The 72,089-nt window shown below is 34.0% G+C and overlaps 6 protein-coding genes and 4 long non-coding RNA genes across 12 annotated transcripts in view; all 10 read right to left on the bottom strand.

Annotated features, from left to right (window-relative positions):
- The window catches only part of LOC146935114 (F-box/kelch-repeat protein At3g23880-like), a 3,038-nt gene extending 2,128 nt beyond the window's left edge, over positions 1 to 910 (bottom strand). Inside the window, exon 1 of the mRNA XM_085757851.1 lies at positions 871 to 910. Coding sequence (XP_085613977.1) covers positions 871 to 910 — 40 coding nt within the window. The remainder of the gene's footprint in view (positions 1 to 870) is intronic.
- Positions 911 to 2,941: 2,031 nt separating this feature from the next.
- LOC146935113 (F-box/kelch-repeat protein At3g23880-like) lies at positions 2,942 to 4,237 on the bottom strand. The gene has a single exon (XM_085757596.1). The coding sequence runs from the start codon at positions 4,235 to 4,237 to the stop codon at positions 3,062 to 3,064; it is 1,176 nt and encodes a 391-aa protein (XP_085613722.1). The 3' UTR covers positions 2,942 to 3,061.
- A 3,500-nt stretch (positions 4,238 to 7,737) lies between these two features.
- LOC146935112 (F-box/kelch-repeat protein At3g23880-like) lies at positions 7,738 to 8,913 on the bottom strand. The gene has a single exon (XM_085757595.1). The coding sequence runs from the start codon at positions 8,911 to 8,913 to the stop codon at positions 7,738 to 7,740; it is 1,176 nt and encodes a 391-aa protein (XP_085613721.1).
- A 7,865-nt stretch (positions 8,914 to 16,778) lies between these two features.
- LOC146935111 (uncharacterized) lies at positions 16,779 to 19,039 on the bottom strand. Its single transcript, XR_015033074.1, has 3 exons — positions 18,913 to 19,039; positions 18,582 to 18,805; positions 16,779 to 16,900 (listed from the first exon to the last, which is right to left on the bottom strand). It is a non-coding gene; the product is annotated as an uncharacterized LOC146935111 (long non-coding RNA).
- A 3,852-nt stretch (positions 19,040 to 22,891) lies between these two features.
- Positions 22,892 to 25,116, bottom strand: LOC146935110 (uncharacterized). The gene is made up of 3 exons (XR_015033073.1): positions 25,008 to 25,116; positions 24,677 to 24,900; positions 22,892 to 23,013 (listed from the first exon to the last, which is right to left on the bottom strand). It is a non-coding gene; the product is annotated as an uncharacterized LOC146935110 (long non-coding RNA).
- A 3,595-nt stretch (positions 25,117 to 28,711) lies between these two features.
- LOC146935109 (F-box/kelch-repeat protein At3g23880-like) lies at positions 28,712 to 29,884 on the bottom strand. Its single transcript, XM_085757594.1, has one exon. It carries the CDS (start codon positions 29,882 to 29,884, stop codon positions 28,712 to 28,714), a length of 1,173 nt encoding a protein of 390 aa, XP_085613720.1.
- A 6,513-nt stretch (positions 29,885 to 36,397) lies between these two features.
- Positions 36,398 to 37,733, bottom strand: LOC146935108 (F-box/kelch-repeat protein At3g23880-like). Its single transcript, XM_085757593.1, has one exon. It carries the CDS (start codon positions 37,731 to 37,733, stop codon positions 36,579 to 36,581), a length of 1,155 nt encoding a protein of 384 aa, XP_085613719.1. The 3' UTR covers positions 36,398 to 36,578.
- Positions 37,734 to 45,030: 7,297 nt separating this feature from the next.
- LOC146935107 (uncharacterized) lies at positions 45,031 to 53,543 on the bottom strand. The gene is made up of 4 exons (XR_015030124.1): positions 53,019 to 53,543; positions 49,835 to 51,899; positions 46,598 to 48,662; positions 45,031 to 45,425 (listed from the first exon to the last, which is right to left on the bottom strand). It is a non-coding gene; the product is annotated as an uncharacterized LOC146935107 (long non-coding RNA).
- A 44-nt stretch (positions 53,544 to 53,587) lies between these two features.
- LOC146935106 (uncharacterized) lies at positions 53,588 to 62,978 on the bottom strand. Of its 3 annotated transcripts, XR_015030125.1 has the most exons (5): positions 62,670 to 62,978; positions 62,397 to 62,499; positions 61,617 to 61,812; positions 55,110 to 55,305; positions 53,588 to 53,787 (listed from the first exon to the last, which is right to left on the bottom strand). It is a non-coding gene; the product is annotated as an uncharacterized LOC146935106 (long non-coding RNA). The 3 variants fall into 3 exon arrangements; XR_015030127.1 differs by lacking the exons at positions 61,617 to 61,812; positions 62,397 to 62,499; positions 62,670 to 62,978 and adding exons at positions 55,890 to 55,992; positions 56,162 to 56,469; XR_015030126.1 differs by lacking the exons at positions 53,588 to 53,787; positions 55,110 to 55,305 and adding an exon at positions 60,095 to 60,294 and having other exon boundaries at positions 62,670 to 62,977.
- A 7,355-nt stretch (positions 62,979 to 70,333) lies between these two features.
- On the bottom strand, positions 70,334 to 71,645 carry LOC146935105 (F-box/kelch-repeat protein At3g23880-like). The gene has a single exon (XM_085757592.1). The coding sequence runs from the start codon at positions 71,643 to 71,645 to the stop codon at positions 70,398 to 70,400; it is 1,248 nt and encodes a 415-aa protein (XP_085613718.1). The 3' UTR covers positions 70,334 to 70,397.
- Between the last annotated feature and the right edge of the window lie 444 nt (positions 71,646 to 72,089).

Here is a 72,089-nt window from a genome sequence, read left to right as displayed (position 1 = left end):
ACAAAGTTGTTGCCTTTGTGGTTACAACGCCGATTCCCTATCGCGACATATCCATCTCAGATGGTCGTTCACCGAGCGCTCCAGGTGCAAAGATGAACGTCCTTATCAATGCTCAGGCTCCGATGAAGTGCAAATTGTTGAACTAGTTGACACATTGTTGTCTTTTGGCAATGCTCGGGGCCAAATGAAGTGAAAATTGTTCACATTGACACTAGGGAGAGGGTGAAATGGCGTGATTCAATGGCTTGAGACCCAAATTCGTAGATTTCTTTTCCAAACTCTATATAAGTTTCAAGATCTAGTTCTCCGCTTTCAAAAGGCAACCTAGTCAATGGACAACCTCAAAGCAATACGCTGGAAGAAAGAGAAAACTATAGAGCCTATATTAAGAGATTCAACAAAGAGGCCATTCAAGTAAAGAACACTGATGACAAGATGATACTCAGACTAACACTCTTGAAGGGACCATTTCAATGAGATTATTGACCACAAAGCACCCCACAAATTCAGCAATCAACTAGAAAGGGCCAATAAGTATATCCAATGTGAAGAGATGTTGGAAGTTAACAAAGTCATTTTTTGGTAGTTTTTTGTTAATTTGTTTGGTTTAAAAAAATTTATGGAAAAATAAGCTTAATTCAAATGTCAAAATAAAGATAAGTCCTTGTGTTGCACCTCTTATTAAAAGTAACCAAAAACAACATGATAAAGTAAAGATAGTACATTAAAAAGACCGTACGTTGAGACATTTTCCATCAGCATTTTGATGTCAATACAGATTATTAAGAAAGCCAAAAACATGCTTAAGGTTGCACAAAAACATTTCAAAAACCAATAAAATTTGCCTGTTTTCGCTCATATTTTAACAACTTGCTGACAAGAAATTTGCAAGGTTGTCATTCTCGTACATTTCGGTAAAAAGAATCTTGATGTAAACTAAAAATAATACTACAAAGATTGAAAAATAAAATAATAGTAAAACCAAAGAAATGACCAACAAGGAACTTAAATCTCAAACCATAAACTGATAGAGTGACCAAAACAAAGATGCCATTGTGAATTTGGACGGGGCGGCTTGGAACCCAATTTTGCCACAATCATACCAATCACACTCCTTAAGCACGCAGAAAGTCCTTTGTGTTTTTCTTTATCGTCAAAAACAAAGAGCTGCCCATCCTTCTATTTATTGACATCACTTTTAGCAGTCCGAGACAACGTTGAGGAGGCTATTAGAGACAACGGAAAAGAATGTGAAACAAACAGGTACCCGCGATGAGAGCATGACTGGACATAGAATAGAAAACACTATATGAAGTTGACAAAGCAAAACCCTACGATCTTATGAGTATGTCACCCAAGCGAAGGGTGATAGACAATGCAAGGATTTGAATAACATCTAAGAGTTTTGATGCGTAGTCAATTAGTTTTTGTGGATAATTGAGATATGAGGGAGTACAATCAAGTTATCATATTGATAGATGCATTATAATAGGGCAACCACAAAGGACAGACCCTAATTAGATCTATACATTTGGAATTTGGAGAGAAATTAATTTGTTTGTAGCTTAAAGAATCAACTATTCTGCATTTGAAATTTTAACAAGATACGATCAAAAAACAAAGAATCTATTGTACAAGAATCCTTGGAGAATGAAGGGTAGCTACTATTTTCAATATTCTGGCATATACTCCCAATCAGTACATTTATAAACAATTAATCTTATTATTAAAAAAACAATTACACTTCTTCTTTCATCCTTAACATTATGATTTCAAATGAAGCTTCCTAATTATAAATAATGACAACAGAAGTGATGTTCAGCCTTGGTTTGAAAGTTGCAGACATATGTTTTAAGATACAGAGATTATATTTGATTTTGCTTTAGATGTTGCTGGTAGCATAAATTTGTTAGAACTGCCAAGACTCAAAATTGAAGTTAAAATGGTTCATCAGCAACCAAATCAAACAAAAAAGGATGGTTATATAACATTTCTTTCATATACTTACATAAGAATTGATATTAAAGCTGCTATAGAATCATGGGGATTTTTGTTTTACTTTCACCACCTTCGCTAATTTGGTCAGTGTCTTAGCGTAGTTCTTGTGACTGGAGTGCATAGCTACAAAAAGAGAAGAACATTTCATTCTATTTTAAATCATTAAGTGGGGTTTATGGAAGAGCTGTTTAAAATCCATGAGAGGAGGAAGAACCAACCCGTTAGTCTCTTAACACTTGCTTCCTAACTCTCATGGGCAGCAAAGTAACTAGTTTTGAATGATGCTTCGACATTAAAACATGCCTTGGCTATTTCAAGTTTCTAGCCTATACAGATTTTAGCTTCAACTATAAAGTTGAATAGCACAACTACTTGAAATTTCTTACCTATTTGGAGTTACTTTACAACATCTCTCGCTGATCTTTATAGGACTTAACTTTCTTGATACTGACTAGCATGTATTAAGGATAATCTTTAATAACAACAAAAGTTCTATTTACTATGGGAAATATCTTGAATACATAGGTCAATCAATATTTAACAAGGATAGCAGCTAATATAAGACTCCAACATTTGAAATATTTCCAACACACCATGTTAAGGTTCAAAACATATTTATATCAGCAAGGATAGCAAAATTTATGCAGAAAAAGTTTCAAAACTTTACCATGCACAAAAAACGTACCAGGCTTACATGAAGTTTGAGTGATTCGTGTAGCTCAAAGCAAACATTTCATCAAAAATATTATTGACTTGACATAATAACATCTATGTCCTATTGCTGATCTTAGAAAATCTAACCTCAATCTAAAGGAATGCATGATTCTGAACTATATACAGTCAATTTCATGAAGAGAGAATAAAAACCTCTTAACAAAGAAATAAATGAAACTTATGGCAATTTCTTTAGCTGCAAATTCAAATGACCTTTGGATAACAATGATTCATGAAGTAACCAATAATCAGAACAAGTTCAAAATAAATATCATAAACGTAAATTAACATATAGGTTCCAGTTAGATTTCATGCTCAAGGGACATAGCACCTCATCTACAAACTAGCATTAAGAACAAGGCGATATTAAACTCTCAACACAGACTTCTGGGGTGTTTTCAAAGTCAATACTCTTCGAAGTACCATCCCTACAATTGTTAAAAATATAGTCGCCTGACCAATCCTCTTTAGGCTTGAGGAGCACTTGTTCATCCTTGAAAATATATATTGCCTTCATAAAGGCTGGCCTGTACGAAATAGTGAACAATTTAGTCCAGGACTCGTTATTTCCATATTCCTTCATTACCCAAACATCATCACCACAAAACACAGTCAAGCAATCCTTAAGAACACTCAAGTGCAAAGAACATCCATCTACCTTACCATCATTGGGCAACAAAACCTTTTGGTAAGAATCGTTCCTCATATCAAGAGAAAGAATAAAACATTGACTTTTCTTAGTATCTTTAGAAACCAACCAATTAATGGTGCCACTCACACATTGGCCAGATTTCTGAATAGGGACAGCAACAAAAGGGAACATTGGAATTCTTTTCCATGAATTTGCACCCAAAGTATGAACCTTCACTTCATCTTTCTTAACAAAATTACCACTGATACACTCACATACACGTAAAACAGACACAACCTTGTAATTATCGTTAACAAGATCATATCCGAAGCCATACATCATAATTTCCCTTAGAGGTAGTCGCTCTCTTGAATTTTCATCGGGGGGCAATTCCTTGAATTTTCTAATGGAAGGGTTCAACAGTCGAAACTGAATCAAATCTGATTCTGCATAATAAACAGCAAGACAGAGGATGCCATTGCATGAGCCAACTAAATAAACAGAATTGAAAAGAGAATGCTTGAGTAGTCCGATGTTGGTGGTGGTGACGTTGGTGAAGAGGGAGTCCAGTGGGTAAGACTTGAGGACGTCTTTGTAAGAGTAGCTGCTTATACAGTGAAGGGTGTGTGTGGTTGAAAGATTAAGGTGTTTCTTTTGAAATTTAGTATTGGAGATTAGAGAATTCCATGACTTGCAAGCGCATCGAAGTTGAAGTAGGAGCTTCACCGGTAACCTACATAGGATTTCTTCAATGAGTTCAAAAGGAAGAGTGGGCAGCGGCACCGCGTCAAGTGACGGTGATGTTAGGGTTCCGGTTAATTGTCGCCTCTTCGCGTAGATTTGAGAATAAATAGTGTTGTTTTGCTTGTCGCCACCCTCGTTACCTATAGCCATTGGACTTCTGTAACTAGCGTAGACAACGATTGATGAGAAAATAGCTAAAGAGGGGAGTTATATGTGTATATATATAGTTGGTACATTGTATTTTAACCTATGGAGCGTGGTTGTTACTATATGTGAATTTATGTATGCTGTATGTAAAAGAAAACTACCCTTTTGGGCTGGATTTTTTTTCCTCCAAAAATACCTTCAATTTTCAATACAAATAACACATGTAACAAATAGATAAGAATAAATTTTTTTTTGACAAAAAAAAAAAATCTATTCTTATCATTTAAAAAAGATAAGAATAGATTTAAATACTAAAACAAATGTAACAAACACGATATGAATATATATTTTCTTTGTTTTTATTTACCTTTATCATTTAAAAAAGTAACAAACTACATGAGTATATTTATACTTACTTTTTCATCATTCCAATTATACCCTTAAACAACTTTTTATATAATAATTTTTTTAGTTTTAATCAAAATCAAAATTTCATAAAAAAAACATCATTCATACACCCTCCGGTCACTAATATAAGCAAAAATTGACATTTTGCATTCATTCAATTAATGATGTATATAGTCTTTATTATAGACCACATACATCATTTAATGAATGAATCTAAAATGTTAACTTTTGCTTATATTAGTGACCGGAGGGTGTAATTTTCAAATTTTAACACAATAAAAAGAGCAGAAAGACGGACACGTTAGTAGACAATTATACATAGACATATATGTAGATGAAACATAACAGCTGAACAGAGTTAAGACAAAATTACCATATGAACTAATATGCTGATGATAAATTGGGAGCAAAATAAAGGACGAAATTAAGAACTTTTATCTCAATATCATCATGATCAACTTAGTAATCTCAAAAGAACTATTATCCTGATTTACAATTTTTTTTGTTGGTGTTATAAAGTAACAAAGCAAAAAGAAACAGAAAAAAAAAACTAAACACTAAATAGCTAGTTTGTCTTTAATTAGAAGGACCATCTGGAGGACGATCCTAATGAAATGAATATTCGGAATGGACACCCTTCTTAGCCATAAAGTCAGTACATATATTTTTCTCCCATAGAATGTAAACTAAATTGATAGTTCCATAGTGCAAGGCATCTCAGATTTTTAGTAACAAAAATATACACATGCAAACTTTACATTTGTCATGTTGAGAATAAGGTCTTCCAAACAATCACTCTCGCAAATGAAGTTTGTATAACCGAAATCATAACAAGTTACAATCCCAAGTTGAATAGCATGAAGTTCCGTCAAGAGTGCTTCAGCAACATAATTACATATGTAAAAGTTGATTCTACAGATTCAAACTGGCACTTCCTTCGTCTCAATGTAAGTGTATGTTTATAATTAGATTCTACAACGTGTAAGAAATAGTCAACAATTTAGTCTAAGACTCGTTCCCCAAATTAAGAGAAAGAATAAAACATTGACTTGTATTAATATCTTTAGAAGCTAACCCGTTAATATATTGACTCGTTTCCCACAATTTTGTGTTATGAAATCGTTGAATAATAAAGTTTATAATCAATGTTTTTGATCACATCTCTCTTAATGTAAGTCACGAGACATCCATTCATTCATTCCCCATTAGATTACACAATTTGAACCGTGATCGACTAATTACACTTTTAAAGTATGGAAATAGAAAGAAAAATGGATTGAGATGAACCAATAATCTCGTTGTTTTTTTGAAAGGATGAACCAATAGTCTACTTGTTAGCACTAATATTTTCAAGAGGTCTGAGAAAGGTAGTTGTTAGTACAATTGTTGTCAAAATCCCGACTTAAATCCAAAAATCCGTGATTTTGCGACTTTCTTCATCTTCAACCGATTCAAACTATAGTAGAATCCAAAATTAGGCAAAATCCATCGATTTTAATTGCGATTTTACGATTTCTTATAAATTAAAACATTTATGACTATATAGCATTCATAACATATATTTAATTTTTTTTATAAAATCCATCGATTTTGATTGCGATCTTACAATTTCTTATATTGATTCTACAAAATTAGTTGAGTAAAATCTTTCGATTTTGGTTGCGATTTTACGATTGTCGATTTTGTTCTTCTCTTTCGACCCGAAGAAAAATCCCGATTTTGACAACCTTGGTAGCACTAATATTTATCCAACATCATTTAAAAAAGTACGATTATAGCCTCAGTTTACCCAAAACTCTCATGTCATCACCTTTGTCGAGAGAGTGTCTAACAAAACACACAGTTCACATCTCTAACCAAGACAAAACATTAGAGTTAAGCAGTGGACCACATATAGTTCCACTTATCACAGATTGTACTAAACTTCACCACTAGTATGAGAATATGACATATTTATGCACATTAAACTAAGAATTTTGGTACTTTCTTTCATTTTTAAAACAATGTGATCCTTTACATCTAAGAATCTTTACCCTTACAAAATAGATTCGCATCAATCCTTACTCATATATTTAGTCTCAAACTCATCAACTTCCGTTTTATTTTTTTACATTGTCTTGTTAAGCCTTACTCCGAAAGAAAATTGTCTAATTGTTTATTAATTCAACAATTGCATTGTAAACATATACACATTACCATCAAGGACGGACCCTTTGAACATATTTTTTTTTCTTCATATTATGCCTAAGGCCCGTAAAACTCTAGGAACGGCCCTGTTTAGCTTACGGAGGGAATATTCTCATTTCACCAGGAGATAATTAAGAACTTGTATTTTTTAACTCCGAATTTTGAATCACGCTTCGACATTAAAACTGAATAGCACAACTACTTGAAATTTCTTACCTATTTGGAGTTTCTTTGCTTAACTTTCTTGATATGGACTTGCTAGGGCTAACAACAGTAAATATATTAAGGATAATCTTTAATAACAACAAAAGTTCTATTTACTATGGGTGATATCTCAAATACATAGGTCAATTAATATTTAACAATGACACGAAAATCTTGCAACCAATATTACCATTTATGCAGAAAAAATCTCAACTTTACCATGCACAAAAAACATACCTATCTTACATGAACTTTGAGTGATTCTTTTGCTCTCATAACCTTCACAACGAACCGGGGCATGATAACATTTGCATAATATATTGTTAAAGATTTGAAGCAAACATTTTGAAATTCTTTCAGCTGAAAGCACACATTTCAACAAACATATTAATGACTTGACATAACATCTATGTCCTATTCTGATCTTAGAAAATCTAACATAAAAAAATCTAAAGAAATGCATGATTCTGAACTATATACAATGAAATTCATGATAAGAGCACAAAAACCTCTAACAAAGAAATAAATGAAACTTACTGCAATTTCTTAAGCTGCAAATTCAAATGACCATTGGATCACAATGATTCATGAAGTAACCAATAATCAGAACCAGTTCAAAATAAATATCACAAACAAAAATTATCATACAGGTTCTAGTTAGATTTCATGCTCAAGAGACATGGCACCTCATCTACAAAATATCACTAAGAACAAGGTGATATTAAACTCTCAACGCAAACTTCTGGGTTGTTTTCAAAGTCAATACGCTTTGAAGTACCGTCCCTACAATTGTAAAAAACATAGTCGCCTATCCAACCGTCTTTACACTTGAGGAGCACTTGTTCATCCTTAAAAATATATATTGCCTTCATAAAGATTGGCTTGTAAAAATTAGTGAACAATTTAGTCCAAGACTCGTTATTTCCATATTCCTTCATTACCCAAACATCATCACCACAAAGCATGGTCAAACAATCCCTAAGAACACTCAAGTGCAAAGTACAAGCATCGACCTTACCAATATCATTGGGCAACAAAACCTTTTGGTAAGAATCGTTCTTCATATCTAGAGAAAGGATAAAACATTGACTTTTCTTAGTATCTTTAGAAACCAACCAATTAATCGTGCTGCTCACACATTGGCCAGATTTCTGAATAGCGACAGCAACAAAAGGGAACATTGGAATTCTTTTCCATGAATTGGCACCCAAAGTTTGAACCTTCACTTCATCTTTCTTAACAAAATTACCACTGATACACTCACATACACGTAAAACAGACACAACCTTGTAATTATCATTAACAAGATCATATCCGAAGCCATACATCATAATTTCCCTTAGAGGTAGTCGCTCTCTTGAATTTTCATCAGGGGGCAATTCCTTGAATTTTCTAATGGAAGGGTTCCACAGTCGAAACTGAATCGAAGCTGATTCTACATAATAAACAACAAGACAGAGGATGCCATTGCATGAGCCAACTAAGGAAACAGAATAGCAAAGAGAATGCTTGAGTTGTCCAATGTCGGTGGTGGTGACATTGGTGAAGACGGAATCCAGTGGGTAAGACTTGAGGACGTATTTGTAAGAGTAGCTTACACAGTGAAGGGTGTGTGTGGTTGAAAGACTAAGGTGCTTCTTATGAAATCTGGTGCTGGAGATTAGAGAATTCCATGACTTGCAAGCGCATCGAAGTTGAAGGAGGAGGTTCACCGGTAACCTAGCTAGGATTTCTTCAATGAGTTCAAAAGGAAGAGTGGGCAGCGGCAGCGCATGAAGTAACGGTGATGTTAGGGTTCCGGTTAGTTGTCGCCTCTTCACGAAGAGTTGAGAATAAACAGCGTTGTTTTGTTTGTCGCCACCCTCGTTACCTAGGGCCATTGGACTTCTGTAACTAGCGTAGACAACGTTTTATGAGAAAGTAGCAAAAGAGGGAAGTTATATGTGTATATATGGGTACTTTGTATTTTAACCAAAAGAGCGTTGTTGTTTTTTAATTTATTGCTTCAACCTTCCCCTAATTTTTCTCTCTTAAAAACAAATTAAAACAAATTCATCCGATCCCTAATTTTTCTCTCTTGAAAACAAATTAAAACAAACTCATCTTATAAAACGCACTAACTTAATCTTTTTTTAAAAGAAGAAACAAACTTAATCATAATCCCAATCAAAATAAATTTTTCTATAATTCAATTCAACTTCTAAATATCTAAAAAGTTAAAAGCAATTTACAATCTATTATCTTTCTCTAATTATAAATTTTAATAAATATATTTTATTTATCAATAAAATAACAAAATACGGTTGAGACAATTATCGTTGATACTAACAAAACACTGAGAAAATATTTTTACTAAGAAAATAAAAAATAAAAAACATTCAATTATATCTGATTGATAATCACATAATAACAAAACTTCAAGAAAGTTACAAAATATCTATTACAACGCATATACATGCTTTTCAAAAAAGTACACATTTTCAAGATTTTTTATTTTTTTTTCTAAAAATAATTTGCCTTTGTTTATCTTTTTTTAGTCAAAAGAAAAATTATGGAGTATTAATAAAAAATAGATAAAGACACTGGGGGCTTTAGACCTGACTCATCTACAACTCAAAACGGGGATACAACATAATAAATCAAACCAAGTAGATCGACCCTACTCTATCCTATTATTTTTATTAATCACAGGCGCAACCTAGCGAACCCATATACGGGTGCGAAACAGAGTTACACAAAAAATATGAAAAGCGAACATCTGCAAAGAACAATTAATGGATTGACTGTTATCAAAATCCAAGTGTGAGCAGCTCCCTAAACAAATCAGCAAGCATAAAAGCTCTTTCGTGCTTGAAGAACTAGAGTGTAGGCAAAGAGGACACCCTAAAACCCGCAGATCTCAACATAGTTGGAAACAACAGAGAATCAAAGAAGTCATGCCACCATGCCATATTATAAAATAATATTTTTTCTATTGTTGTAGATTATCAATTATTATATCTTTTAGAAATATTACTATTAAAAACACCGAGAAAAATGGTAAATGAGTCACTAAATAAAAAATAAGTGGCATGCCTCGTGTGTAATTTCTGAATTAAAAAAAATAAAAAATTTCACATGAAAATTTGTTGAGTTTAATACGAAATACTTCTCTATTGACGATACAAATCAAAATTTGATTTATTCTCATGAAATATAATTAGTTGGAAAATAATACAAACATCATTAGTTATTAAAATAATTATTTGTTCTTATTAAACACAAATAAAAAAAATAAAGGGAGGAAGGGAACACAACTTTAATAACTAGCAGTATACAATTATACATAAACATACATGTAGATGAAACATAACAGCTGAACAAAGTTAAGACAAATTAACTCCTATGCTGATGATAAATTGGGAGCAAAATAAATGAAGAAATTAAGAACTTTCATTTCAATATTATTAATCTCAAAAGAACTATTATCCTGATTTATGGTTTTTTTAAGTGTTATAAAGTAACAAAGCAAAAGGAAACAGAAAAAACTAAACACTAAATAGCTAGTTTGTCTCTTAGAAGGACCATCTGAAGGACGATCCCGGTGAAATGAATAATCAGAATGGTCATCCTTTTTAGCCATAAAATCAGCACATATATTTTTCTCTCACGGAATGTGAACTAAATTGATAGTCCCATAGTGCAAGGCATCTGAGGTTTATACTAACATAATTATACACATGCAAACTTACATTTGCCATGTTGAGAATAACGTCTACCGCTTCCAAGCAATCACACTCGCAAATCAAGTTTGTATAGCCGAGATTAAGGTTGGGAATAGGCTAGGCTGAGCTAGGCTTTGCAAGGCCTGAGTCTGGCCTGCCAAATTTTTTGAAGGCCTAAGCCTTGCTTGCGGCCTGTCATAGGCTTACTTTTTAGGCCTGAGTCTGGCCTTCTGAGAACCTGATACGGCCTGCTAGCCTGTTTAAAAGCCTATTTCATATGAACATATTTGAATAAGCAATGTAATCTAAGTTTAAATAGACCAGCGAACTAATATATCAATTAGATTAAACTCTATTTTGATAATTAACATGAGTTTTTAGGGAATTTGACTATATATTGTATCAGTTTTCAATTCTAGTTTATAATAAACATTTAAATATGCAAAAAAATTAATGTATACTAATAAGCTTAAATTATTGAAAAAGTTAACAAATTTTTATTTTAATTCAAAGTACAAAATATAATATGATAATAAATAATATTATTCATATTTACTTAAATAGGTCGGCCTAATAGGCCTAAGAGTTTTTTTGAATGAACTGCGGCCAGACATTTTAAGCTAAATAGGCTTCTAAAAAAGCCTAGGCCTTCTCTATTTAAGAAAAAAGCCTGACCTAGTCTGGCATGTCGTAGGCTAGGCTGTAGGCCCCTGTAGGCTGACCTGGCCTATTCCCATCCCCAGCCGAGATCATAACAAGTTGTAATCCCAAATTGAATATAGCATAAAGTTCCGTCAAGAGTGCTTATACTATATCTATACTATATACTATATAATAAAGAAAATAACATGTTTCGGCTCTTTTGGACAGATTTTTTTGTTATTCCAATTATACCCTTAAATATATTTTTTTTATAATGATATTATATTGTTGGTGACTTGATGTTATTAAAAAACATAAGAATTTTTATTATATTTGTTATATTATTGTGGTCAATATGAAAATATAAATATGGTTTGTTGAGTTTTTTACATTTGAAAGTCACAAATATTTATCTATATCTATACTATATATAAAGAAAACTACCCCTTTCAACACTTTTGAGTGGGACTTTTCTTTCCAAAAATACCCCTTAATTTTAAATACAAATAACACATGTAACAAATAGATAAGAACAAATTTAATTTGAATATTAAAATAAATGTAACAAACGTGAGCAAAAAATAATGTTAAAGATTGGACTTTAAATCTTCTAAAAAAAAATTAGTAACAAACGTGAACAAAAAATAATGTTATAGATTGGACTTTAGATCCTCTAAAAGAAAAAATTAGTAACAAACGTGAGTAAAAAATAACAAAACGACATAAACAAAAAAACAAACCGTGGGAGATCCACGGTCATAAAAGCTCGCCGATGAACAACCTACAACCACCGTAAAAAAAAAAACAACCTGCGAGCAACACACATAGCCACATGAGGGAGGCTGTCACCACCATCAAACACAGTGACCCAAGCCCGAAACAAACAATCACCTGATCACAACCACCACCGTCGACCAGCATGAACACCCACCAGGACCCTTGCGAGAGGAGAATCAGATGATAGACCTAGAAAAAATCAAACCAGCAAACATCTTGCAGACCCAAACAATGGCAGAATGGCGAACATATGGCAGAACGACGGACATATAAGGAGATCTAAAGCGAAATACCGGCCACCGGAGGAGGAAAGGTAAGAGAAACCAACTACGGCGAAAGGGACGACAGTCCCCTAGTGGTACACCCTTAGAAACGGCGAGCGTACCATTGTCCTTCAAGATCTACATTTCGATAAGTAGGATTTGGATTTCGGTCGGAGAGATGTGGCGGTGGTGTTTGGTTGTTTTGTAGAGAGAGGCGAGAACATTTAGTTTAGAGACAGAAATGTTCGTACTTAGATATTGGTTCATATATTAATTTGATCTTATCAACTAAATATTTTATTTAAGTTTCAATTAATTTTTAATATTTATGTAGCATAAATGTCTCATCGAACTACTCATTTTAATTTTAAATTTTCTAATCATCAATATTATCAATCAATTATCTTTCTTTTATTCTCTGTTTATGAAAGTTAATGATCAACGAAAATACAATTTTGTCTCATCTAATCATGTGACACCTCAACATATTTCTATGTGTTTGTGTCTTTGGTAACAAAAAATCCTATCTAAAGGAAAGAAAAAATAATGTCAAAACATTGAAGTGTATTTGTAACAAAATATTCCTTTTTAAAAATTGAATTAAACAAACTAAATCCCTATTATAAAAATTGCTTTTATTACGATAAACTCACAAGAAAAAGATTCTGTTTTTTTATAAAATGTAAAAAATATCTAAATTGTTGAATGTCAAAATCAATTTTATTCTAATGCGTAACAAACAAGATCATTAGCTAGTTTGTTAAAACATTTTAAAAAATAGCATTGTATCTGTTTGTTATATTTTAAAAGAAAAACTAAGATCTAATTTTTTTTTTTAAAACAGATACAAATGAAATTTTTTTAAAGAGTAACTTTTTAAAAAATATGTTTTTTTTTTTGTCAAAAAAAATTATATGTTTTTTGGGTGAGAAAATAAGTATCAAATGATTTTTTTTTTTGAGGGAAAAATAAGTATCAAATGATGAAAGTAATTTCGTAACGATAAATTTATTTTATATAGTTGGATTCAAACAAATTAAATTGTTTTTTCAAAGAAGTGATTGTTATTACGATAAATAAACATAAAATTGGTTTTTTTTCCATAAAGTCTCTAAAAATAATCTTCAAATTATTGAATGTTAAAATCATTTTTTTAATCTATAAAAACCAATTCATATATTTAATTTACATTTACTAAAATAAGTTATTATATTTATGTACTTTTGTCTCACACGGGATCTATGTAATGCAATAGAATTACCTCTTGTGAATTAGGGGGCTAAAATCGCAACTTTTTAAAAGTTAAGGGGCCACTAATGCATTTAAGCCTTTTTATTTTTTAGGTAACCCAATGAATTATGACAATTGTTTATGCACGTGTTCACTTCTCTATTAACATTTTTGTTTATTTTTACAAAATTAATTTTACTGTCTAGCATAAACATCTCAACAAATAAGTCATATCTACTTTCACTTTATCATCCAAATATTTTATTTGTTTGTGTTTATTTCTTCCTAAATTTATTTAAAGATGATTTATTTCACTAAATTCCTATATTTTCATGGAATGACTTCCTATATTTTCTCTATGTATATGTAACCAATTTTTGTTTCCATTGAAACTAACCACTTATCTCATTCTCACACTTTTTTGTGTTTTATTCTGTAGTATTTTAGTATTTATTACATAAAAAATTATTATTCTTTTATCTTTCCTTCTTTTTTCCAAACACTTTTCAAGTATTTTTATTTATTAGGGTTTTTTTTCCTACTTTATAATTATAATATTCGTTTTGACTATTCCCATCTCAGTATTATTTTTCTAATGATTAAGTTATTTTTTCATCTCATTATTCTTTATTTTTGTATGGGTATTTATTTTTTCTACCGAGAATAAAAAATGAAAGATACTCATTTATTATTGGGTTAATAAATCTTTACCCCCTTGTAATATGAGCGACTTTTATATATCCTTTATCCAAAATTATTATTTTTTTTGATTAAAACATGCATCTGCCTCACCATGATAAAAAAAAATATAATTCGGATTCCAACCCTGTAATATGATGATCATTTGGTTATGGACTATAATGTAATATTACTGGACAAAATTGTTGAGATGACACGCTGATTGTGTAATTTTGATGACGTAACACGCTGACTTGGTTGTTATAATTCTTTTTCATTTATTCTTTTCAATTGTTTTTATGTATAGATTAACAATTATTTTAAGAAAGTTACATTTTAAAAAAAAAAATTACATTATCTTCATCCTCCAAACCTTGATCATCCCTACCGATATTTATTTTTTACTATTCCCCTCTCGGTATTATTTTTCTTATGTTTAGTTATTTTTTTCATTTCATTATTCTTTATTTTTTGCATAGGTATTTATTTTTTCTATTGAGAATAAAAAGTTAAAGATACTCATTTATTATTGGGTTAATATATGTTTACCCCTTGTAATATGAGCGATTTTTATAACCTTGATCCAATTTTATTTTTTTGTTTTGTTATATGTTCACCCCTTATAATATGAACGATTTTGTAACCTTGATGCATTTATATGTTTTGTTTTTTGGGTTAATAAATGCATCTAACTCACCATGTTCCAAAAAAAAATATTGAATTCAAACCCTGTAATATAAATTCTTTGGTTTCGGACCCTGATGTCATCTGACCGGAAAAAATTGATGAGGTGACATGCTGACTGTGTAATTTAGATGATGTGGCACACTGAACCATTGAAACTTGGATCCATATCAAGATTCAGATCTACCATCATAAACCAACCAGCATTGCCACCACGGACAAGAAGCACCACAAAAAACATCACCAACACCATCACGAACTACCCCCAAAACCTCCACGAACCACCATAGAACGCCACAAACCAACACCAGCACAAACCATCCACAGATTATTTAAAAAAACGACCGCCGGATGAAACGGGTGGCTGAGTGATGCGGATGGCCAAAGGCAAGCGTCGCACCACTCAACGATTGCATCTACATCACACCGGATATAGGTTGGATTGGGAGGGAGGAGGGCGACGTTGGAAATCTAGAGAGAGGTCAGAGATTAATGTTTTTAGAGAGAGATTTTATGTTTCCTTCTACTATCTTGATTTTAGAGCAAAGACACTAACATCACAAAAGTTCTCTATTCCTATTTGTATTAGTATAAATAAATATTCAAGAAAGTTGACGAAAAATATCATAAAGTACGACTGATGTCGATGAACATTCAAACTCAACATTGCAAAAATTCGAAGCGGCCACTGTTTCAGAGTTTAATAGATATTTGAGAGAAGATTTTTTTTTTTTTTTGATAAAAGATCTTTGAGAGAAGTTAGTAGTTGCAATTCTTCTAGGGGTTTGTTACATAAATGATGTATTAGAGTTCTATTAAGGGTTTTTTTTTGTTTGAGAAATTTCTATTAAAGGGTTTGGTGCATATAATTTCATATATTTTTATTAATAAAAAATGTTATTATAATAATCTTTGTAAAGTTCGTAGATACGATAATTCAAGGAATATTAAAACAATCAGACCAATAAAAATAAAACAAAAAAACACAAAGGACAAGTGAGAAAAGTGATTTCTGATTCCTAAAGTGAGACCATTTGTTTAAGATTACAAAAAGAAATTTTGTGAAATATGTGTTAGATTTTTTTTTTATTATGCCAAAAGTGGAGTAGCATGATGCTACTACCACCCAAAATATATATAAAAAGAGAAAAGATCTAAAAACATCAAAGGAAGGAGGGGGACCAAACCAAAACATCCTTAAGAAGGAACAAACCTAAACAAAGGCCATCCTATCTTGTTATCTATAAAAGACCTTTGGAGAAAGGTAGGAAGATTACACCAGCAAGTAAGATGATTCAAGGACAAACCAGTGCTAAGCTGATTGGGATCTGGAGATGCTCAGCAATTTGAACACCACACCAATTATCAAACCAGAAATTTATCATTTTGCCATCACCTAAAAGCCAAGCAGAATTATTCATAATGACCTGATACTCTCCTTTTATACTACTCCAGATTGATGAGTAGATGTGATAAGAAATACAAGATTTCTCTCTAAGTACTCTACTTCTGATTAGAGTTGCCCACTGCTCGTTTGAGTGAATCATATCCCAACAACACTTTAAACTGGTAGCTTCACTGAGACAAATTAAAGACTTGATGCCCAAGCCACCCTCATTAAAGTCAGAATGTAACACCCATACCAGACGTATCTAGAAAGTCTAGCACGTGTGTTAATATTAGTACTGGATACATTAAAATTTTACAACATAAATTACACACGAATGAATATTTATACAACAAATTGCGTTCGTACATAAAACACATAACATCACAACTATACATATATATGTTTTCATCCTTCAATATCCAAAGCATCCTGCAGCGACACGAACGCACACTTGCTGAAACATTCATCCGACTTCAAGCTTGCATAGCGTCCTGCTTATCTGAAACAAATAAGGATTGGGATGAGACATAATGTCTCAGTGAGTTCCACCTAATCCTAGGCTATAGGCAACCTCAAGGGAAACCTACGGTCACCACGTGTCTACTCTACAACCTGACGGTTGATTATACGTGTGTGGGGACTTGCATGCTTAGACGGTAGTGCATACTAGAGCCGTCATACTCTTATCTTAACGTGTTATAGGCTTCACTTCCTATACGTGTCATGGCGGTCGAGGGGAACCTAAAACCGCATTGCCAAAGATACGCTCTACATATCAAGGCCTAAACATACGTAATCATGGCACGAGTCTAAACCGGACGAATAGGGGAAACCTAAGATCGTCATCGGCATAACATACTTTACTTGTTCTCTACATAACTTGCACATGTCTTATGGCATCTAATGCCCTTGCTCATAACTTAATCATACTTGTAATCACTCTTACATACTCATGAACATAATCATAAACATAACATACATAGTCGTGCATAAGTTCATTCATTAGGTTAGCGTTGAACAAACAATTATTATCTTGGTTCATTTTACGGATAGTCCCGGGTGGAGTAACCCCGAGATCAATCCCATACATGACCGATGTACGTACATCGGACTCCCTCGGTGTCGTGCGGGTCCCTTGCGGCTTAAACCGTTCCCCTTAGGTCGAGAACCTCCCGTATCCCCCTAGCGTGGATAACAAGAGACACGAACACCTACGTCTTGTTAATTTCAGTGACATGCGGGTCCCTTACGGCTTGAATCGTTCCCCTTAGATCGAGAACCTCTTGTATCCCCCTGATGTGGATAGCAAGAGACATGCCACCTACTTATTAATTCACAGTCTTGTCGTACATATTCATAAACATATTCATACATGCTTGCTTATTACCTCGGACCCTTGAGTCGATCCGGTTGGCGGTAAACTTATACATTCTTATTCTTAGTGGAGAGATTAACTAATCAATCCATGGCTTAATGTGCTAACTAATCATACATGATCATATGCGAAGAGATTACGCTTCGCGTCTTACTTACTTAGGTTCATTCCTATACTTAACATACTTAGGGATTTCATGCTAAACTTGCTAGTTCTCGACTACTATGTCGAGGCTCTAGTTCTTCCCTTCCTTAATGCTCACTACCCGAATAAATCGGCTTAAACTCTCTTGTTCCTTTCTTGATGTACATGTTAAGATCACCATGATTCTTGATTCGAGGTTGCTTGATGTTATGTGCATTGATTAGATGTTGTTTTGGGGTTACAAAGTTATAAAACGATGAAAGAAAAGCATCGGAACGCACCACGGGCCCTAGAATGGACCAACAGGCCAAAGCATGCTGGCCCATCCAGAGAGCCACGCTATTAGCGCAGCTGGGGCGTAGCCCTTGCTGAAGAATTTCGCTATTAGCGTATATTTCGCTAATAGCGTGGTTCTTCGGGTCTGTGGTACAAATTTTGCTATTTTTGACCCAAAACTCATCCTAAAGGTTCCTGCAATGCACCAAAACATCCAGCAACATATATATACATTCTAAAACATCTTTCATAGCCATATTAACATGTACAAAGCAAGATCAAGGCAAGGGGATAAAATTCTAATATTTTCTAATCTTAACATAATTCATGTTTTCTTGCAAAATAAACACATAATCCCAAGGGAGGGTTCTATCTAAGAACTCACCTAACATAATCCTTGTGATTCCTCAAGTTCCAAGCTTTTCCAAGATCAAACCCTAGGCCAAGAATCCTTGTTCAATCCTTTCTCTTTGTTGTTTCTTGTCCTTGAAGCTTCTATGATTCTTGTTTGATCACCTCTTGCATGATTTGGAAAGCCTAGGATTGATTGGAGAGGGAAGGGTGGCGCCATCTTAGAGAGAAGGAGGAGAGAATTCTTTCTCTCAAAACCTAGAGAGAGAAAGAGAAGTGGAAAATGAATAATTTTGGCCCCAAAACACTTATATACTCCCTTGCGAGCAATTACCCAAAATACCCTTCGCATTAGTCGCGTTTACCTGGCTCTGATACATAAGTCCATACTTGACTGATATCACCTAATATTAGCTTCCCTCGTACTTAACATTTTCGTCATACTCACTTTCCATGAATCTTAGTCCTCTGACACATTTAACAGATAAAACTTCCATTAGCTGACGAACGGGATATTACATTCTACCCCCCTTAAAAAAAATTTCGTCCTCGAAATTTAGAGATCACTACCACTTATCATGACAAAAATTTACCATCTATGGTCTGAGCCAAACATTTTCCATTCAAACATTTCCAAGAAGTTCATCATGACTTGTGTTCCGTCTTGTTTCTTGATTCATATACGTAAGTATATAGCTTTCTTGATCTTAATATCACTTAAACTTTGATGTTATCTTAGTACACCATGACTTGGGACATTCCATGCTAACATAAACTCATTGTTTCAGAATATATCTTACCCGCTTAACATAAACATTCTTGTAAAAATATATTACCATAAACATGAACACTCAGGATTTGCCTTTTAACTGGAATCCTATGGAAACCAGGTTTGCCCTGCAGCGCTTACTTGTAACTTTAAAACATATTTCATACCTACATCTTATCATGAATACATAATCTTACTGTACCTTGAGGCACATGCTTTTTACTTATATTACTCATATAAACAATTCCACGGATCACTTATCTCTTCCTGAGTCTTAGGAAATCTTCGATCTTATTGCATCTTATCACCCGTACTGAGGGGTAACTTATATAGCTTGACATGAAAAAGTGAAATCAACTCACCACTTCATCTGATAATCTATTAATTAACATCGTGGTTCACATGCTCTTGAAACTTATTAGCACATCCACTTGCACATACATCGTACACTCTTAATACACTTCCGTGTATCCTACATGATATTGGCTTCATATAAACATTGTCGTTTCCATAACATGTACATACTTTCAAGTGCCATCTCTTGTTAAATGATAACGATACGTGTTCTAAAATCTTCCTTAAAGAAAAATTTTTTTTTTCTTAAACTTTGGTATTCGGGTTCTTGGAACGAATTTATACATAACTAAAAAGATTTTATCATTTCCAAAACTGATTGTATAAGGAACCTCAGAACCACCGGACGAGTTTCGATATTTTGGAAAAAGATTTTACAACTCGTCCAAAACTTGTCCACGACGAGTTGGTCCTGAAGTTTGTACGTCTTAAGTGAGTTCACTTACGACGTATCTCATCAGTTTCAAAAATGTATAATTTCATAAGTTTAGATAAAAACATCGTTCCCAAGTTCCATAATACCAATCTTAGTCTTAAAGGTTATAAAATCATGGCTTGACGTATCCTAACAAGTATCGTTTTCACCCAACAAGTATTGCAAACATGAGTATGAATCTCTTTACACAACACTCGAAAGTTGCTTCTCTCTTATGATAACATGCTTAACTTCGAAGATAAATTCTTCCCTTGTTTAACCGATATACATACTTGCCATACCGCTTACATATCCACAGGAAATCCTTGGACCTCTTAACATAAACTTATTCCTCTTCTTCCGAACACTAAACTTGATTCTCCACATTATCTCATTTAGTTATCGCTTGAGCGTTAATACCTTTTTCCGGAACCCGGTTATCATTCTTGATGCTTTGATTCTTTACTTGAGTCACAAAGTGTAACCTTCTGAACCTTACATACTTCCCATTATCATCTTACTTAGGTGATGGCACATATTTGAAACTTTTACCTTAGCCAATGCTATCTTATATAAACATCCATACTTACTTATTACATTGAGAACTCCTCGTTTGTCTTATGATGCATCTGCTAAACTTGCCTTACTAACCGAATATTCTTCAAAAAGCTTCATACATACTAAAATTCCCATGTTTCGTGTTTAATGATTAACTTCCATGGCGCTACTCTGATTCCCACCGGTTGGCTTAAACTAATACTCTAACCCGTTAGAGCAATTGAGACTTCAATTCTTGCTTACCACTAGAATACTTACTTCTAGAACTATTCTCAAGATCTTCCATGTTGCAAACAACGACATAACCTCACACCTGTCCTAACCACTGCCTTGTAAGAATAAAACTCATGATAACTTATCTTATGCTCATAATACTTGACTTGGGGGTAAACCTTATGTTCTTGCTGGTTGCATTTACCATACATATCATATTTGAACCTGTTTCGAGTAACTCAAATTCCATTAACTAACCCATTTAGCACTTGAACATGACTTTCTTAAATATCTACTCCTTGTACCTTCGCATTCTCGCCAACTATATTTTGCTTAATCATACCAATGCTTGCTCATTAATTTTTCTTTTAAAGAAACTTCGTTAACTAGCGCACAGGTCATTGACGTTGATGATTTTCTATTTTATAAATATATCGAGTTTAGGCCCCGTCCGTTGCTCTAAAATCATAGAACGAGTTGATAACACATACGCGCCATCAAACCTAGACTCTAATAAGTCTAGCCCGCTCTACGAGTGTCGAAGCAACCTGGTTCCTAGAAAAATCTCGTGAATTTTCAAAACGTCAACTTCAATCACCCATACGCATAAATCTTTCTAAAATTATTTAAACTTTATAATTCAACATCGTATCGAGCCTTAGCAAGTCTATTAAGCAAAACATAGGTTCGAGAGATACGTCATATTTCCACATAATCCGTGAATCTTGTGATTTCTCATAACTTTGTACCGCTTAATTTCTTACTTACTAACTCATGCATAAACACCGGTGACTTTTCTTCTAAATGCCGGAACTTTTATACTCTTGATCTTGGCTTGTTCTTGACACATTAACTTCCAATACTACCTTAAACCGGATTGATTCCGTTAATACTTGTCCATGCATTTTCTTCCTTAGAAATCATAGGAGGTGATGTGCATTCGATACTTGATGTTATAGAGAGTATTGGTTACATAAAAGATTGTGAAAACAACCCCCAATAGCTACTGAAGCCCTAGAGACGAAATGACAGTTTTTGGAAAAACTGAAAATTTTCGCTCCAGGTTCGCTATTAGCGAAATCCTCTGGAGTAATTTCGCTATTAGCGAAATTTTCGCTATTGGCGTGGTTTCTTCAGCACAGTTTTCCAAAAATCATATTTTACATAAAAATCTTATTTCCTCAAGTATCCCAATGCATATCATTCCTTCCAATCTCTTAAAGCAATTTTATAACCTTTGCATGGCAAGCATTAACATCATTCGGTTCAATTCAAGGCACGTTAGAAACTAATGTCTTGTTCCTCATAGCACTTAACATAACTTCCACATAAAACCTTAACTTCATTCACATGTTGTTATTCCTGAGAGCCTGCTAACTCCGTCAACATATGTCGACTTCTCACTATCTTGTATCCTTGTACTGCATTCCAGAATATCATAATTCCGTTCCACAACAATTCTTACCGAAACTTTCGGTCCTGGTTAGATACATATATCCAACTTCTTCACTTACGGGTACACGAAATATCATTAACATCTTACCCAACACTGTTGGAACATTCCTTCTTAACATGCCTTACATTCCCGGAGGATTCACTCTTGTGCTTGGTTAGTTCACCGGCCACCTTTTGGCACGATCAAACTCTTACTAATACTTATCTGAGTTCTTACTTCTGAGTTCACACTTTCCAGTGCATCTTCATCACATACTTCATTCCTCCAGGGTCCTATTCAGCTCTCAGGCATCTGTCCTAATCGTCGAATGTTAAATTGAGTTGATCAGGCTCAACTAACAATGACAAATAGAACATTTACCCGGAACCCAATGGTCCCACTACCTTAGTTGTAATTTAATGACCCAAGGCACGGTCTGAATCGACCTGCTCTGATACCAATTGTAACACCCATACCAGACGTATCTAGAAAGTCTAGCACGTGTGTTAATATTAGTACTGGATACATTAAAATTTTACAACATAAATTACACACGAATGAATATTTATACAACAAATTGCGTTCGTACATAAAACACATAACATCACAACTATACATATATATGTTTTCATCCTTCAATATCCAAAGCATCCTGCAGCGACACGAACGCACACTTGCTGAAACATTCATCCGACTTCAAGCTTGCATAGCGTCCTGCTTATCTGAAACAAATAAGGATTGGGATGAGACATAATGTCTCAGTGAGTTCCACCTAATCCTAGGCTATAGGCAACCTCAAGGGAAACCTACGGTCACCACGTGTCTACTCTACAACCTGACGGTTGATTATACGTGTGTGGGGACTTGCATGCTTAGACGGTAGTGCATACTAGAGCCGTCATACTCTTATCTTAACGTGTTATAGGCTTCACTTCCTATACGTGTCATGGCGGTCGAGGGGAACCTAAAACCGCATTGCCAAAGATACGCTCTACATATCAAGGCCTAAACATACGTAATCATGGCACGAGTCTAAACCGGACGAATAGGGGAAACCTAAGATCGTCATCGGCATAACATACTTTACTTGTTCTCTACATAACTTGCACATGTCTTATGGCATCTAATGCCCTTGCTCATAACTTAATCATACTTGTAATCACTCTTACATACTCATGAACATAATCATAAACATAACATACATAGTCGTGCATAAGTTCATTCATTAGGTTAGCGTTGAACAAACAATTATTATCTTGGTTCATTTTACGGATAGTCCCGGGTGGAGTAACCCCGAGATCAATCCCATACATGACCGATGTACGTACATCGGACTCCCTCGGTGTCGTGCGGGTCCCTTGCGGCTTAAACCGTTCCCCTTAGGTCGAGAACCTCCCGTATCCCCCTAGCGTGGATAACAAGAGACACGAACACCTACGTCTTGTTAATTTCAGTGACATGCGGGTCCCTTACGGCTTGAATCGTTCCCCTTAGATCGAGAACCTCTTGTATCCCCCTGATGTGGATAGCAAGAGACATGCCACCTACTTATTAATTCACAGTCTTGTCGTACATATTCATAAACATATTCATACATGCTTGCTTATTACCTCGGACCCTTGAGTCGATCCGGTTGGCGGTAAACTTATACATTCTTATTCTTAGTGGAGAGATTAACTAATCAATCCATGGCTTAATGTGCTAACTAATCATACATGATCATATGCGAAGAGATTACGCTTCGCGTCTTACTTACTTAGGTTCATTCCTATACTTAACATACTTAGGGATTTCATGCTAAACTTGCTAGTTCTCGACTACTATGTCGAGGCTCTAGTTCTTCCCTTCCTTAATGCTCACTACCCGAATAAATCAGCTTAAACTCTCTTGTGCCTTTCTTGATGTACATGTTAAGATCACCATGATTCTTGATTCGAGGTTGCTTGATGTTATGTGCATTGATTAGATGTTGTTTTGGGGTTACAAAGTTATAAAACGATGAAAGAAAAGCATCGGAACGCACCACGGGCCCTAGAATGGACCAACAGGCCAAAGCATGCTGGCCCATCCAGAGAGCCACGCTATTAGCGCAGCTGGGGCGTAGCCCTTGCTGAAGAATTTCGCTATTAGCGTGGTTCTTCGGGTCTGTGGTACAAATTTTGCTATTTTTGACCCAAAACTCATCCTAAAGGTTCCTGCAATGCACCAAAACATCCAGCAACATATATATACATTCTAAAACATCTTTCATAGCCATATTAACATGTACAAAGCAAGATCAAGGCAAGGGGATAAAATTCTAATATTTTCTAATCTTAACATAATTCATGTTTTCTTGCAAAATAAACACATAATCCCAAGGGAGGGTTCTATCTAAGAACTCACCTAACATAATCCTTGTGATTCCTCAAGTTCCAAGCTTTTCCAAGATCAAACCCTAGGCCAAGAATCCTTGTTCAATCCTTTCTCTTTGTTGTTTCTTGTCCTTGAAGCTTCTATGATTCTTGTTTGATCACCTCTTGCATGATTTGGAAAGCCTAGGATTGATTGGAGAGGGAAGGGTGGCGCCATCTTAGAGAGAAGGAGGAGAGAATTCTTTCTCTCAAAACCTAGAGAGAGAAAGAGAAGTGGAAAATGAATAATTTTGGCCCCAAAACACTTATATACTCCCTTGCGAGCAATTACCCAAAATACCCTTCGCATTAGTCGCGTTTACCTGGCTCTGATACATAAGTCCATACTTGACTGATATCACCTAATATTAGCTTCCCTCGTACTTAACATTTTCGTCATACTCACTTTCCATGAATCTTAGTCCTCTGACACATTTAACAGATAAAACTTCCATTAGCTGACGAACGGGATATTACACAGAACAAACTTTCTTCCAAGCAACAGTAACTAGTTTCCTTTTATCTGTGTCCCCACTCCATATAAAGTTCTTTATCCATCTTTCAATCTCTTTGAGCAAGGAAATAGGCCAAGAGTAGACTGCCATAGTATGAAGGAGCATATTATTAATCACTGATTTTACCATTTGTACTCTTCCTGCCATAGAAAGTAAAGAAGCTTTCCATGAAGCCAGTTTTGACTTTATCTTATCTGCAATTGGTTGAAAATGAATCACTTTTGGTTTGCCCTTGAAGATTGGAGCTCCAAGATAGTTGAAAGGAAGTGCTCCAATATTAAATCCCAACATGTTGACTATTGAGTCTAATCTCTATCACTGATGCCCCCAGCATATATAGATGATTTGTTGATGTTAACAATTTGCCCTAAGCAAGTAGCATACTTTGTGAATAACTCTTTGAGGGAAATCAAACTGGAATTCTTCCCTTTGCAAAAGACCATGAGATCATCAACATAAAAGCAATGTGAAGGGACAAATACTTCTCTAGTTCCATTAATAAGAGAAATTTTTCCCTCGTCAACAAGGAGGGGAGATAGAGGGTCTCCCTGCCTGACACCTCTATTGCAGTTAAAGAAACCATGTTGAGAACCATTAATTGAAATTGAGACTTTTGCTGATTGTAAGATGACATGAATCCAATGACAGAAAGTTGAGTTGAAACCAAAACAGTTCAATACTTTTAGAAGAAAATCCCACATTAAGGTATCAAAGGCCTTTGAAATATCAATCTTTAAAGCCAGGTTGCCTCCAAAGCATTTCTTGTCAAGAAGATTGATGGCTTCTGATGTGATGGCAATGCAATCCTTGATATTTCTTCCCTTTATAAAGCCTCTTTGTTCTTTGGAAATGATATTAGGAAGAATTGAAGCAAGTCTATCTGCAAGAATTTTAGAAAGAATCTTGAATTTGAAGTTTGCAAGAGCAATAGGTCTATACTTATCAATTGAGTCAGCATCAGGAGATTTTGGGATCAAGATAGGTCTATACTTATCAATTGAAAATCACTAAAACAAACTCCTTTGTTGTTTTGCCTTTTTTGTGGATAAGACTTACTTTTCTATTATAATATTTTTTTCAAACGCAAGCAATCAGACCCTTACTTTGTAGATGTCAAACAATGGATTAAATGTCCTAAATTTGTAACAAAGCATTGAGTAAAAGGTTGGTGGTAAATAGGTAGTTTTTATTATATAATAGTAGTTTTTTTTTATTATATATAATAGTAGTTTTTTTATATATATAATAGTAGCTTGTAGCTGCTATGGACAATATTGCATCCTGTGACATAAATTCATTAAGAATGATTCAAGAGTTACTTTGTTATGAAGCTAACAGGGTTGATAACAAGTAAGAACAACCCTTAAAAATACAGCTAGCCATTTCTTTATGACACACTCTACAGCCAGACATTTGATAACCAAGTGAGTATCATAATCAATGATCCAAATTTGGAATGCACAACTCTAAGGAAACCAAGTACCAAGTTTGTTGTAAAAAAAATATATAGAATCAAGTACCAAGTGAGAATCATATTCAATGATCCAAAATTGGCAGGCAACCCTTAAAATTACAGCTACACATTTTCATCGTGGACTGTGAGGTGAAGCGTGTGAGGTAATTTTGTCGGTGTCTTACCATAGCGCTTGTGACCAGCGTGCGATTAGTCTCAATAGAACAATCATTAGGGTGTTAAATAAAGGTATGCTACGGTGATTTTAGTCATAACATGACGGTTTTTGTTGTTGTCGAAACCGCAATGCAACTGGAATTGAGACTACATGGAAACCGACAATTATGTACAAACATAACCACATCAATGCCATTAACGTGACTTATCAATCCATAGCACCTCATCAGAGTAAAATGATAGCATGGAATGAACACAAATCATGTTACACAAAATAATCAAAACTACATATCTTAATCATCATCAATTAACAGAGGTTTCATATTCTACATGTCAGAACCTCAATGAAAAAGAAAACAATAACATAGAAGGAAAATAAAACTACGCAATTAAAATAAACAGGACATGTATCTTATATTTCAAGCACCATTCCAACACTGCAAAATGCACCGTTCTAACCTATACTTTCACCGCAAAATAGTTTTACTTCCAAACCAAAAGCTGCTCTTCACGGAAGAAATTTAACAAACACAACACGGGAATCTTATAAACATCATTCATTGTTTTTACAAATTCTTTTTAATACGGACCCAATAATCTATAGCACATAGCTACCAAGTGAATCATCTACACACCAAAAAATACACTGCAATGTTATACCAAGTACTTGAAAGAAAGTAGAAGATTGGACAGTCACTTAACCAAGAATCTTGTTTTCTAAGATTTACTTCACTCCGTTATGGTTCACTCGAGTGTTGCCAGCAGTAGAAAATTCTACTCGGATACAAATCTTGAAAGATCAATTTTGCAACACAGGCCAATACAACTATTGGACAGCGGAAACCTTATTGAAAGTTTGAAAAACTAAGGACAAGGAAGAGTGAAGATTCTTGGGCAGAGTTTCTCTAATACCACAAACTTAATATATTATATGAAAAAGTTCTATTAGGTAGTGGAAAAGTAGTGTATCAGTAAAATTTGTCGGAACTGGTGAATATGCCCTCAGTAAAATTTGAATCATGCTTTGACGTTAATACATGGCTTGGCTATTTCCAGTTTCTTTCCTATATGGATTGTAGCTTCAACTATAAAACTGAATAGCACAACCACTTCAAATTTCTTATTTATTTGGAGTTCTTTACTACTTCTCTTGATGATCTTAATAAGACTTGACTTTCTTGATACCGAATTGCTAAGGATTAGAACAGTACATATATTGAGGAAAGTCTTTAAAAACAACAAAAGTTCTATTTACAATATGAAATATCTTAAATACATAGGTCAATATCAATATTTTAACAATAACATGGAAATCTTGGAACCAATATTAACACTCCAACATTTGAAACCTCTCCAACACTTAAGGTTCAAAACATATTCTTATGTGCAAGGATAGCAAAATTTATGTAGAAAAAGTTTCAAAACTAACGCATTCAAAAAGAATGTACCGATATACATGAAGTTCAAGTGATTCTTTCGCTCTTTTAACCTTCACAATGAAGCAGGGACATGATAACATTTGATTTGATAAATTCGTAATGTATTATTAAAGATTTGAAGCAAACATTATGAAATTCTTGTAGCTCAAAGCAGACATTTCAACAAACATATTAATGACCTGACATAACATCCATGTCCTATTTCTAATGTTAGAAAATCTAGCCTCAAAAAATCTAAAGGAATGCATGATTGTGAACTATATAAAATGAAATTCATGATGAGAGTACAAAAAACGCAATCAAAGATATAATTGAAAACTATTGCAATTTCTCAAGTTGCAGATTCAAATGACCATTGGTTAACAAATATTCATGAAGTAACCAGGCGAAGGTTCTAGTTAGATCTAATGCTTAAGTGACCTAGCACCTCATCTACATACACATTAAGAACAAGTCGATATTAAACTTTCAACGCAGATTCCTGGGGTGTTTTCAAATCTAATACACTTTGAAGTACCATCCCTAGAATTGTAAAATATATAATCGCATCTCCAACCGTTTATACACTTGAGGAGCACTTGTTCATCCTTAAAAATATATATTGCCTTCATAAAGGTTGGCCTGTGAGAAATAGCGAACAATTTTGTCCAAGATTCCTTATTTCCATATTCCTTCATTATCCAAACATCATCACCAGAAAACATGATCAAGCAATCCCTGAGAACACTCAAGTACAAAGTACAAGCATCGACCTTACCAATATCACTAAGCAACAAAACCTTTTGGTAAGACTCGTTCCCCAAATCAAAAGAAAGAATAAAACATTGACTTTTGTTAGTATCTATAGAAGCCAACCAATTAATCGTGCCACTCACACATTGCCCAGATTTCTGAATTGGGACAACAACAAAAGGGAACACTGGAATGCTTTTCCATGAATTGGTACCCAAAGTATGAACCTTCACTTCTTCTTCTTCAACAATATTACCACTGATATATTCATATACGCGTAAGGCAGACACAACCTTGTAATTGTCATTAACAGGATCATATCCGAAGCCATTTATCATTTCCGTAAAAGGTAGCGGCTCTCTTGAATTTTTGTGAGGGGGCAATTCCTTGAATTTTCGAATGGAAGGGTTCCACAGTCGAAACTGAACCAGAACTGATTCTGCATAATAGACAGCAAGACAGAGGATGCCATTGCATGAGCCAACTAAGTAACCACAATGGTAAACAGAAAACCTGAGTTTTTCAGTGTCGGTGGTGATGACGTTGGTGAAGACAGAGTCAAGTGGGAAAGACTTAAGAACTAATTTATACGAGTAGTTTACCCAGTGGACGTTGTGTGTGGCTGAAAGACTAAGGTGCTTCTTATGAAATTTCGTATTAGAGATTAGATAATTCCATGACTTGCTGGCACATCGGAGCTGAAGGAGGAGCTTAACGGGTAACCTACATAGGATTTCTTCAATGAGTTCAAAAGGAAGAGTGGGCAGCGACCGCATGTGAAGTGACGCTGATGTTAGGGTTCCAGTTAATTGTTGCCTCTTAGGGAAGACTGGAGAATAAAGAGTGTTGTTTTGCTTGTCACAACCCTCACTACCTAGCGTCATATGATCTATGTATCCGTAAATAGCACAGATGGCGATTGATGAGAAAGAAGCAAAAGAGGGGAGTTATATGCGTAATGGTTCTTTGCTTTAATTTCCTTTTTGTGGCTATGGATTTTTTATAGCATCGTATTTGAACCTATGCCACTTTGGATACAAGATTGTTAAATAAATAATATCGATAATTAAATAAACTAATGAGTCAATGGATGAATAAAATTAAATTTCAATTTAATATTTAAAGTAAATTAAACTCCCTCCCATAACTCATTGTTTATAATAATTTTGAAACTATATGTTAATGATATTGTATATCAAACGTAGAGAAAAATATGATTCAAATTTTGATTATAATAAAATGGATCTGCACTTTTTTTCATCGTTATGTGTGCGTTAAATTTTCATTGTTATACTATTAAAAAAAATATAAAAAAATATTAAGGGAGTAAAGCGTAGATTTTAACATTAGAGGGAATGAGAATGTAAGATAATTTTTTTTAATATGTTTTACTTATTTTATTTTATTTTATTTACTTAATAGATTTTGGTAAATATGCTTCTTAGAAAACCAACTCTCGTGCTTAGTCTTTATTAGACATGGCAATGGGGCGGATCGGGGGTGGGTTTGAGCATCCCCGTCCCCGTCCCCAAACCATATCGGGGGTAAAAATTGAACACCCAACCCCGTCTACAATGGGGATGGGTTTCCCGGCCCCGCCCCTACCCCCGTCCGCGAAAACTCTATTTTTTATAAAATATTTGAAAATGCATATTTTTTCATTTTTTTCATAACAACAAAAAACAATAATTATATTAATAATTAAATATCTATTAAACTTTTTTCAAAAGAGAAAAATAATTATAATAAATATGTTTCTAAAGAGTAATAATATATTAAAATTGGTTGGTGCTTATGGAAATAAGATTATAAAGTTTAATAAAGTAAATTTCAAAAAACGGGTGCGAGGCGGGGCGGGTGTAAGCATCCCCGCTCCAGTACTAAAAATTCAAATTTCCCCCTACACCCGCACCTGCACCCAGTTAAATCATCTTTTTCCCGTTAAATTTAGGACGGGGGCGGGTTTTGTTGTCATGTCTAGTCTTTATTTTCAGCTTTCTTTCTTCATTTTTGACTTTTTTTTCCTCATGTAACAAAAAAAAAACCATGTCTTGTGTATCTAAAAATAAGTATGTTAACCGTACGCAGGCTAGAACATAGACTCATGTCGATCAATTTAACATATTCTTGCTCCTACTTTTGCGTATTGATTTCGAAGTGTTTCAGTCAAATTTAAGTGTTTGTAAAATTTTAAATTGTAGAATAACCTTTTTTTGAAGGAAAATTGTAGAATAACCTAGCATGGTTTATTAGTTTAACATATTCTTGCTCCTACTATAAGCATGGTTTATTAGTTTATCAAAAGCTTTATTTCAAGTTTGGCCTTTCATTTTAAAAAAGGTTTTGGCCTAACCTATTAGTTTGTTTAAAAGCTTAATTTGTGCTAAGAATTTTAATTAGTTACTTTAAAATGTGTCTTTGCAGGGTGACAAAGAGGATCAGTGGCTATGACAATTGGATCCAGCTGATGGTTACACAGTTCGTAGTGTGTACAGTCTTCTTACTAGTCATGTCTCTGCTGATGTTATTATGGACCCAAATCTTTTATGGCATAAACATGTTCCTTTGAAGGTTTTGATGTTTATGTGGCGACTCTTTCGAAATAGATTGGCAACTAAAGAAAATTTAATTGCTCGAGGTATTATTCATAATGATTCTGGATTGTGTGCTGGTGGTTGTGGCAACCCGAAAATGACTTCTTATTTGTTCTTAGATTGCAGTTATTTTGGTTCCCTTTGGCAGCTGGTTCGTAATTGGTTTGGTATTTCTGTAGCTGCCCCGACTGACATATTAGATCGATTTGTTCAATTTGAAAACTTAGCAGCTGGTCCTAAAGCACGACGCTCCTTTATGCATTTAATTTGGTTCTCTTGTGCTTGGAAATTTAAAAAGAAAGAAATAACATGATTTTCAAATACATAATGTTCTAGTCTTCAGCTATTGGACAAGATTAAGTCGCTTTCTTTTTTGTGGCTAAAAGCAAACTATGTTCCCTTTGCTTCTAGTTATCATAGTTGATGGCTTAGTCCCCTAACGAGTCTTGTTTTGGTTGTGATTGTTGTAAACTTTTGAGACAGGTGTTCTCCTCTATATTCTATATATTTCTATCAAAAAAAAATATTCAAACAAATATTATCTTTTTTTTCGAGGATATCAATCAAATATTATCATTAAATAATTAAATAAATCATCCCTCTAAAAAAAAAGACTAACGTGTCAACAAATCAATAATATTAGATTTGTTTTAATATTTAACATGACATTTTAGAGAATTTGACCATATATATTATATTATATTCTAATCATAGGTTATGATAATAGAGTTAAATATGCGAAAAAATTAACATACCTTAATAAACTTAAATTAAAAAAAAAAAGGTTAGAAAATTTATAATTTAATTCATTGGAGAAAACCTAATGAAATAATAATAGTAATAAATAAAATTATTCATATCTTTTTTTTGTGTTAACCCTTCAGTTTCTAAAAAAGGGGCCCAAAAAGGGTCAATCAGGAGGATAATTGTTTTATAAAAAAATTGAAAGCAAGTTCTTTCAAACATTCGTCCTTAAGGGAACTCAATACTAAAATTTGATGTGGTAGTCCTAAAAGTCTTTTAAATGGCTAGTAGTCTCGAACTTTTTAATTAAATATGTTTCTAAGAACCTAAATGTTCTCTATTTCAAAAAGAAATCTGGCCTAACTTAAACCTGACTTGGACTAGGCCGTAGACTTGTGTCGGTCAATCGATATTCTCACTCCTACTTTTGGGTGTTGATTTAGAAGTGTTTAGTTAAATTTAAGTGTTGGTAAGAAGCTAAATTGTAAAATTGTTTTGAAAAAATTTAAACGGTAGATTTTTTTTATGATTGAGAGGGTTTTCGCCCGAAAAAAAAAAAAACTGCATGGAAATTAAACGAGAGATAGATAATCCCATTACATCAGCTATGAGCAAGGGGCCAAATTGCGACAGACAAGAATCAAAGAAACCATTATCACCTGACAAAAAGCACCCATAGTTCTCTAAAGCATCGAAACGCCGGTTTTCTTCACGATATGAGTGCTTAACAACAACTTCCCACTCCAAATCTATCATACGGGGAATCTTTTCAACCAAAGATCTTCCCATTGACAACCATTAGAGAATCAACATTCAACTCCATCAATCAATCACATTTGCTGTCATATATTTAACTCAATCCAATCATTCAAATCTCCCATGATTAAAATCATGTCTAGCACTTGCATGGATCTCATTTTAACCAAAACAAGCAATCGCTACCCTTTACTTTGTGGGTTTCAGTGTATTAAAAATCACAAATTTTGTAGCTTGTAGCTGCTGTGGTCGATACTGTATCCAGCTATAGGAAATGATTCATGAAAATTTCAAAGCTACTTTACTATAATTTAGAAAAATGGAAGATACGAAAACTGGAAGATTAGAAAAATGATGCCTTAAGTCTTAACGCTTGCAGATAATTGAAGATTTGACAGTCGGCATAATACGAATTATACTAATGACATGCAACAAGTAAGCAGACACACTCGCCTGCAAAGGACTGTTTCAGGAACTTTGGTATTGTGATTAGAAACAGAACCAAGAACCTTAGACTCACCTGCCAGGACTGTTTCAGTCATGTTGCTTGCAACACTGGCAACATGATGATTATCTGTCTCCAGGAAAACATTTTTGACATTCCATACAATGAAACTGTCTATACCAGCCTGCAGTTCTTGATGACTAGCTCAATCAAGCTGTCTCATTTTCTCGGATGTATGAGATTTGATCTTAATAAAGAGAAAAGGCAAGTGAGAAAAGTGATTTCTGATAGGATAATTCAAGGAGTATTAAAACAATCAGACCACAACACTAAAATCTATATAATAGTAGCTGGTAGCTGCTATGGACAATAGTGCATCCTGTTGCATAAATTCATTCGGAAGGATTCAAGAGTTACTTTGTTATTCAGCTAATAGCGTTGGTAACGAGTAAGAACGACCCTAAAAAGTACAGCTAGCCATTTCTATATGACACACTTGACATTTGATAACCAAATGAGTATCATAAATAATCAATGATCCAGAATTGGCAGGCAACCCTTAAATATACAGCTACACATTCTCATGATTGACAGTGAGGTAATTATGTTGGTGTCTTAGCATAGCGCTTTTGACCAGCATGCATAGCTACAAAAAGAAAAAAAAAACATTTCACTCTATTTTAAATCATTAAGTGTTGTTTATGGAAGAGCTATTTGAAAACCACATGAGGATGAAGAATCATCCAGGTAGTGTCTATGCTAAGGAGTGAGATAACTATTTTGCTTTGTGGTTCTTACTAATCGAGAAAATGGAGAATCATGGGCTGATTGGAGCAAAGTAAAAGGCAACGTGCGAGTTTTCTAACAAGGGTAGTGTACTATTAAACACTCCAAAGGAAAAAAGCTATCTTAATCACAACAGTTTCATATTCCACATGTAGTAACCTCAAAGGAAAAAAGCTATAACAAAGAAAAAGGAAAATAAAACTAAGCAATTAAAATAAACAGGACATGAATCTTATATTTCAAGCACCATTCCAACTCAACAACATGCACCATTCTAACCCATCTTTTCACGTAATATATATTTCAAACAACCTGAAATAATTTTACTTCCAAACCAAAAGCCACTCTTCTTGACAGAAATTTAACAAAGAAAACACGTGAATCTTATAGCGCACAGCTACCAAGTGAAATAACCTACACCCCAAAAAATACACATGAAATTTTGTACCAAGCTCTTGTCAACGCTGCAATGTTATAACACCGCTATTTGACAGGACTTTATACTAAATAGCGTATCACAAAGGAGAAACTGTTTGAGCTGGAGGCTTCAGATAAAGTCATACAAGATGGGATGTGTTTAAGGTTTGTCAGATATGCATCCAATGACCAATGGTAAACAATTATAGACTTAAGTGCCACAAGCCCACCACTAAAATTTTCTACTATGTTTCTAAAATTATAATTCCTTGGAAGTTTTTTCGATGGAAATTGGATGAAATTGTTGTAACATTTAAGTTTTCAATTTGGATATTATATTTCTTTTAAGCATTGATTTAGAGATACCACAACCATTAACAACTTGTTAAGAGGACGGAAAGTAATACTTCCATTTCAGAAGGAGAAAATTTATAACTTCGATTTTCACTCCTAATGGAAGCTCTCGTAGTGACTTTAGATATGCTAACAAAGACAATCCACTTTCACATTCTGGTGGTACTTTGCAGAAAATGGAAATCTCATGGTTTTGGATAGCAGTAGAAAATCCTTATTATAAATGACAAAAACATAGGACAATACAGCTATTGACAACGGAAACCTTATTATAAATGACAAAAACTAAGGACAAGGAAGAATGAAGATTCTTTGGAAGAGTTTCTCTAATTCCACAGATATATTTCTTCCGAGCATGAAAATGGATGAAAGCTTACTATATTAACTTCATGGAGAAGTTATGAAGAGGACCTGAAGCAAATAACATTTCTTTTGAACAAGATCAAGGAGAGAATCAAAATATTATACGAAAAAGATCCATTAGGTAGTGGAAAACTAGTGTATCAGTAAAATTTGTCGGAATTGGTGAAAATGATCTCAGCAATATCTAAGTAGCTGTCAAATTTCACCATGAGAATATCCCCAAACAACACTGTCCCCTTTCCTCCTCTAATCACTATATAGCAACACATGGTTGGTTAACAAAGTAACGAATTTTGAATCATGCTTCGACATTGAAATATAGCTCGGCTATTTCCATTTTCTTGCCTATATGGATTTTAGCATAAACTATTAAACTGAATAGCACAACTACTTGAAATTTCCTAACTATTTGGAGTTTCTTTACTACAAAAGTTCTATTTACTATAGGAAATATCTTAAATACATAGGTAAATCAATATTTAACAATAACATGGAAATCTTGAAACCAATATTAACACTTCAATATTTAAAACCTTTCTAACATACCATGTAAAGGTTCAAAACATTTTCTTATCATCAAGGATTGCAAAATTTATGCAGAAAATGTTTCGAAACTAACGCATTCACAAGAATATACCTGTCTTACATGAACTTTGAGTGATTAGTTTGCACTTTTATCCTCCACAAAGAAGAAAGGGCATGATAACATTTGAATTGTTCACTTCATAATGTATTGTTAAAGACTTGAAGCAAACATTATCAAATTCTTGTAGCTCAAAGCAGACATCTCAAGAAACAACTTAATGACCTGTCATAACATCCATGTCCTATTTCTAATGTTAGAAAATCTAACCTCAAAAAATCTAAAGGTATGCATTATTGTGAACCTATATAAAATAAAATTCATGATGAAAGAACAAAAACCTCCAACAAAGAAATATATAAATAGAGCTTCAATTTCTCAAGTTGCAAATTCAGAGAGCCATTGATTAACAATGATTCATGAAGTAACCAATAATCAGAACAAATACAAAATGAATATCATCGACATAAATTAACATATGGGTTCTAGTTAAATCTTATTCTCAAGTCACATAGAACCACATCTACTGCTTAACATTACGGACAAGGTGATATTAAACTTTCAATGCAGACTTTTGGGGTTACTTCAGACTCAATAAGCTTTGAAGTGTCATTTCTACAATTGTAAAAAATAAATTTCCCTTTCCCAAAGATTTTAGACTCTAGCAGAACTAGATAATCCTCAAAAATATATACTGCATTGAAAACGCCATAAGATGGTCTATAAGGATATCGCAGGTAAGGAATAGTGAACAATTTAGTCCAAGATTCTTTATTTCCGTACTCTTTCATTACCCAAACATCATCACGAGAAACCATGCACAAGCAATCTCTCAAAACAGTCAAGTGCGGAATATATGCATCTACCTCACCATAATCAGGCAGCAAAAACTTTTGATAAGACTCACTCCCCAAATCAAGAGAAACAACAAAAAATTTAATTTTCCTTTCATCTTCAATTGCCAACCAATTAATGGTGCCACTCACAAATTGTCCCGATTTTTTAAGAGGGAAAACCAAAGGGAAATTCAAAATGTTTTCCCAAGAACTAGTACCCAAAGTATGAACCTTCACTTTATATTTGTCACCAAAATTACTACTATTATAGTCAACAATTAAAAGTAAAACGACCACAACCTTGTAATTATCACCAACAGGATCATATCCGAATCCATACATCTTCATAACGTGCCTTTGTTTTTTTGGCTCTTGAAGAGGGGGCAATTCCTTATCTTTTCTAATCGAAGGATTCCACAATCGAACAATAATGGAGTTTGAATAATCATCAGCAAGACAGAGGATGCCATTACACGAGCCAACGAAGTAAGCAGAATGGCTGAAAGGCAAATAGGATTGAGCGATGTTGGTGGTGATGGTCGTGAAGATGGAGTCTAGTGGGTAAGACTTGATGTATTTATTAGAGGTGCTGATGCAGTGAAGGTTGTGCGTGGTTGACAGGCTAAGGTGCTTTTTTGCAAATTTGGGATCAGAGATTAAATAATTCCATGACTTGCAAGAGCATCGGAGTTGAAGAAGGAGCTTCACAGGTAGTCTGCTTAAAATTTCCTCAATGAGTTCAAAAGGAAGAGTTGGCAGCGGCAGGGCATAAAGTGACGGTGATGATGTTAGGGTTCCGATAGGAGAATAAACAGCTTTAGTTCTCTCATCGCCACCCTTGCAACTGAGCGCCATATGACCTCTGTAACCCTAACAAGCAAGCGATTGATGAGAAAGAAGCAAAAGAGTACTTTGTATTTTAACCTAAAGAGCGTGTGGTTCTTTCTTCTACTTCCTTTTTCTGGTATATACTATCGATTTTTTTTTTCTCCTTCCTTACGCCTTTGGATACAGTTTTGGGTTGGAATTAGTAAGTTGGGCTGCAAGGTCTAATTTGAGTCTATCCAAAAAAAAAAAAGGAAATTATACCCTGTACCCATGCATTTGTGCCTTTACCCCTACAATTCACAAAAAATTCCAGATTTACCCCTTTTAATATTTCACTCTCGCTTCCAATATTTTCCCGTTCACCCCACATAGCATTTCATATATGTATTTCTGAGGAAACTCATAAAAACATTTCCGGTGTACTTTTCGGAAAACCACATAATACATTTCCGAAAGTTTCAAACCAAAACTATATATTATTACTATTTTTTGGGGCATTAAATTTACTTTTGGAAAGTTCTTTCGACAAAATATGTATTTTAGTTATTTTTTAATAACAAGACTAACACTACCTCTGCCCAGGCCACAATAACAAGGGAAAATCATGCTACCACAAGAGAATTTACAGAAAAACAACTATGGTGCCTCCGAAAACGCACAAGCAGCACAAGAAAACAAAATAGGCAAACACAACTAATTATCCTCTTCTTCGAACACCATCAAAAGTCATTAAAATTCATACTTTATTTTTGGATTTTATAATTGATTACATCATTCAACCATGGGACAAAACAAGGACTAAGTTGAATAAATAATCTCAAATTAACAAATAGTTCAAAACAAGTAACTTAAGGTTCCTTTCTGATAAGGATTGTCGAATTAAACCAACAAATTGATTAGTATTGAGATTGAGATCCTACAAAAAGTAAGATTTTCAATATTATTTCCGGTAAACCAGAAAGGAGATCTGGAACATAAATCTAATTTTCTGGTGCATATTGTGAATTGTAATCATCCTATCCGTTTTTCAATAAACCAGGTCTGATATCGGAATCATTGCTATGCATTTTCCGGTAACCAGATCTGAACTGCAATCAATAATAATCGTAGGAGCTGAACCAAAACACCTAAAATATGAGTTTTTGGATTTCAATCAGATTTGGAAACGGTTGCTATGCGTTTTCCGGTATAGAAGGCACACATGAAAGCTCATAAGTTGTTTTTTGGTTTGTTTATGCAAATACTTTACTCTCGTTTTTTCTAGTGTAAACCGAAAAGACTTGGAAAAAAATTGTGAGACAAATGAAAAAAATGGGATTTTTAAGTTTATATATAAGGGTAAAATAGGTAGTTCATATCAAATGTTGGGGTAAGGGTATAAATGTAGGGGTTTAGGGTATAATTTTCAAAAAAAAAAGGCTAACCTTAGAGGGATTAATGTTTCAACAAACTTAAGAAAACAATTAAGGTCAAATGATTTTTTTTAAATAAATAAATAATAATAATAAATTGTTAATGAGCTCCACCAAATAATAAATTATTCAGGATAACCTGAATTTGATTCTGGGTGAAATATTTTGCGTAAGACTTTAGTTACCTTTTGATCAAACTCTCAAGATTATTAGGGCCCCTTTCTTCTGTGAACCAGAGGGTTGACACAAAAAACACAAAAAATAATTGTAGATTTAAATATCCAAGCATATTTTATACAAATATATTTAAACAAAAAATATGATCCGTAATTAAATAGATTAAGGACTCAATAGATCAATAATAGTATTTGTTTTTGGTTTGGGATCTTGGGATGTGCTCCTCTCAAAGTTTCAGGTGTGATTCCCCTGGGGCCAATTTTGGTTTGCTAAGTTCATACACACTTTAAATGGGACCCCGTTAAGTGGACGGTGGGATTGGTCCCTTCGAATTAGTCGGTTCATGAATCGGATACTGAGTGTTTTAAAAAAATAATAGTATATGTTTTGTGTTACCATTTTATGACTTTTCTTGGTTATGATTTCATGCTTACCTTATAATAGAATAATAATTGTTTATTTTAATTACATTTTAGCTTTTCCAAAAACAAAAAAAAAATATTACGCTCCGTTTTAATATATAACATGATATTTTAGAGAAATGGACTATATATAGTATTATATTTTAATTACATAAAAAATTAAAGAAAACCACCTCAAATTAAAAAACTAGGACCGGCTAAGAAACATTAAAAAAAACACGGGATCTATCTATATATTAGTTTTGTTGAGTTCAAGGTACTGGTGGATTAGTTTCTCTTTGTGGATTTAAATCATCATGACTCTTGCATAATAGAAACAAGTGCAAGGGAACTGTGTTTCAGTCCATTTGGATTGGTCTATTGGTATTGGCTTTTTAAGATGTGCGGTTCGATTATCCTCGTATCAATTTCAGCAGGCTAGTTTGGATTCTTAAAAAAATAAACCTCGTATCAACCGATACTTTTTAACTTCAGTGGAGTTATTTTGACATTAAAAATATCAACAGAGGCAGGAAGGGAACATAAAGAACAAATAGAGGGACATATTTCAGACTATAGTAATCTCAAAAGTACTTTATACAACATGGGGCATGGATGCAATATGACATGGACTCATGGATAAAATGATAGGACATACAGGAAATTAGTAAACGACATAATTTAAATAATGAAACATGTATTTAAAAATGAAGCGCCAATCATTTTAGTTATATAAAATGCCATTGTATTAGTGTACAAATTCAAAAAAGTTATATGTTGTTGATAGCGGAAGGTCAAAGATCCGCCATATTTACCATTTATTGCGGCCTATGGCGCCGCCACCATGGTAAGTTTTCCTTCCCAAATTGCCTATGGTGGTTGTCCAAAAATTCGCCATGCCACGGCCACCATTTAACAATACGGAAAAAGTTGAAGAAATGAGAAATGGAAAAACAAAGATGGAGATGAGAGGTGTGCATCAAAGAATGATATGACATTTTTATATGACGCACATGACATTTATAACCAATTGAGTATCACAATCAATCGATGTTCCAAAATGGGTGTGCAACTCATTTTATTGGATGCAATATGACATCAAAGAAAATAAAACAGTACCATGGTTCTAATGTTTTATTGGATGACCCAAAGATTTATCAATTTGTTTATCTATTTAAAATAGCAAAAGGAAACAATTTCTTTTGTATCCTAAATTACACCCTTCATTATAATAAGCCATATAACCCTCATCCAACTTGTTCATATCGTAAAGTTCTTTTGTCACAAATACAGAAATATTGAAACAATGTCAATTTTAATAACCAATATAACCATACAACAACAGGAACAACAATTGAGTTTTGTCCCACTAATTGGGGTCGGAAAAACCAACACAACCATATTCATTGAAATTATTAACACCCTTCATTCAAGAGATTTAAAGGCAGTATCCAAGTGAGTATGTCAATCAATATTATTCCAAAATGGGAAAGCAATGTAGTCCCTTCAAACTATGTAGGTTTACTATAAGAAAGATTGAGGTGAATGTTAACAAGACATTCTCGATATTCATTCTTATCAAATGAAATTGATTTTGTCAATCACAGATCATGAGAATTAGTAGTTAGTTCAAATTATGGTATGCTTATTTATTCAAATTACGCTAGTCTACAAGGTTATAGCGCGGCTATAGCCACTACTACCACACTTTTTACTAAATAAGGCATCGTGGAGCAATAATGATAGGTTCAAATTCCTCTACGCTATAGCGACTACTTAATAACACTAATAAAATGATGACATGGGAAGGAATATAGACTGTCATATAAAATAATCGAGATTTCGTGTTTGCATAACTTAATTGTCACCATTCCAAAATCGCAAAAGGCACCATTCCACTCATGCAATCATGTGATACCATACAACATATTCTAGAGTTATTTCTGAAAAGAAAATAAAACCAAAAGCCACTCTTCTTGCAAATAATTTAACAATAATAACACTTGCATCTTATAAGAATCAAGCATTTAGTTTTTCTGCAACATTGTTCTGTTGCTGCTTCAGCCACAGAAATTTAACAAACACAAAAAGTATTGATGTTGCAAACGATTCACTATTTGTGGATCTCACAATAAACAAGAACAAAGTACCTTCTCTACTGTCAAAGAACAAAAGATTCATTATTTGAAAATTACGCATCAAAACAGATTTTTTTGCTCAGTTGCACTCAACCATTATTGTTGTATAATAGGCACACGCATGTAGAAACTGTGTTCTTTTTAGAAAAGGGACAGCTTTGCTCTAAAGTTTCACAAAATAGAACTACAAATATACAATTAGAAGTTTAAATTATAACCCTTATACAACATGTTCACATTCTAAATTTCTTTTGTCACAAATACTGAAACAATTTCAGTTGTAATAACCAACATAACCCTATTCATTCTAACTATTACCACCCTTATTCAATTAGTCGTATAAAGTGGATAAAAATCACGAACATCCTTATATCAAACAAATAAATGAAAATAACAATAATTTCTCAAACTGCAATTCAAATGACCATTCATTAACAATTATCCATGAAGTAACCAATAGTCATTATCAGTACAAAACAATTTATAGTAACCATAAATTAATATATAAACTGCAGTCAAATCTCTTGTTTACATGACATAGCACCACATATATATTCTAGAACAAAGAACAAGGTGATATCAAACTTTCAACACAGACTTCTACTTCTAGGGTATTTTCCAACCGAGTACACTCAAAAGTACCATTTATTGAATCGTTAAGAATCCATTTTCGTGTACCATATTTGTCTGCACACTTCAGCAACACTTGGTTTTCCTCAAAAATATATACTACATCGATCATAATATAAGTTATAGTGAATAATTTAGTCCATGACTCTTTATTTCCATTTTGCTTCATAACCCAAACATCATGACCAATAATCATGCACAAACAATCCCTCAACACACCCAATCCAGAAGGATATGAATATACCTCTCCATAATTAGGAAGCGAAACTTCTTGACTAGACTCATTCCCCAAATCAAAAGAAGCAATACAACGTTGACTTCCCTTGTAAACCAGCCAATTAATCGTGCCACTCACAAATGTTCCTCTTCGATGCGGACCACAATAAGAAGGGAACTTCTAAATGCTTTCCCAAGCATTGGTGCCCAAAGTATGAACCATCACTTTGTCTTTTTCAACACAATTACCACTACTATCGCATAGCTGTGAAACAACCACAACCTTGAAATTCTTATTATCCATATCATAGCCGAAACCGTACATTCCCAGATGATGCCAAAGATTTTGTGGCTTTTCAAGAAGGGGCAATTCCTTGAATTTTCTAATGGAAGGGTTCCACAATTGAAAGGTAGGCAAACCTTGATAATATTTGACAAGACAGATGATGCCATTGCATGAGCCAACATAGGAAACATAATGGTCATCATTGGGAGGATACTCAAGCTGCGCAAGGATGTTAGTAGTTACGTCACTGAATACAGAGTCAAGTGGGTAAGACTTGATAACATAGTTGGGTAAGGGATCATAGGACTTGGTTAAGGAGTGGACAAGGCGTGTGGTTGATATTAGAGGAAGAAGAACAAAAGAATAAAGAGACTGGTTCAGCTGTTACTTAAATAGCAAGCTTTCTTGCATTCCAAGTCTTTCCATTATGTTTAGCCTTAATCTTTGATTAGTTTGTAATTAGGCTAATTGTATTTTGTTCTATTCCTATAAATAGCTGATGTACTCTCATTTCAACACATGATGAATGAAGCTATTTTTCCATTTCTCTATTTTCATAATATGGTATCTAGAGCTTTTTTTGGTTCATCCATGGCGGAAAAGTTAGTTACAGTTTCATCTTCATCAATTTTTGCTTCGATCTTCATCAATTTTTGAAGATTCTTCGTGGTTTTTGCTTCTTTCTTCAGCATTCATCTTGCTCCTTCTTCGTGTTGCTGAATTTTTGTCTTCTCTGAATTTTCTGCAATGCCTCGTCAAGCTCAACAAGACACAGAATCTGTCTTCTATGTTCATCCAAGTGAAGGTCCAAACTCTGTTTTGATTACACCTCCATTGGATGGAACAAACTACCTCGCATGGAGTCGTTCCATGATTCGAGCTTTTGGCGCGAAAAACAAATTGAAAATTGTTGATGGATCAATGGAGATTCCAGATGAAGACGACTTGAATCTTTATGCTTGGGAACGATGTAATCATCTCGTTCAATCATGGATTATCAATTCCGTTTCGCCTCCAATTGCGCAAACCCTAGTTTTCCATGAAAACGCCATTGATGCATGGAATGATCTTAAAGAACGTTTCTCAAAAGCTGATAAAATTCGAATTGCTTCACTTCGTTCTAAGATCAACAATCTGAAACAAGGTTCTAGATCAGTGTTGGAATATTACACTGAAATGAAAACTCTATGGGAAGAGTTGAACTCTCATAGGCCTATGCCTCACTGCACTTGCCCTCATCCATGTCGTTGTGCAGCTATGAGGGAGGCACGCCAGTTTAGACTTGAAGATCAAGTCATGCAGTTCTTAACTGGACTCAATGATCAATTCAATGTGGTTAAAACGCAGATTCTCATGCTAGATCCTCTTCCTTCCATTAACAGAGTATATTCACTTGTTGTTCAGGAAGAAAGTAATAATCTATCTCTTGTTTCTTCCAACATTGAACCTTTTTCTGTTGCTAATGCTGCTGAGTCACGCCAACCTCAAGGTAGAGGTAGAGGTAGAGGTCATTACAACTACTCTAAACCTCCCAGACAATGCAGCTTTTGTGGTAAAACCAATCACACTGTGGAATATTGCTATCAGAAACATGGATATCCCAATTTTCCCAAGCAACATGCTTCAGTGAATGTCTCTAGTAACAATGATGAAGTTGAGGCTCAACCAGGAAGTTCTAGTGCTTCACCTTCCAGTTCCAGTATATCTCAAGAAAAGTATGATCAGTTGCTTAGCTTGTTACAACAAGTAAATTTGCTTCCTGCAGCATCTACCCCAACTTCATCTGCTAGTGCTAATCATGTTCATACACCAGATTCCAGTTTTCCCACTCAGTCAGGTATATCTTCCATTTTCACTTGTTCTATTGCTTCTAATAATCATGATTGGTTTTTAGATTCTGGTGCTAATGTGCATGTTGTTTCTAGTACTGTGTCACGACCCAAAAACAATCATCGTGACCGGCGCACGAACTAGATCATTCTAGCCCGGCAAGCCTATTAAACAAATTCGACAACTATAATAAATAAATAAAAATTCCAATTTGAATTTCATTTCAAAGAAATGTTCACTGAAATTTCGACAGAGTTTCCTCTGTATTTTCAACATTTCCAAGATGTAAATCCTGTTTTAAAAAAACCTATTCTATCAGCCAGAATCTCCAAATAACATCTTTATTTTCATACTAATTGTACAGTTTGAAAATAAAGCATCCTATCAGATAAATATTCAAAATTTCTATCATATACTTCATATATATAAAGTTTGACATTAGTCTATAATCATTTTCTATGTCATCAAGATGCGTCAATATTAACGTTAATCAATTCCATAATCTAAACAAATGGCAATATCCATATAATAGAATGGAACCTCATGAATTCCATTAACAATAGCAAGGACAAAGTGAGTCCTTTCTCCCCATAGCATCAGAGGAATCAATGCTCCGCTCGGCACCAATCCTAAAATTCATTTCAGCAACAATAAACAATCATATAACAAATCAAATATAATCATAATCACCACAATCATATCAATCACAATCAGGTATCCAAAATGTCGTACTCTGATATAACCTATACTTTGACATACTTATCTGAGTATGTCTCTGATCCTTTACCGATAACAAGTTTCAGCTAATTAAGCCGGAGTTCCATAAGTAATATTCCTCATTTCCAACTATTGGTAAAATGCGCATGAAATATTTCTCTAATCATTCTAACATAACTTTCATGTTAACATGTGTATGCTATGTTAGTATTCATGTTGGAGGGTTCTTAGAATTTTTCCTTAGTTCCATAATTGAAAATTTTATTTTCTTTTCTCTTTCAAATATTATTCGAATAATTCTTGACTTAAAATTTCATATCATTAATTATACATTTCATTCGTTACTATGAGCCGTACCTCATAGGCTACATTATCTCTCGTTGTAGCAAACGGAGTTTCATATTCGTTACTATGACCCGTACGTCATAGGCTACATTATCTCTCGTTGTAGCAAACGGATAAAAATTCATTACTATGACCCGTACGTCATAGGCTACATTATCTCTCGTTGTAGCAAACGGTTTACTATGACCCGTACGTCATAGGCTACATTATCTCTCGTTGTAGCAAACGGTTTACTATGACCCGTACGTCATAGGCTACATTATCTCTCGTTGTAGCAAACGGATATAAAATTCATATTCTTTTCTTTTCTTTCTTTTTCTATGAGCATGTTACTCATTTCAATTTTTCTCATCATTTCCATTTCTTTGCGATTTTCAATAATTCACTGTGAGCATATTACTCATAGGTTGCATTTTAAATTTTCTTTCAAATCATTTCTATAAGTATATATGCATCAATTGCGTTGTTAATTTCCCTCCAACATTTATACTAACATCAACATACTTATTAACATAAAAGACATTTTAGAATTAACAAGTAAAAGAGCCTAATCATGAAATAATCATTCTTGCTATCTTATATTCATTTTACTTCAAATGTACCATTCATATGGCATAATAGAAATGTTTGCACAAAAGACAAGTAATTCATAAAATGGTCTAATTATTCGTATTATCTTAATAATCTAGCATAATCATAATCGATCTTCAAAGGTGGGTTCTAAGCTAAAGGAACTCACCTTAACATTTTTATGAAGTCCCGACGCTCCTCAAGTCCCATTTCAGCTCCTGCTATGCCCCATAAGCTCTTTTTTGCCAAAACAGCTTAACTGCAGCTTATGGCTTCTGTACGCTCCCATTTCAGATCAGACTTTGATCCAAACTATTATTATGTCTACTAAACATATACATTCAATTCTGGACCCATTCGTTAACTAAAACTCGCAATTTAGCTTATTCGGTAAAATCTTCGTCTAAACCCGTAAGCATTTTCATGCAGAATTTAACAAACTTCTATTGTGTTTTCTGAGTTCGTTTCTAATCCAAATCACACGAAATTTATATCCGATTTGAAGGGAATTGAATGAGGAATCTAAAACTTAAACAATCACTCAATTATAAGCTACACAGAAACAGATACAAATCATAAATCAAAACCTGCGTTTATTAAGATTCCATGAAATTCAGCCATAGTTCCCACAGCCTAAACATACAACACAAGCTCTATCTCCAACAACTCTTGGGTCAACTTATGCTCCTAGAGGTTCTATCACACAAGCTAAGCTCCATGTTCAAACCCTTGCACCCGAAACTTCTGCTCCAAATCATTTCTTCAATTTCTTACCTCTAGTTCCAAACCAAAGCATAACAGTTTCAATAACCCACAAGTAAGATCATTGTTGAGCTCACAAGCAAAATATCCCAAATTAGCTTATGGAGGGAGATGGTTCGGCTGAGAAGGGAAAGATAGGAAAGGTAAATTTCTCCTAAATCAATTGCATGATTGGATTGAATTTTGGTTGAATGAGGATTAGAGGATTATGGGTGGTGAGGAAAGGGAACACGTGAGAGATGGAGAGGGAGCAGAGAAAAATAATTCCCTGTTAGTGAGAGGAAGTATGTAGAATAATGTGGAAGCTTGTGGGTTTTCCACTTTAAAAAAAAATCTTGAGTGACAAAATTACCAAAATACCCTTCGTTAATTAATAACCATTTAATTTCTCAAGTTCGTTAAAATAATGTGTGAGATATTTACCGAATATCATCGCATTTCTCAATAAATAATTAACCCTTTAGAAATTATTTTCGTTCCGACATGTTCAACTGATACGACTATCTAATTAAAAATTCAGCGGAATATTACAATCTACCCCCCTTAAAGAAATTTCGTCCTCGAAATTTAGGGATTTACTTGCTAATAAGCACAAATAATTTCTCCAACTTTTAACTTTAGATTCCAACATACGTCTGTTACGAACTGATTCTTTCTGACTGACTAATTTAAACTGTATAGGTACCAGCCACCACGCTTCCGCTGCGCCACTCTGATTTATTTCTTCATACCTTACATCATACTCCTTATACTGCGTCTTCTGTTAAGGTTTCATTCATCTTTCAGACATTTGTTCTAACTGTTATATAATAGTCTGAGTTGATCAGGCTCAGCCAGACATGACATTTGGAATAAATATTTGGAACCCAATAGTCACACTGCATCTTATTGAATTCCATTGACCCAAGGCACGATCTGAATCGACCTGCTCTGATACCAACTTTGTCACGACCCAAAAACAATCATCGTGACCGGCGCACGAACTAGATCATTCTAGCCCGGCAAGCCTATTAAACAAATTCGACAACTATAATAAATAAATAAAAATTCCAATTTGAATTTCATTTCAAAGAAATGTTCACTGAAATTTCGACAGAGTTTCCTCTGTATTTTCAACATTTCCAAGATGTAAATCCTGTTTTAAAAAAACCTGTTCTATCAGCCAGAATCTCCAAATAACATCTTTATTTTCATACTAATTGTACAGTTTGAAAATAAAGCATCCTATCAGATAAATATTCAAAATTTCTATCATATACTTCATATATATAAAGTTTGACATTAGTCTATAATCATTTTCTATGTCATCAAGATGCGTCAATATTAACGTTAATCAATTCCATAATCTAAACAAATGGCAATATCCATATAATAGAATGGAACCTCATGAATTCCATTAACAATAGCAAGGACAAAGTGAGTCCTTTCTCCCCATAGCATCAGAGGAATCAATGCTCCGCTCGGCACCAATCCTAAAATTCATTTCAGCAACAATAAACAATCATATAACAAATCAAATATAATCATAATCACCACAATCATATCAATCACAATCAGGTATCCAAAATGTCGTACTCTGATATAACCTATACTTTGACATACTTATCTGAGTATGTCTCTGATCCTTTACCGATAACAAGTTTCAGCTAATTAAGCCGGAGTTCCATAAGTAATATTCCTCATTTCCAACTATTGGTAAAATGCGCATGAAATATTTCTCTAATCATTCTAACATAACTTTCATGTTAACATGTGTATGCTATGTTAGTATTCATGTTGGAGGGTTCTTAGAATTTTTCCTTAGTTCCATAATTGAAAATTTTATTTTCTTTTCTCTTTCAAATATTATTCGAATAATTCTTGACTTAAAATTTCATATCATTAATTATACATTTCATTCGTTACTATGAGCCGTACCTCATAGGCTACATTATCTCTCGTTGTAGCAAACGGAGTTTCATATTCGTTACTATGACCCGTACGTCATAGGCTACATTATCTCTCGTTGTAGCAAACGGATAAAAATTCATTACTATGACCCGTACGTCATAGGCTACATTATCTCTCGTTGTAGCAAACGGTTTACTATGACCCGTACGTCATAGGCTACATTATCTCTCGTTGTAGCAAACGGTTTACTATGACCCGTACGTCATAGGCTACATTATCTCTCGTTGTAGCAAACGGATATAAAATTCATATTCTTTTCTTTTCTTTCTTTTTCTATGAGCATGTTACTCATTTCAATTTTTCTCATCATTTCCATTTCTTTGCGATTTTCAATAATTCACTGTGAGCATATTACTCATAGGTTGCATTTTAAATTTTCTTTCAAATCATTTCTATAAGTATATATGCATCAATTGCGTTGTTAATTTCCCTCCAACATTTATACTAACATCAACATACTTATTAACATAAAAGACATTTTAGAATTAACAAGTAAAAGAGCCTAATCATGAAATAATCATTCTTGCTATCTTATATTCATTTTACTTCAAATGTACCATTCATATGGCATAATAGAAATGTTTGCACAAAAGACAAGTAATTCATAAAATGGTCTAATTATTCGTATTATCTTAATAATCTAGCATAATCATAATCGATCTTCAAAGGTGGGTTCTAAGCTAAAGGAACTCACCTTAACATTTTTATGAAGTCCCGACGCTCCTCAAGTCCCATTTCAGCTCCTGCTATGCCCCATAAGCTCTTTTTTGCCAAAACAGCTTAACTGCAGCTTATGGCTTCTGTACGCTCCCATTTCAGATCAGACTTTGATCCAAACTATTATTATGTCTACTAAACATATACATTCAATTCTGGACCCATTCGTTAACTAAAACTCGCAATTTAGCTTATTCGGTAAAATCTTCGTCTAAACCCGTAAGCATTTTCATGCAGAATTTAACAAACTTCTATTGTGTTTTCTGAGTTCGTTTCTAATCCAAATCACACGAAATTTATATCCGATTTGAAGGGAATTGAATGAGGAATCTAAAACTTAAACAATCACTCAATTATAAGCTACACAGAAACAGATACAAATCATAAATCAAAACCTGCGTTTATTAAGATTCCATGAAATTCAGCCATAGTTCCCACAGCCTAAACATACAACACAAGCTCTATCTCCAACAACTCTTGGGTCAACTTATGCTCCTAGAGGTTCTATCACACAAGCTAAGCTCCATGTTCAAACCCTTGCACCCGAAACTTCTGCTCCAAATCATTTCTTCAATTTCTTACCTCTAGTTCCAAACCAAAGCATAACAGTTTCAATAACCCACAAGTAAGATCATTGTTGAGCTCACAAGCAAAATATCCCAAATTAGCTTATGGAGGGAGATGGTTCGGCTGAGAAGGGAAAGATAGGAAAGGTAAATTTCTCCTAAATCAATTGCATGATTGGATTGAATTTTGGTTGAATGAGGATTAGAGGATTATGGGTGGTGAGGAAAGGGAACACGTGAGAGATGGAGAGGGAGCAGAGAAAAATAATTCCCTGTTAGTGAGAGGAAGTATGTAGAATAATGTGGAAGCTTGTGGGTTTTCCACTTTAAAAAAAAATCTTGAGTGACAAAATTACCAAAATACCCTTCGTTAATTAATAACCATTTAATTTCTCAAGTTCGTTAAAATAATGTGTGAGATATTTACCGAATATCATCGCATTTCTCAATAAATAATTAACCCTTTAGAAATTATTTTCGTTCCGACATGTTCAACTGATACGACTATCTAATTAAAAATTCAGCGGAATATTACAATCTACCCCCCTTAAAGAAATTTCGTCCTCGAAATTTAGGGATTTACTTGCTAATAAGCACAAATAATTTCTCCAACTTTTAACTTTAGATTCCAACATACGTCTGTTACGAACTGATTCTTTCTGACTGACTAATTTAAACTGTATAGGTACCAGCCACCACGCTTCCGCTGCGCCACTCTGATTTATTTCTTCATACCTTACATCATACTCCTTATACTGCGTCTTCTGTTAAGGTTTCATTCATCTTTCAGACATTTGTTCTAACTGTTATATAATAGTCTGAGTTGATCAGGCTCAGCCAGACATGACATTTGGAATAAATATTTGGAACCCAATAGTCACACTGCATCTTATTGAATTCCATTGACCCAAGGCACGATCTGAATCGACCTGCTCTGATACCAACTTTGTCACGACCCAAAAACAATCATCGTGACCGGCGCACGAACTAGATCATTCTAGCCCGGCAAGCCTATTAAACAAATTCGACAACTATAATAAATAAATAAAAATTCCAATTTGAATTTCATTTCAAAGAAATGTTCACTGAAATTTCGACAGAGTTTCCTCTGTATTTTCAACATTTCCAAGATGTAAATCCTGTTTTAAAAAAACCTGTTCTATCAGCCAGAATCTCCAAATAACATCTTTATTTTCATACTAATTGTACAGTTTGAAAATAAAGCATCCTATCAGATAAATATTCAAAATTTCTATCATATACTTCATATATATAAAGTTTGACATTAGTCTATAATCATTTTCTATGTCATCAAGATGCGTCAATATTAACGTTAATCAATTCCATAATCTAAACAAATGGCAATATCCATATAATAGAATGGAACCTCATGAATTCCATTAACAATAGCAAGGACAAAGTGAGTCCTTTCTCCCCATAGCATCAGAGGAATCAATGCTCCGCTCGGCACCAATCCTAAAATTCATTTCAGCAACAATAAACAATCATATAACAAATCAAATATAATCATAATCACCACAATCATATCAATCACAATCAGGTATCCAAAATGTCGTACTCTGATATAACCTATACTTTGACATACTTATCTGAGTATGTCTCTGATCCTTTACCGATAACAAGTTTCAGCTAATTAAGCCGGAGTTCCATAAGTAATATTCCTCATTTCCAACTATTGGTAAAATGCGCATGAAATATTTCTCTAATCATTCTAACATAACTTTCATGTTAACATGTGTATGCTATGTTAGTATTCATGTTGGAGGGTTCTTAGAATTTTTCCTTAGTTCCATAATTGAAAATTTTATTTTCTTTTCTCTTTCAAATATTATTTGAATAATTCTTGACTTAAAATTTCATATCATTAATTATACATTTCATTCGTTACTATGAGCCGTACCTCATAGGCTACATTATCTCTCGTTGTAGCAAACGGAGTTTCATATTCGTTACTATGACCCGTACGTCATAGGCTACATTATCTCTCGTTGTAGCAAACGGATAAAAATTCATTACTATGACCCGTACGTCATAGGCTACATTATCTCTCGTTGTAGCAAACGGTTTACTATGACCCGTACGTCATAGGCTACATTATCTCTCGTTGTAGCAAACGGATATAAAATTCATATTCTTTTCTTTTCTTTCTTTTTCTATGAGCATGTTACTCATTTCAATTTTTCTCATCATTTCCATTTCTTTGCGATTTTCAATAATTCACTGTGAGCATATTACTCATAGGTTGCATTTTAAATTTTCTTTCAAATCATTTCTATAAGTATATATGCATCAATTGCGTTGTTAATTTCCCTCCAACATTTATACTAACATCAACATACTTATTAACATAAAAGACATTTTAGAATTAACAAGTAAAAGAGCCTAATCATGAAATAATCATTCTTGCTATCTTATATTCATTTTACTTCAAATGTACCATTCATATGGCATAATAGAAATGTTTGCACAAAAGACAAGTAATTCATAAAATGGTCTAATTATTCGTATTATCTTAATAATCTAGCATAATCATAATCGATCTTCAAAGGTGGGTTCTAAGCTAAAGGAACTCACCTTAACATTTTTATGAAGTCCCGACGCTCCTCAAGTCCCATTTCAGCTCCTGCTATGCCCCATAAGCTCTTTTTTGCCAAAACAGCTTAACTGCAGCTTATGGCTTCTGTACGCTCCCATTTCAGATCAGACTTTGATCCAAACTATTATTATGTCTACTAAACATATACATTCAATTCTGGACCCATTCGTTAACTAAAACTCGCAATTTAGCTTATTCGGTAAAATCTTCGTCTAAACCCGTAAGCATTTTCATGCAGAATTTAACAAACTTCTATTGTGTTTTCTGAGTTCGTTTCTAATCCAAATCACACGAAATTTATATCCGATTTGAAGGGAATTGAATGAGGAATCTAAAACTTAAACAATCACTCAATTATAAGCTACACAGAAACAGATACAAATCATAAATCAAAACCTGCGTTTATTAAGATTCCATGAAATTCAGCCATAGTTCCCACAGCCTAAACATACAACACAAGCTCTATCTCCAACAACTCTTGGGTCAACTTATGCTCCTAGAGGTTCTATGTAACACCCATACTAGAAATTACCTAGGATATCTAGTATGCTCGTTAAACTTGGCATTGGATACATTAAAATTACAATAATAAAATTTCTTCTGAACATATCATAAAACTACTTGTCTATACATTTAAAATAGTACCACTGACGTGTACAACATACATGCAATGACAAGTAAATATAATTGTCCAGCTTCTTCTTCTACTTCATCACGAACTGCCCTGCTTGCGATCCACCTGTGTCTCTGAAATAAAATAAAAGGGATTGGGGTGAGACGGGATGTCTCAGTGAGTTCCACCTATCCTAGGCTGTAGGCAATCTCAGGGAACCTAGGATCGCCATTTGTCTCTAAACTCAACCATTTTGGGTTTATGCAGTTTTATCATGCATAACTGAGCGATCGGGGGATAACTAGGATCGCTATCTAAAAGACTGATATAATCCTGATACTAATACTCAACTCATAATCATAATTATAATCATAATGTCTGTCATATTATGTTAGAAATGTTAGCGTTGAACAAACAATATTATCTGAGTTGATTTTACGGAATAAACCCAGGTGGAGTAACCCCGGAATTTATTCCACTCTGACCGGTATATATATAAATATTTCCAACTGGCGGGAACCCAACTGACGGGGATACCGGACTCCTCTGATTATTGTGGGGTCATCCTCGCGGATAGTGCCCGTTCCAACTGGCGGGAACCTTTCGTATCCAACTGGCGGGATAGCGAAAGCCACAATTTAAACATGTTTTAATATTATAACTTGATCTGATTCTCTGATAACTGAATCAATCCTCAACTCCACTACTGGCGGGGAGATAGAGAGGAATAACTTATCTTAACTAATTTTCTTTTAATGAAAACATCCTGAAACTGATAATAAAGACGTAGTGACTCCGTCTTTATTCTGAAATTATTTCTGATACTAACCTATTCAGGTTCTAGACATATCGTTGTCATATGCCATTTCTAAAAGGTTATAAAATTTTCCCCATATCCTGATAAATTAAATTCGACTAATTAAGCCGAACTTCCATACTTAGAATTCTCTACTTTCCAATGATTGGAAATTTACCCATGAATAATTTGTTCAATAGCTATTTTACTCTAAACATTACTTTACACAAATAAATATACACTATGGTAGTGTATGATTAGAGGATATGCATAATACAATTTCGGCTACATATTCGGCAATAATGAGAATTGGAGTCTTAGCTAAGTCAAACCATTATATTACCTTAAAAGTATAATTTATATTAGCTAAGAGTCGAAATAAAGTAATAAAATCAAACAATTCTCACTTTACGTAACGTTAGCCGAAATTGCATATTTATTCATTCTCACGCAAAACTTATCATAATATTTTTCCTCTAACTTCTACATTACCATAATCATATTTATCAACATAAAAGTTATTTTAGAGTACTCTAGCAAGGGTATAAATCTTAATCATATTGTCACTAAATTATGTACTAATGTACTAAATCATATTCTATTATTCTAAAGGCATAATTTAACTACCCAAAGGGAAGTTTTCTAACTAAAGGAACTCACCGTGAATCATTCCTGCAAATTGCAAGCAGCTTATCCCAAAATCTGCAGCTCTGCTATCTCCAAAACTCTATAATCACTTTCCCAAAATAGCTTATGCCTTAGCTTATAGGTCTTGCCCCTTCTGAAACAATTCAAACCACTCGTGACATAGCCTTACTTCATCAACCAGCTTACACAAAAATTTTCATTTCAGTCCCTGCACCAGAAGTTTGCCGTTTGGCTATTTAAGCACTTCTAAAACAGCTTAATTATCATTTAAGCACTTTTAACATCACTAAACCAGCTTATCATTTTTCCATTACTCATATGTCAATTAAACATATCTCTCATAAGCTGTTCTTCAGAAAATAATACTTGAAACAACTTAACTTTCAACTTAAGCTATTCTTCAACGGCTTAACTAGCAACTTATAACTTCTATCACATAAATTTCGACCCAACCTTTAACACAGAAGTTCCAACATGTATTATTAGCCCTATGAACCACATATACAGTAGTTTGAACTCACAACTTAGTCATTTAAGGCATTTTGATCAAAACAGCTTAACTGACAGCTTATTCCTTCTAAACCATTCATTTTCTGTTCAAATTTTCCAGAATCAAAACATACATGTATACACAACTCATATCCCATTTCCACAGCAATCCTAACATGCTAACTTCAAAAATCAATTATGGAAGTTTTTGGGACAACTTGTGGCTTTTAGCTTTTAGCTTCTAGTTTCTAGCTTTTCATGCCAAACAACAACAACAATACCAATTCTACTAACAGCCCTTACCTCAAACTTCTTGCCAAGCCAAAACCCTAGCTTTTGTGTCTTGCTCCAACATGCTCAAACTTGCCTCTTATGCTCAAAACACCACATAAAGCTTCAATTGTCTCTACAAAGTCACCAATTCAACTCTTAGTTTTTTTTTTTTTTTTTATCATTTCTTCATACCATATTTCTAAATTCCATTACCACACATAATCCTCTTCCAATTACACATAAAACACATATCAAAGTTTGGATTAAATAAATTCCCATGAAAAGGTGATTATGCCACTTACCTTGTGATCAATTCATTCTTTGGTGCTCTTATGCAAACTCATAAGCTAATTCCCATGAAGCTTGAATGAAAAATGAAGGTTATGGAGGAAGAAAGAGGAGGGGCGGTTTTGAGTGTTTAAGGAGGGAGGATGGATTTTGAAACTTAATTCTTGCTAAACACTCCACATGACACTCCTTGAATCATGTTCTTGATTATTTCATAGTAATTTTAGTGAAGAATTGAGAGGTTGACATGGTGGTAGTGTGGACCGATATTTTTGGAGTGAGAAGGAGGAAAGTTTTGTGCTTTGGTGAGTAGAATGATGTAGAAGCATGAAGAAAATGATAGAAAATATGTCTTGGTCCATTTTCAAATATCTAGGATGGCAAAATTACTAAAATGCCCCATTAATTTGTAACCATATAATTCTTCAAGTTCATTGGAATAATGTGTGAGATATTTACCGATTGACGTCGCATTTTTCAATAAATAATTAACCCTTCAGAAATTATTACCGTTCTGACATGTAACTGATACGACAATTTATTTAAAATTACGCTGGATATTACACTCTAACCCCCCTTAAAGAAATTTCGTCCTCGAAATTTAGAGTTTACCTGATAATAAATACAAATAATTCCTCTATACTTTCGATCTTAGACTTTCACATACGTCTGTTACCAACTGATTTTCTTTATCCAACTAAATTATCGGTTTCCCTTGTTACATAAAGTCTTTCGACTACCTAGCCATAGATACAACTGACTTGAATTAATATGTTAAACCGATTTTAGGACATATTTTCCAATCTCATATGTCGAAAAGATTCGATAATAACCTTCTTATCTGTGATTTGTGAAATACATTATGCACATTCCGAACATAGTGGATAGTAAAGCTAACTGATGCATCTGATATCTTTCGAGTAAATTCCTTGTTCCACATATTCTTTATAAATTGTCTTAGGTTACTCCTACTTGTTTACCTTCACTGAATTCTTGAAAAATCTCATACGTCTACTAGAGTAACACTTCTATCGACTTTGTCAACTTTTATCTTGTCTTGGACGGATATGACCTTTGAGTGATCTTTCATGCTATGTCTGGTCCCTATAAAATTTTATTTCTGAACTATGCCCCAAATAACGAGGTCTTATAATGATAATCATATCATACTCTGTATAAGATCGTCCTTACTCTGAGCAATATCTGACGTCAAGTTTATTTCATCAAAAGTAAGAATTGTTCCAACTTTCTCCGTTAATTAATACATAAATAGGTAAATGTTACTTCTGATGTCTGTTATGTTTTATCTGAATAAACTCAACATTGTGCTACCTCTAACATCTGTTGGAAGTACTAACTGACGAGTACAATCCATAAATCAGATTTAAATACATAGTGTACTAACTGGCGAGTACATTAAATATATAAATCTTATATGAGAATGGTGCACTGACTGGCGAGTACACAATACACGAGGTAGTACAACTAATAGCTTAATACATAACATATATTTGTAGTCATTCAACTTTGCTTCTTCTATACCAGAATTTAAATCAATCACGATACACCTTGATCATATTAGGATGAGTAAAAAGTATCATCATAGATCTTCTCTTGAACTTATATGTTCAAAATATACATTTCATTCTTGAACAATATTGTTATAGCTGTTACTCTAGGGAATGTCTTATCATCTTTTTCTTAATTCCATACTCATAACCTGAACATGCATAGTCCCATACCGTAGCTCACATAATTTTTTCTAACTTGTGTGATATCAATCTTTTCTTTATCTCAAAAAAAATATGGAGTTTAGATTCCTGAACTTCACGACTAAAATTGCATTCAAGCATTTGCATTCATATTCTAAATAGTATATGTTCTCTCAGATACATGTTAATATACCTGATATTCCATGATAGCATTTCAAACCAAAATAAAAATAAAATCTTCAAGATACAACATTTATATCTTTGCCTCATACATGACTCCTTTTAACTAATCTGATACTTCTAAGTCATTCTTCGAAATCATGGCGTCGATTAACCGGGTTACATACTATAGGTGATTCCAATTTCTTATATTTAATAAGGTAGGAACACCTTCATCCTACTCTTACTACTTGAACTTTTTATATCTTTGAATCATGCGGTTTGGAAAATTGTTTAATTCGTCTCTTAAGATTTCCCATGAATATCTCATTCAAAGTCTTAAACTTTTGCACATTATGTTACTTCTTGCTGATTAATATCTCGCTGCGCTACTCTGATTTATTAGTTCACTTTGCTTAGGCGTACTACTCCAACCATACTGTAAATTTCTCCATCTCATTACTACATGTTATGAACATGGGGCTAACTTTACACTTCTTGCTATTTCGAGCACCGACTTATAATCACTGACGAGTCATTTTCAAATACTGCAATTTTTTCTTTAAACATGCACTACATACTTGTTTTCTCAAAGTGTTCCTGGAATGATTCTCACATTCACATTATTTATGAACTAAAACATACTTGAATCTTCGAGGCTTATTTCCATTTAGTTTGTTCTTGTCTGTATTGACAGTTACATTACACTTACGATCTCCTCTGTAATAACTTCGACTCCCAAAATTCGATCTAGTTAACAAAATCATTCTTTTGGTTTTCAAGACATTTGCATCAGAAAAATCATCAGATAAAAATGTTTAATTGCTCAATACTTTACTTCATTCTTAACTCTTTTACACTAGCGACAATTTTTCCTGTAGCAGAACCTTAAAATAATTTTCAAATTCAAAAATCTTGATTTAATCTTTAACACATCAACCTATTGTATTCATGCGTTAATACATTCTTGTCCTCGACATTCCGTTGAAAGAGCTTGACATCATTCGTCCATTAGTTCACCGAACTTCCGCAACTTATTATTATTAAATCTTTATTTTCCGTTCCGATCGAAAATTTACATCTTGTCTCTGACCATTACTGGGATCTCTTTCCACTTACTGTTATACTTGTATTTCTTAGTCTAAATCAACTTAATAACTCATGATAAACGTATGGGGTCTGATTCAATTTCCTTAGTGTACTACTCCCGTTAGTCTAACTTCTCTTGCAATTTCTCATCAATAAGAATACATCTGAATCGTACTTTTATCCGTAAAAGATTTTTCCACTACTATTTATTCATCCTTCTTGACACATATGATGCATAGCATCTTCACTTCCGGATTCATAAATTTGGCACTTTAAATTCGGGTGATACGACTAACCAGACATGATTTATCTGGCTTGCGTTGTCCATTAAATGCTTGCGTTGAGGAATTATCCTTATCTTCTCCAAAATAATTTACTTATTCCTTAATTAGTTCACTTAACAGTTCAAGCATCAAAATCCAGCTCGTTTCGGCATTCAAGTCCTTCACTTCTTACATACTCTACATCCACCGAGAGCTTTTGGATTCCATTAATCATCTGACAATTTTTTTTCATACCTTACATCATACTTCTCATATTGCGACTCTTGTTAAGGTTACAATCATCCCTGAGTCTCTTCCTTCTCTTGTATCCAAATACGAAGTGCAGTTTAATAATATCAAAGTACTCCGTCTCACTCATAACATTTTCTATCCATTCCTGAGGAATTTCCATCTTCACAAATCACCAGCCACCTTTTGGCATTAAATACTTCTTTATCAAGATTCGTTATAAAACCTGACTTTCCTTCTTCATGCGCTTCATTCCTCCTAGGTCCTATTCAGCTCTCAGACATTTGTTCTAACTATCATATACTAGTTTGAGTTGATCAGGCTCAGCTAGATACGACATTTAGAATAAATATCCGGAACCCAATGGTCCCACTGCATTTTATTGAATTCTAATGACCCAAGGCACGATCTGAATCGACCTGCTCTGATACCAAATTGTAACACCCATACTAGAAATTACCTAGGATATCTAGTATGCTCGTTAAACTTGGCATTGGATACATTAAAATTACAATAATAAAATTTCTTCTGAACATATCATAAAACTACTTGTCTATACATTTAAAATAGTACCACTGACGTGTACAACATACATGCAATGACAAGTAAATATAATTGTCCAGCTTCTTCTTCTACTTCATCACGAACTGCCCTGCTTGCGATCCACCTGTGTCTCTGAAATAAAATAAAAGGGATTGGGGTGAGACGGGATGTCTCAGTGAGTTCCACCTATCCTAGGCTGTAGGCAATCTCAGGGAACCTAGGATCGCCATTTGTCTCTAAACTCAACCATTTTGGGTTTATGCAGTTTTATCATGCATAACTGAGCGATCGGGGGATAACTAGGATCGCTATCTAAAAGACTGATATAATCCTGATACTAATACTCAACTCATAATCATAATTATAATCATAATGTCTGTCATATTATGTTAGAAATGTTAGCGTTGAACAAACAATATTATCTGAGTTGATTTTACGGAATAAACCCAGGTGGAGTAACCCCGGAATTTATTCCACTCTGACCGGTATATATATAAATATTTCCAACTGGCGGGAACCCAACTGACGGGGATACCGGACTCCTCTGATTATTGTGGGGTCATCCTCGCGGATAGTGCCCGTTCCAACTGGCGGGAACCTTTCGTATCCAACTGGCGGGATAGAGAAAGCCACAATTTAAACATGTTTTAATATTATAACTTGATCTGATTCTCTGATAACTGAATCAATCCTCAACTCCACTACTGGCGGGGAGATAGAGAGGAATAACTTATCTTAACTAATTTTCTTTTAATGAAAACATCCTGAAACTGATAATAAAGACGTAGTGACTCCGTCTTTATTCTGAAATTATTTCTGATACTAACCTATTCAGGTTCTAGACATATCGTTGTCATATGCCATTTCTAAAAGGTTATAAAATTTTCCCCATATCCTGATAAATTAAATTCGACTAATTAAGCCGAACTTCCATACTTAGAATTCTCTACTTTCCAATGATTGGAAATTTACCCATGAATAATTTGTTCAATAGCTATTTTACTCTAAACATTACTTTACACAAATAAATATACACTATGGTAGTGTATGATTAGAGGATATGCATAATACAATTTCGGCTACATATTCGGCAATAATGAGAATTGGAGTCTTAGCTAAGTCAAACCATTATATTACCTTAAAAGTATAATTTATATTAGCTAAGAGTCGAAATAAAGTAATAAAATCAAACAATTCTCACTTTACGTAACGTTAGCCGAAATTGCATATTTATTCATTCTCACGCAAAACTTATCATAATATTTTTCCTCTAACTTCTACATTACCATAATCATATTTATCAACATAAAAGTTATTTTAGAGTACTCTAGCAAGGGTATAAATCTTAATCATATTGTCACTAAATTATGTACTAATGTACTAAATCATATTCTATTATTCTAAAGGCATAATTTAACTACCCAAAGGGAAGTTTTCTAACTAAAGGAACTCACCGTGAATCATTCCTGCAAATTGCAAGCAGCTTATCCCAAAATCTGCAGCTCTGCTATCTCCAAAACTCTATAATCACTTTCCCAAAATAGCTTATGCCTTAGCTTATAGGTCTTGCCCCTTCTGAAACAATTCAAACCACTCGTGACATAGCCTTACTTCATCAACCAGCTTACACAAAAATTTTCATTTCAGTCCCTGCACCAGAAGTTTGCCGTTTGGCTATTTAAGCACTTCTAAAACAGCTTAATTATCATTTAAGCACTTTTAACATCACTAAACCAGCTTATCATTTTTCCATTACTCATATGTCAATTAAACATATCTCTCATAAGCTGTTCTTCAGAAAATAATACTTGAAACAACTTAACTTTCAACTTAAGCTATTCTTCAACGGCTTAACTAGCAACTTATAACTTCTATCACATAAATTTCGACCCAACCTTTAACACAGAAGTTCCAACATGTATTATTAGCCCTATGAACCACTTATACAGTAGTTTGAACTCACAACTTAGTCATTTAAGGCATTTTGATCAAAACAGCTTAACTGACAGCTTATTCCTTCTAAACCATTCATTTTCTGTTCAAATTTTCCAGAATCAAAACATACATGTATACACAACTCATATCCCATTTCCACAGCAATCCTAACATGCTAACTTCAAAAATCAATTATGGAAGTTTTTGGGACAACTTGTGGCTTTTAGCTTTTAGCTTCTAGTTTCTAGTTTTTCATGCCAAACAACAACAACAATACCAATTCTACTAACAGCCCTTACCTCAAACTTCTTGCCAAGCCAAAACCCTAGCTTTTGTGTCTTGCTCCAACATGCTCAAACTTGCCTCTTATGCTCAAAACACCACATAAAGCTTCAATTGTCTCTACAAAGTCACCAATTCAACTCTTAGTTTTTTTTTTTTTTTTTTATCATTTCTTCATACCATATTTCTAAATTCCATTACCACACATAATCCTCTTCCAATTACACATAAAACACATATCAAAGTTTGGATTAAATAAATTCCCATGAAAAGGTGATTATGCCACTTACCTTGTGATCAATTCATTCTTTGGTGCTCTTATGCAAACTCATAAGCTAATTCCCATGAAGCTTGAATGAAAAATGAAGGTTATGGAGGAAGAAAGAGGAGGGGCGGTTTTGAGTGTTTAAGGAGGGAGGATGGATTTTGAAACTTAATTCTTGCTAAACACTCCACATGACACTCCTTGAATCATGTTCTTGATTATTTCATAGTAATTTTAGTGAAGAATTGAGAGGTTGACATGGTGGTAGTGTGGACCGATATTTTTGGAGTGAGAAGGAGGAAAGTTTTGTGCTTTGGTGAGTAGAATGATGTAGAAGCATGAAGAAAATGATAGAAAATATGTCTTGGTCCATTTTCAAATATCTAGGATGGCAAAATTACTAAAATGCCCCATTAATTTGTAACCATATAATTCTTCAAGTTCATTGGAATAATGTGTGAGATATTTACCGATTGACGTCGCATTTTTCAATAAATAATTAACCCTTCAGAAATTATTACCGTTCTGACATGTAACTGATACGACAATTTATTTAAAATTACGCTGGATATTACATTCTATCACACAAGCTAAGCTCCATGTTCAAACCCTTGCACCCGAAACTTCTGCTCCAAATCATTTCTTCAATTTCTTACCTCTAGTTCCAAACCAAAGCATAACAGTTTCAATAACCCACAAGTAAGATCATTGTTGAGCTCACAAGCAAAATATCCCAAATTAGCTTATGGAGGGAGATGGTTCGGCTGAGAAGGGAAAGATAGGAAAGGTAAATTTCTCCTAAATCAATTGCATGATTGGATTGAATTTTGGTTGAATGAGGATTAGAGGATTATGGGTGGTGAGGAAAGGGAACACGTGAGAGATGGAGAGGGAGCAGAGAAAAATAATTCCCTGTTAGTGAGAGGAAGTATGTAGAATAATGTGGAAGCTTGTGGGTTTTCCACTTTAAAAAAAAATCTTGAGTGACAAAATTACCAAAATACCCTTCGTTAATTATTAACCATTTAATTTCTCAAGTTCGTTAAAATAATGTGTGAGATATTTACCGAATATCATCGCATTTCTCAATAAATAATTAACCCTTTAGAAATTATTTTCGTTCCGACATGTTCAACTGATACGACTATCTAATTAAAAATTCAGCGGAATATTACATACTGATTGGTTTACTTCTTTCCATAAAATCAAGCCTAAACCTGTTAATTTACCCAATGGTACTTCTGTGTTAGTTGAGTATGCTGGCACCATTCATTTCACTCCTGATTTTTTCATAGACGATGTCTTGTATTCCCCTTCATTCACACTTAATCTGATTTCTATCTTCAAAGTGTGTTCTACTTTACAGTGTTTTGCTTCCTTTCATGCTAAACAATGTTTATTACAGGACATTCACTCCCAGAGGATGATTGGTTTGGGTGAACAAGTTGGAGGTCTCTATAGATTAGTCTTAGATTCCTCTAAATTTTAGTTTCTTAATAAACCTTCTGTTAATAATGTTACCAATGGTAACACCTTTACTATTCCTATGTCTGCTCTGTGGCATTTCAGATTGGGCCACATTTCCAATAAAAGACTCCATCATATGTCTCACCTTTATCCTACTCTCACTGTTGATAATCATGCTACATGTGATGTTTGTCAATTTGCCAAACAAAAGAAATTACCATTTACTTCAAGTGTTTCTATTGCTTCTAGCAAATTTGAACTTTTACACTTTGATATTTGGGGTCCCATTGCTGTTACTTCCATACATAATCATAGGTATTTTCTTACCATTCTTGATGATTATAGTAGATTTGTGTGGATTGTCTTGTTAAAATCAAAATCTGAAGTTTCTCAACATGTCCAAAACTTTGTCAATCTTATTCAAAATCAGTTTCACATTACTCCCAAAATTATCAGGTCTGACAATGGTCCTGAGTTTTTACTCAATTCTTTCTATGCCTCAAAAGGTATTATTCATCATAGGTCTTGTGTTGAAACTCCCCAACAAAATGGGAGAGTTGAAAGAAAGCATTAGCACATTTTAAATGTTGGCAGGGCTCTTTTGTTTCAGTCCAAATTACCTGCTTCATATTGGTCTTATGCTTTGCTGCATGCTATTTTCATCATCAATAGAGTCACATCTCCCACTTTACATAATAAATCTCCTTATCAACTCCTTCATAACATTATCCCTGATGAAAAATCTTTCAAAATTTTTGGTTCTTTGTGTTATTCTACCACTCTTCAGTCCCATAGAACCAAGTTATCTGCTAGAGCCAGAAAGTCTGTTTTTTTAGGCTATGCTGTTGGTTATAAAGGTTATGTTCTTTTAGATATGCATACTAGAGAAATACATATCTCTAGACATGTTCAATTTCATGAACACATTCTCCCATATCCAACCAATCCATCCACTATCACTACCACTTGGGACTATTTTTCATCTGATGCTTGTTCTCCAAGTAACTCTTTTTCTGAATCTTCCACCATCACTCATGTTTGTCCTCCACCTTTTGTTGATGTTGAGTCCTCCCAAACTACTCCTACTCCACCTATATCTCCTTCTCCACCCCCACCTGTCATTAGGAAATCTTCTAGAGTCACTCACCTACCTACTCATTTACAAGACTATGTCTGTAATATTCCTAATGTTGCTGCTTCAGTTCAATATCCTATTTCACATTACTTGTCATATAATAACTTGTCTTCTTCCCATTGTGCATTTTCTTTGTCTCTTGATGCTCATACTGAACCCACCACCTATGCTGAGGCAAGCAAGTTTGATTGTTGGAAGCAAGCTATGCACACTGAACTGTCTGCTCTTGAAAGTACTGGAACCTGGACACTGGTTGATCTGCCACCTAATGTCAAGCCTATAGGTTGCAGATGGATTTACAAGATCAAATATCATGCAGATGGTTCAATTGAGAGATACAAAGCAAGACTTGTAGCTAAAGGTTACAATCAAATTGAGGGTTTAGACTATTTTGACACATACTCTCCTGTTGCTAAGCTTACAACTGTCAGAACTGTTATAGCTTTAGCATCCATGCACAACTGGCACATTCACCAATTGGATGTCAACAATGCTTTTCTGCATGGTGACCTCCAAGAAGATGTGTATATGATTGTTCCTCAAGGTATCACACTTGCTAAACCCAATCAAGTCTGCAAACTCAACAAATCTCTTTATGGTCACAAACAAGCAAGCAGGAAGTGGTATGAAAAACTTACATCCCTCCTTGTTCAAAACCACTACATTCAGTCTGCATCTGATCACTCTCTTTTCATTAAAAAGACTGATAATGCTTTCACAGCACTGCTTGTTTATGTTGATGATGTGATTATCACTGGAACCTCTCTTTCAGAATTCCAACACATCAAAGCCATACTGCATTCATCTTTCAAAATAAAAGATCTTGGTCAATTGAAATACTTTCTTGGTCTAGAGATTGCTCATTCTTCACAAGGTATCTCAGTTTGCCAAAGATACTGTCTTGATCTCTTGACTGATACTGGCTTTCTTGCTGCAAAACCTGCTTCCACACCTTCAGATCCATCCTGCAAGGTTCATGCTGATGAGAGTCCTCCTTATACTGACATTCCTTCTTATAGGAGACTCATAGGCAGGTTGATTTATCTCACCAACACTAGGCCTGATATCACCTATGCCACTCAACAACTCAGCCAGTTTCTTAACTCTCCTACTGAGAAACATTTTTTGGCAGCCACTAGAATCTTGAGATACTTGAAGAATGCTCCTGGTCATGGTTTATTTTTTCCCAGAGATTCTTCCTTGTTTTTGTCAGGTTACTCTGATGCTGACTGGGCAGGATGTTTGGATTCAAGGAGGTCCATCTCTGGCCAATGTTTCTTTCTTGGTAAATCATTGATTTCTTGGAAGACTAAGAAGCAGTTAACTGTTTCTAGATCTTCTTCAGAGGCTGAATATAGGGCATTGGGAGCAGCCACTTGTGAGTTGCAGTGGTTACTCTATCTTCTGCAGGACCTTCATGTCACAACTGTTAAGCTTCCAGTTCTTTATTGTGACAATCAAAGTGCCCTTCACATAGCAGCTAATCCAGTTTTCCATGAAAGAACAAAACATTTGGAGATTGATTGTCACCTTGTAAGAGAGAAACTGCAAGCAGGCATCATGAAATTGCTTCCTGTGTCATCTACTGATCAGTTGGCAGATTTTTTTACAAAGCCTTTGCTTCCACAACCCTTTCATGCTCTTCTATTCAAGCTGGGAATGTTAAACATTTACCATTCTCCAGCTTGTGGGGGACTATTAGAGGAATAAGAACAAAAGAATAAAGAGACTGGTTCAGCTGTTACTTAAATAGCAAGCTTTCTTGCATTCCAAGTCTTTCCATTATGTTTAGCCTTAATCTTTGATTAGTTTGTAATTAGGCTAATTGTATTTTGTTCTATTCCTATAAATAGTTGATGTACTCTCATTTCAACACATGATGAATGAAGCTATTTTTCCATTTCTCTATTTTCATAATAGTTGAGAAGCGAAGGTGATTCTTCGCAAAATTAGAATCGGTGATTAAAGAATTCCACGACTTGCACACACATCGGAATTGCAGGAGGAGCTTTACCGATAGCCTACATAGAATTTCAGGAATAAGATCGAAAGGAAGAGTTGGGAGTGGTGGCGCCTGAAGCGATGGTGATGATGTTAGGGTTTCAGTTGGCCTCCTCTCAATGGAGATTGTTTCTTGGGTCAGCAATGGAGAAGAAACGACGTCGTCGTAGTTTGCTTTGCAGCCTTTGTCGCTACCCATGTTGGAGAAGAAACTGTGTACAACACCTATTTGAGAGAGGCCGAGCGAAGGAAGTAGGTTAGAGACCTTTTTTGTTTTTTTTGAGGGATAGGTTAGAGATATATATTTTTCTTGACAAATATTTATTTTTTTTATATTTTTTATGAAATATATATATATATATATATATATATATATATATATATATATATATATATATATATATATATATATATATATATATATATATATATATATATTGTTTCATCATTCCAATTTCTTGGGTATTGAAAGTTAAATCATCTTCCTTAAAAAAAAAATAAGTTTCAAACATCTAAATTCGTAAATCAACAAAAAATATGACTTACAATTTTTTTATGCTTTGAAGTAAAGTGTTCTTATCGTATTCAATTTTAAATTTATTTTTTAAAATTGAACCAACCACACATCACTTTTTTACTTAACGGGTTTTTTAAAATTGCTTTTATGCTTTGAATGTACTTTATATGCTTTGGGTCCACAGATAAAATGGCAAACACCGCTTGAAACTCACACACATAATTGTATGATGTCAATTTGAAGCCCGATTGAAAGTATTCAACTTAACAATATCAACATTGTCAGTTGAATTAGTTAGATCTTAAACATCCACACTAAAGCTCTTATATTTTAGTGCTTAACTGCAACTGGGTCCGATATACACATATCACTTACTTAATTAGTTAATGTCAACACTTAATAAACACCCAATTCCTTCGATACAATACTTCAAACAATAATAATAAATTATGCTCATTAACTTAACTCATTGTTATTTTTTTTGGAGGAAGTATAAATAATTATTGTTAAAAAGATAACTATAAAATATTAGATTTTAAAAATAGCTGCTTCAAAAAAAAAATAGTCATTTATTTTTATAAAATTTAATGAGAGAGAGTCTTTTCATAGGCATCATTCTCTATAAGCACTAAAAAATGTCACTCTAATGCAGGTATCTATATAGAAGCATTAATTATAAATCTTGTATCGATAAGAGAATGTGTTTGAATGATAGACCGTGTCCCATTATTTAAACAATGGTTTCTATACTAGTGTGTTAATCAAGTAATAGACTTGAGTTTCGTAAGCTTGATAACCTCACCTATAACAACTTTAAAAAGTAAAACGACCATATAAATGTTTTTTTTCCATACGCAGCCAATAATCAAACCTTGGACTAAATAGTTAAGGGTCCAAGTATCTACCACTTGTGCCACACTATGTATGTATTCCTCGCATCCTTTGATCACTAACATTTGTGCTTCCATGCAATCAAAATCTTCATAACTTCAAATTTCATATATCGACTCTAGGAACATTAAGAAATAAGACCAGGATGAATAAATTATTGTGTCTATTGACTACAGCAATAAAATCTAAAAGCATGTTAAGCACAAGTTGATAAAGACGAGAAGGACAAGTGAGAAAAGTGATTTCTGATTCCTAAATTGAGTACATTTGTTTAAGATTACAAAAAGTGATTTTGCGAAATAGGTAACTTTTAAAGATTTTTTTGGCTAAAACAAGTTATATTTAGCTGATGAGAAATATATATATATGCTAACAGAGAAAACCTAGTCCTGATTTCTGGTGGTAGTTTTGACTTTTGCCATTGTAGAAAATGTAAATCTCATGGTTTTGGACAGTAGTATAAAATTATCCTATTGGGGTACAAGTCTTGAAAGATCGTCGTCAAAGCATATAGGACAGTGAAACTATTGGACAATGAAAACCCTATTGGACGAGAAAGAGTGAAGATTCTTTGGGAGAGCTTTGCTAGACCCACAGATATATACATTTCTTCATGTAGAAGTCATGAAGAACCTGTAATAGGGAACTTTTCTTTTGAACAAGATCAAGGAGAGAATAAATATATTTTATGGAAGAGATCCATTAGCTATTAGAAAAGTAGTGTATCATGAAAATTTGTTGAAACTGGTAAAATTCCCTCGGCAATAAATATCTTACTAGTTTTCAAATTTCACCATGAGAATATCTCCAAACAACAGTGTTCCCTTTGTTACTTCCTCACTATATAGCAGCACAAGTTTGGTGATGACATACTGAGTTCAACCTCACAAAGTTAACATCAATGATTTCTATACTTGGTTCTTAAATTTTGCTTCCTAACCCTCATGTGCATCAGATAACGAATTTTGAATCACACTTCGACATTAAACATGGCTTGATTATTTGACATTAATTTTCTTGACACTGACTTGCTAAGGATAGTAACATTACATATGTTAAGGATGATCTGAAATTAAAATAAAAAAATAAAAAATCAATTTACTATGGGAAACATCTTAAATAAATGGGTCAATCACTATTTAACAATGAATTGAAAATCTTGCAACCAACATTAACACTCCAACATTTGAAACCTTGCCAACAACCATGGTTTAAAACATATCCATATCATCTAGGATAGCAAAATTTATGCAGAAGAAGTCTCAAAACTATAAGCAGAAAGAATGTACTTGGCATACATTAGCTCTGATTGATTCGGCGTCTCTCCTAAACATCACAAAGAACCAAGGGCATGATAACAATATTTGATTTGTTCACTTCGCAATTTATAGTTAAGATTTGAAGCAAACATTATAAAATTCTTGCACCTAAAGTCGACATTCCAATAAATATACGGGTGACATTACATAACTTTTCTTAGAAAATCTAATCTCAAATGCATGATCATGAATTATAAAAATGATATTCATGATGAAAGAGCAAAAACCTCTAACAATCAAATAAATGAGAATAACTACAATTTCTCAAGTTGTAGATTTAAATGACCATTAATTAACAATGATCCATGAAGTAAAAACAAGTACGTACAAAATAAATATCATAACAGAAATTAACATATACTCAGTTCGGTTCTAATTGAATCTCAAGCTCAAGAGGCATATCACCACATCTACATTCTAGCATTAAGAACAAGGTGATATCAAACTTTCAAAGCAGACTTCCAGGTTCTTGTAAAAACTATCAAAAGGAAATTCAAAAGTATCATCATTTCTCGAATTTTGAAAAATCATCTTTGTATTACCGAAGGTGTTAGCCTTCAAAAGCACTTGACCATCCTCAAATATATGCACTGCCATGATATAATAGACCCAAGGTGTACGAGGATCTTGCATGTGAGAAATAGTGAACAATTTATGCCAAGACTCTTTTTTTCCATATTCCTTCATAATCCAAACATCGCAACCACAAATCATGCACAAACAATCGCTGAAAACACTCAAGTTCAAAGAACATGCATCCACCTCGCCATAATCAGGCAACAAAACCTCTTGATAAGACTCGTTCCTCAAATCAAGAGAAACAACAAAATATTGTTTTTTCCTAGCATAATCTTTAGAAACCAACCAATTCATTGTGCCACTCACAAATTTCCCGGTTTCTTGCACAATAACACAATCAATAGGGAACTTTTGAATGTTTTTCCAGAAATTTGTACCTGAAGTATAAACCTTCACATCAGTTTCGGAAACCAAATTACAACTAATATCACGTGCACAACCAATCACAATCTTGTAATTATCACTAACAGTATCATGGCCAAAGCCATACATCGTCAGATTATTCGTATTAGAAGTTGACAGCTCTTCAAGAGGGGGCAAATCCTTGAATTTTCTAATAGAAGGGTTACACAATCGAACATTCCATGCGCCTCCATTGACAATGGCAAGAAGACAGAGGATGCCATTGCATGATCCAACAGAAAAAGCTTTATTGGCTCCAGGAAGATCGAGCTCAGTGACTTTAATGATTTTGTTTGTCAAAACGGAGTCAAAGGTGTAAGACCTGAGAACGTACTTGAACTCGTTTGAGCCATGGATAACTCCGTCCCTGATAGTGACGACGTCGGTTAAGGTATGTACGAGGCGGGTTGGTGTAGAAGTGCGAAGGTGTATCTTGGCGAAGTTGGAATCAGAGATAAGAGAATTCCAAGACTTACAAACGCATCGAAGTTGAAGGAGGAGCTTTACGGGTAGCCTACAGAGGATTTCTGAAACGAGATCAAAAGGAAGAATGGGAAGTGATGGTGATGATGTTAGGGTTTTGGATAATTTCCTTCTCCTCCTCCTCGTCTTAGTGGAGATTGTTTCATTGGTCTGGAATGGAGAAGAAACGGCATCGTCGTTTCCTTTGCATCGTTTGCGTCTGCCCATGTTAGGTTAGAATCATTTGGCGAGAGAGAAGTAAGAGGGGTTAGACCAGACCTATATCTATATATACATTTTGCATTTTTTTTTATTTCTCTCGTAACATTATTATTTTTTGGTCAACACTTTTATTTTTAACAAAATTACACTTTTTTTTAAGGATTTTTTAACAAAACTAGACTTTCGACCCGTGCGATGCACGGGTCTATTAAAGAACAGAAAACAACTTAATAGATATACAATATAGAGATTAAAATCGTCATAATATGCCTTTCAAGAGCATTTTAAAAAATAAATTAAATTTTTATATGATTAACTTTTCTACACAAAGTTCTTCAATTGAAATAATACATGATGAATTAACTCAACAAAACTTTATCATAGATAAGAAGTTTTAGTATATAAACCTGGTGCAAAGGATAGAATTTCTGCTGAATAAGAAGTTAGGGA

The sequence above is a fragment of the Medicago sativa genome, chromosome 3, assembly GCF_051527215.1.
Source record: "Medicago sativa cultivar Bolivia chromosome 3, Bolivia_mono, whole genome shotgun sequence".
Lineage (NCBI taxonomy): Eukaryota > Viridiplantae > Streptophyta > Magnoliopsida > Fabales > Fabaceae > Medicago > Medicago sativa.
Note: the sequence above shows the minus strand (reverse complement) of the source record. Positions and strands in the feature narration are given on the sequence as shown.

Coding starts and splice junctions, on each gene's coding strand:
- LOC146935112 (XM_085757595.1), bottom strand. CDS start 8,913: ATGGCCCTAGGTAACGAGGGTGGCGACAAACAAAACAACGCTGTTTAT.
- LOC146935109 (XM_085757594.1), bottom strand. CDS start 29,884: ATGACGCTAGGTAGTGAGGGTTGTGACAAGCAAAACAACACTCTTTAT.
- LOC146935105 (XM_085757592.1), bottom strand. CDS start 71,645: ATGGGCAGACGCAAACGATGCAAAGGAAACGACGATGCCGTTTCTTCT.
- LOC146935108 (XM_085757593.1), bottom strand. CDS start 37,733: ATGGCGCTCAGTTGCAAGGGTGGCGATGAGAGAACTAAAGCTGTTTAT.
- LOC146935113 (XM_085757596.1), bottom strand. CDS start 4,237: ATGGCTATAGGTAACGAGGGTGGCGACAAGCAAAACAACACTATTTAT.